This window comes from Corylus avellana, chromosome 8 (assembly GCF_965113065.1).
Source record: "Corylus avellana chromosome 8, dhCorAvel1.hap1.2, whole genome shotgun sequence".
Taxonomy (NCBI): Eukaryota; Viridiplantae; Streptophyta; class Magnoliopsida; order Fagales; family Betulaceae; genus Corylus; species Corylus avellana.
The window spans coordinates 17,295,708-17,356,867 of record NC_142497.1 but is presented as its reverse complement, the minus strand read 5'-3'; the positions used below and the strand labels follow the sequence as shown (position 1 = coordinate 17,356,867).

At 35.8% G+C, this 61,160-nt stretch overlaps 3 protein-coding genes, 1 long non-coding RNA gene and 2 pseudogenes across 5 annotated transcripts; 2 read left to right on the top strand and 4 right to left on the bottom strand.

Annotated features, from left to right (window-relative positions):
- The first annotated feature begins 14,030 nt into the window (after nucleotides 1-14,030).
- LOC148584208 (uncharacterized) lies at nucleotides 14,031-22,820 on the top strand (annotated as a pseudogene).
- Nucleotides 22,821-22,867: 47 nt separating this feature from the next.
- Nucleotides 22,868-28,923, bottom strand: LOC132164667 (uncharacterized). Of its 2 annotated transcripts, none has more exons than XR_009438404.2 (4): nucleotides 28,790-28,923; nucleotides 26,847-26,941; nucleotides 26,261-26,340; nucleotides 22,868-23,173 (listed from the first exon to the last, which is right to left on the bottom strand). It is a non-coding gene; the product is annotated as an uncharacterized LOC132164667 (long non-coding RNA). The 2 variants fall into 2 exon arrangements; XR_009438405.2 differs by having other exon boundaries at nucleotides 22,868-23,164.
- Nucleotides 27,049-28,783, bottom strand: LOC132164666 (pentatricopeptide repeat-containing protein At2g27800, mitochondrial-like). Its single transcript, XM_059575210.2, has one exon. It carries the CDS (start codon nucleotides 28,589-28,591, stop codon nucleotides 27,335-27,337), a length of 1,257 nt encoding a protein of 418 aa, XP_059431193.2. The 5' UTR covers nucleotides 28,592-28,783; the 3' UTR covers nucleotides 27,049-27,334.
- A 14,948-nt stretch (nucleotides 28,924-43,871) lies between the features above and the next one.
- LOC132164383 (pentatricopeptide repeat-containing protein At1g77170, mitochondrial-like) lies at nucleotides 43,872-45,869 on the top strand. The gene has a single exon (XM_059574887.2). It carries the CDS (start codon nucleotides 44,347-44,349, stop codon nucleotides 45,781-45,783), a length of 1,437 nt encoding a protein of 478 aa, XP_059430870.2. The 5' UTR covers nucleotides 43,872-44,346; the 3' UTR covers nucleotides 45,784-45,869.
- Nucleotides 45,870-49,405: 3,536 nt separating this feature from the next.
- LOC148584207 (uncharacterized) lies at nucleotides 49,406-49,968 on the bottom strand. The gene is made up of 2 exons (XM_088519303.1): nucleotides 49,775-49,968; nucleotides 49,406-49,689 (listed from the first exon to the last, which is right to left on the bottom strand). Exons 1-2 carry the CDS (start codon nucleotides 49,858-49,860, stop codon nucleotides 49,482-49,484), a joined length of 294 nt encoding a protein of 97 aa, XP_088375429.1. The 5' UTR covers nucleotides 49,861-49,968; the 3' UTR covers nucleotides 49,406-49,481.
- Nucleotides 49,969-53,909: 3,941 nt separating this feature from the next.
- On the bottom strand, nucleotides 53,910-54,461 carry LOC148584206 (secreted RxLR effector protein 161 pseudogene; annotated as a pseudogene).
- Nucleotides 54,462-61,160: the final 6,699 nt, after the last annotated feature.

Sequence of the window (61,160 nt, the reverse complement as noted above, 5' to 3'; positions counted from 1 at the left end):
AATCCATAAGAGTTCTTTGAATCCAAACTATTATTTTCGAATAAAATTGTTTAGATTTGGTTACTTCACATTTATCACATGTGATACTAGCTAGATTGATATTAGAGTAATAAATATGAAGCATTTAAGTTTAAAATAATTATTAAAAAAAAAAAAACTCTATAAATTAGAGTTCTTTACGGTCTAGAGAATCCTAATTTTTATGTTCTTAAACAAATATTTTTTATTTGTCGATCTATCAAGAAAATCTACAAAAGCCTTGAATATCTTACATTTTACAAAAACAAATTGGACCTAGATAATTTAAACCTCTACTTGTTTAATCAATCTATAACGAGGCATTGTAATTATTTCTATAACCGCTTTGCGTGGCCTCTTTGAAAGGATCGGGTCATTAGTTTGACTAATTTCTTACCATTTTTAATTATTTATGTATTGTTTTAGTTTGTTTTAAGTATGTTGTTGGGGAGCTCATTTTTTTTTTTTCCATTTTAAGGGAAAAAGGGGATCCTTTTGCAACCTATTACTGAGGAATACAACTTAGGGCCCGTTTGGGAGTGCGATTTCAATAAGTGCGATTTTAAAAATTGCGTTTTTAAAAATTGCGTTTTTAAAATCGCACAGGCGTTTGGTAAAACATACTAAAAAGAACTTTTTTTTATCAATTGAGTGTTTGGATAACATTAACATATAATTGTGGTTTCATGACCAAATTACCAATAAGGATGAACAAGACAGAGAGAATCAAGAAAAAAAAAAAAGGGTTTTAATATATTTTAGGTGGGTATTCTTGGTATTTTTTTCATTCCCGTTCTAAAAAAGGTAACTATTGCACCAAATATCTTTTTAATAGAAATCGTGATTTTGTTTTAAATTCGCACTTTTTCAAATAAGCACCCTCTAATCAGCTTATAAAAATCGCAGATTTTTTTGCGATTTTAAAATTTGCGTTTTTAAAATCGCAATCCCAAACACCCTAAAGTTGCGATTTGGTTTAAAATCGCAGATTATTTTTTAAAAAACGCACTCCCAAACGCACCCTTAGGTTAGAAGGATTTTAGATTTTTAAGGAAACCTAAAGCTTTTTTCAAATACAAGGTTTTGAGTTAATTTTCCGATTAATTATTAACGAGCTTGATGTAGAATAAACTACGTACTCTAATGATAATACTTATCCCTAATATTTAAATTATAATCCCTAATTCTAATGCTATCTACAAAAATAACATATTATCCTAAGGTATTTTAATCCTAAAATACCTATATTATTAGACCCCTAACACAACACTTTTTCTTATTTAATTTTTTTTTTTTTAAAAAAAAAAAAAAAAATTCTATAACGATGCATAGATAGATTACTTCCTACTTTGCTCTGTTTTTCAATTTTCGTATTTTATCACTTTGTGTTAAATCCTTTTTGCATTACATTAGGGTCCGTTAGGAATTGCGGTTTCAATAAGTGCAATTTTAAAAATTGCGTTTTTAAAAATTTCGTTTTTGAAATCGCTACTTTTTAAAATTAAAAAAACGTTTGGTAAAATATGTTAAAAAGTACTTTTTAATCAAATATTTGTTATGCGAAATTATGATTTTGGTTTAAATTCGTGTTTTTCAAATAAGCACCCCATAGCTTGCTTATAGAAATAACTTCTTTTTTTTTTTTTTTCAATTTTAAATTAGGAGAAATTTCACTTTAGACCCATGAATTATTACGCGATTTGACATACCCCGAACTTTGAAACCTCTCAATTTGAACCCATAAGCTTTCACTTGCAATCAATTTGAATCCCTCCGTCAAATTCTAAATGTTAAAAGTGATACAATGGCATTTATACCCATAACTTTTTTTATAAAATTTCAAATTTACCCTTAATTTCATTATTTATTTTTTTTTTTTTTTAAAAAAAGGGGGAACTTCACTTACCCCCTATACTTTTGCGCTTTTTGCAGACACCCCCCATTGTTCAAAACCTCTCACTTTGGTGTATCCAACTTTCGTTTCCATTCACTTTGCCCCTTCCGTTAGGATTTTCTGTTAAATCCTAACGGAAAGGGTGGAAAATTACAATCGTGCCCTTATTTTTTATTAAAAAATAATTTTTTTTTTAAAAAAAATTAGGGGTAGAAAGGTCAAAAGTTAACGGTAGGGGGGTATTTGAAAGGAAACGAAAGTTTGATACACCAAAGTGAGAGGTTTTGAACAATAGGGGGGTGTCTGCAAAAAGCGCGAAAGTATAGGGGGGGTAAGTGAAGTTTCCCAAAAAAAAAATCACAAGGTGACCCACAATTGGGCCACCTTGTGAACCTTTTGTTTTTTCAAGATTTTTTTTCATTTTTTTAAATAAAAAGAAAATTGAAGGGTAATTTTGTCTTTTTAGAGGTTTTAACGGCAAAAATTGATAGAGGGGTTCAAATTGATTACAATTGAAAGTTTAGGGATTTAAAATGAAGTTTCCCCTTTAAATTAAGGGTCCGTTTGTGAGTGCATTTTTTTAAAAATAATCTACATTTTTAAACCAAATCACAATTTTGGAGTATTTGAGATTGTGATTTTAAAAATACAAATTTTAAAATTGTGGAAAATCCGCGATTTCTATAAGCTAACTAAATAGTGCTTATTTGAAAAATTGCGAATTTAACCAAAATCACGATTCGCATAAAACAATATTTTGGGCAATATTTACCTATTTGGCCATGGAATCGGAATTATATGCTAATATTATCCAAACACTCAATTGATTAAAAAAAAAAAAAAAATACTTCTTAACATGTTTTGTCAAATGTATATGCGATTTTAAAAACACACTTATTAAAATCGCACTCCTAAATGGGCACTAAGTGTTTTTTATATCGCAATACCAAACACATTACATTTTGTGATATCTTTTAAAAGTGCAGATTATTCTTACGAAATTGTAATCCCAAACGTACCCATAGTCTCTATTTTATTTTCTATCAAATTGATAACAAAAAACATTTTAAGTTATAATTATGTCCTTAAGATTTTCGTAGCAAAAAGGCACATGGCCATTGGCCATAAAGCCCCATGACCTTGGGGTTTTAATTTTTTTTTTCTTTCCTTTTGTTAAAATAACTAGAGGTGCATGAACTGAATATTGTATTTTGTGTGTATTGAACTGTATACAAAATGGCCTATTTCTAGTTGAATTAGGCTAGAGAAAATAAGAAATACAATCAAGAGTTAACAAAATTGAATCAATACACACACACACAAATGGCTTATTTCTAGTTGAATTAGGCCAGATAAAATAAGAAATACAATCAAGAGTTAATGAATTACAAAATCGAATCAATACACACACACACACTTTAACAATCTCATATAGCGGAAAACTGTAATTATCAATACAAAAAAAATACTGTTAAAATACTTTTCTTTATACAAAAATACCCAAAGCTATGTCGTACAAGGCATTTATACAAATCTATCCGACAGTCTAAACTCTAGACAAAACTTAACCAACTTGGAATCTCTGTACATCTCAATATGAATCTCTAATCACAACTGCATAATTACCTTGATTTTCCATTCCTGCAAGCACTACAAAAAAACTGTGAAGTAGTGAGTCAATTGATTTCCGACAATATAAATCATTGTTGAATCATATATATAGCAAAATGCTAGACAAGTTATAAAACCACAAAAATCCGTATTATTGGATATCAATATCATACTCAGTAAGTAAGAATACTTACAGTGGATTACATGAATGGATCATCAAAGGTAATTACTTGAAACCCGTTCTGCTGCAGTTGGTCCATACCCATAACAATCCCTTCACTGACTTTCTCTCTCTCTCTCTCTCTCTCTCTCGCCTAAACTCTCTTTCTTCCTCTTCAGCTCTCTGTCTTAAATTTCTCATCTCACTCTCGGTTTCTCTTGTGTTCTTTCTTTCTTGTAGCGCTTGGTCTCGCCCTTTCTCTCTCTGTTCTGAGTAAACACTCTTAGAAAGAAGAAAGACCGAGTAAAAAGCGGAAGAAGGAAGAATATATGCAAGAGATGGGAGAGGAGATGAGTGGTGAAAATTGTGAAGGAGAAGAGCTCTATTTATAGGAGAAAATCAAATACTATTCTACCTTCAATTTACAATTATACCCTTATTTTACTATTTCACCAACCCTACACTATTTCACCAACCCTATACTATTTCACCAACCCTATACTATTCTACCAACCCTATACTATTTCACCAACCCTATACTATTCTACCAACCCTATACTATTCTACCTATACTATTCTACCTTCTTATTCTACCATCCTTATACCTACCATTTACTATCCTATTATTTCACCAATTACCATTCTCTAATTACCACTCTCATAAATTTCCCAAGAATTAATATCATTGCCTAATATGAATATTAATATAATCATAGCATAAATTTAATATCTCTAAAATAAGACTTTAAAAATCTGGGGTGCTACAATCTTCCCTCCTTATTAGAATTTCGTCCTCGAAATTAAAGCCCATAAATTACCACCTATCTTCAAATTGAGCAACCCAAATTAAAAACAAATCATACTTGAACCATAACTTACTCAAGTTACTATAAAAATTTTTAAATTCAATCTGTTCATAAATAAATATCATAACATATTCCATACCCAGGCGATGTGAGACTCTACAAGCACTCTTCTTGGGCACCAGTGTCACCGTTGGCAATCCTCAGGGAATTTCTTCATTCTCGGCCCTTAACTTTTGGCCCTTATACATTTCATTGTGTCTTAACTGACACCATTATAATATAACCCACTTTTGGCATCACCAACGTGTGTCCACTAGCGACCCTCATAGGCTTGTGCAAACTCCCACCATCTCAGGCTGGGTAATGTTTTGATACCATTTGTAACATCCTTCATTATAAAGCCCAGTTTCACCTAGTAACTAGGCAATGTGGGACTTAGCACCCATGACTATCTCTATAAACTATTCACTCAATGTGGGCTTCTTCTCATCATGCAGTGCTTCAATACCACATGACCTGGCGTTACTAGGTGGCTCTGATACCATTTTTAACAATCTCATATAGCGGAAAACTGTAATTATCAATACAAAAAAAATACTGTTAAAATACTTTTCTTTATACAAAAATACCCAAAGCTATGTCGTACAAGGCATTTATACAAATCTATCCGACAGTCTAAACTCTAGACAAAACTTAACCAACTTGGAATCTCTGTACGTCTCAATATGAATCTCTAATCACAACTGCATAATTACCTTGATTTTCCATTCCTGCAAGCACTACAAAAAAACTGTGAAGTAGTGAGTCAATTGATTTCCGACAATATAAATCATTGTTGAATCATATATATAGCAAAATGCTAGACAAGTTATAAAACCACAAAAATCCGTATTATTGGATATCAATATCATACTCAGTAAGTAAGAATACTTACAGTGGATTACATGAATGGATCATCAAAGGTAATTACTTGAAACCCGTTCTGCTGCAGTTGGTCCATACCCATAACAATCCCTTCACTGACTTTCTCTCTCTCTCTCTCTCTCTCTCGCCTAAACTCTCTTTCTTCCTCTTCAGCTCTCTGTCTTAAATTTCTCATCTCACTCTCGGTTTCTCTTGTGTTCTTTCTTTCTTGTAGCGCTTGGTCTCGCCCTTTCTCTCTCTGTTCTGAGTAAACACTCTTAGAAAGAAGAAAGACCGAGTAAAAAGCGGAAGAAGGAAGAATATATGCAAGAGATGGGAGAGGAGATGAGTGGTGAAAATTGTGAAGGAGAAGAGCTCTATTTATAGGAGAAAATCAAATACTATTCTACCTTCAATTTACAATTATACCCTTATTTTACTATTTCACCAACCCTACACTATTTCACCAACCCTATACTATTTCACCAACCCTATACTATTCTACCAACCCTATACTATTTCACCAACCCTATACTATTCTACCAACCCTATACTATTCTACCTATACTATTCTACCTTCTTATTCTACCATCCTTATACCTACCATTTACTATCCTATTATTTCACCAATTACCATTCTCTAATTACCACTCTCATAAATTTCCCAAGAATTAATATCATTGCCTAATATGAATATTAATATAATCATAGCATAAATTTAATATCTCTAAAATAAGACTTTAAAAATCTGGGGTGCTACACACACACACACAGGGAAATATAGGTCAATTAGCAAATACGGTGAATATCATAATATATTCTAACATCCCCCTCAAACTCAATGTGAAAATGTAAATGTCAACTTGAGTTTGGCAACAAGATCACGAAACCATCCATGTGGATGTGCTTTAGTGAATACATCGGTCAACTGATCAGCGTAAGCAATAGGACTGAGAAGATGAGGCCCCTGCAAAAGATGACGGGGCACAAAATAACAGCCAATCTCAATGTGTTTAGTGCGTTCATGAAATACATAATTATTCGCAATCTAAATCGCACTCAGATTGTTACAAAAGATAAGAGAACTAGAGGTTTGAGAAACACCCTATCATGTAGGAGCCAACGAAGCCAGAGGAGCTCAGAGGTAGTGTCAACAAGAGCACAATATGTAGCTTCAGTGCTAGAGCGAACAATAACATATTGTTTATTGCTACCCCAAGAGATGAGAGAATCACCAAGTAAGAAACAATAACCTGTAGTGGAACGACGATTAGAAGCATCATCTGCCCAATCAACATCTAAATATACATGTAAGTTTAATGATGAGTGAGAAGAGAAATGCAAACCATGAAACAAAGTGCCCTTTACATAGCGAAGGATGCGAAGAATAGCAGTATAATGAACTGAGCATGGTACAGTCATAAACTGACTAACAAGATGAACCGCATAGGTAAGATCTGGTCGTGTCACAGTAAGATAGATGAGACTTCCAACTAACTGTCGATAGAGAGTGACATCGGAAAGTAACTCACCATCAGTGGCTCGATATTTGACATTTGTTTCTAGAGGGCTATCAACAATTTTGCAATCAGTAAGGCCAGCTCGTGAGAGGAAATCTGAAGCATATTTTGCTTGAGAGAGATAGTAACCATCTGAATCAGAAGACACTTCCAATCCAAGAAAGTAGTTGAGAAAACCCAAATCCTTCGTCTCAAATTATTGACACAAAAACTGTTGAAGTTTACTAATACCGACAGTATCATCGCCAATAATAATCATATCATCAACATGTAGTAAGAGAATAATGAGACCGGCATCGAATCACCGGATAAAAAGAGCAAAGTCATAGGGCTAGAAGTTTGTGCAATGGTGGAGCTGAATTTGGCAAACCAAGCTTGTGGATCCTGTTTCAGACCATACAATGCCCGGCGAAGTCGATAAACCTTGTGTGGCGGATAATTGTATCCAAGAAGAGGCTGCATATCAACTTGTTCACTAAGATTACCATTGAGAAATGCGTTTTTCGCATCCATTTGAAAAAGATCCCAATGACGCACAAAAGCCACAACAAGGAGGGATCAGACAGAAGTAAAGTGAGCCACCGGAGCAAAAGTCTCCTCATAATCAATGCCATACTCCTAATTGAACCCCTTAGCCACAAGACGTGTCTAGTATCACTCAACGGACCCATCAAAGTTTGTCTTAATCTTGTATACCCACTTGCACCCAACCGCAATTTTGCCTAGAGGTAAATAAACTAAGTCCCATGTGTGTATTTTGGTAAGAGCATTAAGTTCTTCAAACATAGCATTCTGCCAAAGAGGGTTAGTACGAGCCTCATGAAAAGAGTGAGCTTAATGTAAAGTAGTAAGAGTAGAATTTCCCGAGTAGAACGACGAAGAGGAGGGGGAGGGGCATCAAGGCCGACCGTTGTAATGTCTTATAGAGAGCTCACCATCCCTGCATCAAGATCAGTAGTTTCGGGGTAGCAAATCAAAAGAGACATTAGTGAAGATAGGAGAAGAACTGGGGGGGGGACTAGGAGGAAAAGACTTCATACCACTAAAGAACCTATGTTCCCAAAAAGTGACATGACATGAGATATAGAGACGTTTGGCAATATGATCATAACAACGATACCCTTTATGTTCAATGCCATAACCAAGAAAACAATATAGGCGAGAACAAGGTTATAATTTAGTGCGCTCATGAGGTGGAAGAAGTACGAAACAACTGCAACCAAAGACGCGAAGGGATTGATAATCGGGAGAAGGTCCATACAGGAGTTCAAAGCGGGGCCTATTTAAAGTAGTGGGAGATGGACCCTATTAATGGTGTAAATAGTGATAAGAGCAGTTTCTCCCTAAAAGTGTTAAGTGATAGAAGCAGAGAGTAAAGCCCTAACCGTGTCTAACATGTGTTTGTGTTTGCGTTCAAAAATACCATTTTTTTTAGAAGTATTCAGGCATGAACGATGGAGAAGTGTGCCATTTTGTTTGATAGTAGTAAGAGCATTCCCAATGGAAGAGCCAAATGTTACTTTTATCTAGAATAACTCTTCAAATGTTCAAAAAACCTTCCACATTGGATGAGCCAAAAATATATGTAAAATAGATATTTGATTAGAAGAGCTAAAAAAAAAGTTAAATGTAGCAGCACTTTTTAAGGGAGCCATTTTATTTTTTAGTGTTTCTCTCTCCTGCTTTATCTTTTTCCCAAATCTTTTCCCACATTTTTTTTAGAAATATAGCTAATTGGATGTGGAGACACTTAAAAATGGCTTAGCTAAACTAGATAAAAGTGAGTTTTGAAGAGCTATTTTACATAAAAATATGGCTCTTCCATTGGGAATGCTCTAAGGAAGGTAGATTCACGATACTCCAAATATCTACCTTCCAAATCTTTTCCCACATTGGATGAGCCAAAAATATATGTAAAATAGATATTTGATTAGAAGAGCTAAAAAAAAAGTTAAATGTAGCAGCACTTTTTAAGGGAGCCATTTTATTTTTTAGTGTTTTTCTCTCCTGCTTTATCTTTTTCCCAAATCTTTTCCCACATTTTTTTTAGAAATATAGCTAATTGGATGTGGAGACACTTAAAAATGGCTTAGCTAAACTAGATAAAAGTGAGTTTTGAAGAGCTATTTTACATAAAAATATGGCTCTTCCATTGGGAATGCTCTAAGGAAGGTAGATTCACGATACTCCATTGCATTATCAAAACGAAAAAATTTTATGTTTTTGGAAAATTAGGTTTAAACCATCATCTAAAATTCAGAATAAATTTTTGGAAGTTCAAACCGATTTTGTAAAAGATAAAGCAATGTGTATCGAGAATAATCATCCACAAAAATCACAAAATAGCGGGATCCCCCATAGACCATAGTGGAAATAGGCGCAAGACCCCATACATCAGAATGAACCAAATCAGAAGGAGTAGGAGAAATAGAGTCACTATTATTAAAACGTAAAGCACTTTATTTTTCAAGTTGACATACAACACAATCAAATGACTCAGACTCAACAGACCCTAACTGACCACTTGTAGCTAAAGAAGGAATACGAGAAACCGATGCATGTCTTAAAAGAGAATGCCATAAACTGAGGGTGATAGATGGTGACTGAGAGGAAGTGGCAGCAGACACAATAGGAGGAAGATGGAGAGATGAAAGCTCAAACATGCGTCCAATCTTACGAGCGGTCCTAATTAGCCGTCTCATCTGTGGATCCTGCACATCACAACCTCGTTTAGAAAAATGTAATTCTAAGCCCAGTTCACAAAGTTGACCAGCATATAAAAGATTTAATGAAAGATTAGGCACTAAATATGTATGAGATATAGATAGTTGACGAGTAGAGACAAACCCGATCTGACTAACATCAAGATGTGAACCATTAGTAGTGTAAATGGTGGTAGGACTGGGTAAAACAGATTTTGAAGAAAATATAGAAGAGTCTGGTGTCATGTGATTATAGTAAGTGGAATCAATATAGCAACAAGAATTACATGATGTGGTAGACATAGTGGTATTAAGATTTGATTTAAATAAAACCTGATAAATAAGAGCCTCAATTTCTGCAGGAGAGAGTACTGGGTTGAGGTGCAATATCGGCGGAAGGCAAATGTGATGTATCAACATGAGTAGTGACAACATCAACCTTATGACTAGGAGCTCAATGATTCCCACGATAGTCTTTTTTTTGCAGTCATTGTACTTGTGGCCAAATTTTTGACAGTATTGGCACCGGATATTCTGATTAGACGAGGAAAAGCCGACCGGAATGGGACCAAGGGCACACGTACTGCGTAAAGCAGTGGCCATGACCATCTCAGAGGTGTGCAACTTTATAGCAGAGAATCGAGTCTTTTCTGAAACGAGTTCACTAAGAGCACTTTCTAAGGATGGCAATGGTGAACGGTAAAGAAGAGAGGCCCGAGTATTCTCAAACTCATCTCAAATTGCCGTAAGAAACTCCATAAGGCGCATACTATCACGAAGAGCAATGCATTGAGAGGCATCAACGTGATTGGTCCATTCTGGCTCACATAAAGCTAATTGATTCCAAAGAGAATACATTTGTAAATAAAAATCAGTAATACTCTGACCTGGTTCCTAGAGCATGCGATGGAGCTTGGTCACAATCTAAAAAAGTTGAGCAAGATTGGTAGTGTTGTAGCATTGGGCTAAGATGTCCCAAACATCCTTGGCATTATCAAAATTGTCGAAGGTCATGTTGATAGAGGTGACAAAAGTGTTGGAAAACTATGAGATAATCCTGTAATGGATACTTCACCATGTTCGTAGGTGTGTAGAGAAAGCAACACTGAGTTCTGCATTTCCAGCAACATGCTTAGGTTTTTTGCTAGAAACATACCCAAAGAAAATGTCCATTGAGTCGCTTACTCATATTCTGAGGCCAAGCAGGGTAATTGGAGCCATCAAGAATGATGGGGATAGGTTGTGTAATATCTTTGGTGTTCGGGAGAGTGGTAGTAGGAGGTAAGGCCAACTTTCTTTCTTTCTTTTAGGTTAAATACCTTATTTCCCCATGTGGTTTAACAACTTTATTTATTTTTTTCCTCATAGGGTTTAATTTTTATTAAAGGAGATACCTGTGGTTTAGATAAAAACAGAGATGGTACCTCCGTCTAAATTCCATCCAAAATTTGATGAAATGACATGCCTGCACCAATAATAAATTGACGTGTGTCCATATAATTAATTAAAAATTAAAAATATATATTTTTAAAAAAATTAAAAGCATTAAAAATTACATTTAATTACATTAAAAAACAAAAAAAGGTTTGGCCGCCCCCTTGGCCATTTAGGGGTGGCTGGCCACCTCCTTTAGCCATGGGGGTGGCCAGACCACACCCATTTGGCCGGATTGGGGGTGGTGAGACACCCCCACAGCCCATGGGGGTGGTTCGGCCAACCCCAAGAGGCCAAATGGGGTTGGCTGAAACCACCCCCAAGCCCCTGGGGATGGCCACTGGTTTCGGCCACCCCTATTTGGGCCCTTGCAATCCGGCCATTTGGGGGTGGCTTGGCCATATAGGGGTGGCTTGGTGGTTTCGTTCACCCCCATTTCGCCATTCGGGGGTAGCCAAACCACCCACAAAATTTTTATTTTTTATTTTTTAATGTAATTAAATATAACTTTTTAATTTTAAAAAATTATTATTATTTTTTAATTAATTATATGAACATGTGCTAATTTGTTATTGGTGCTGACGTGACGTTTTGTCAAATTTTAGACGAAATTTAGATGGAGGTACCATCTTCGTTTCTATGTAAATCACAAGTACCTCTTGTGATAAAAATTAAACCCTAGGGAGCAAAAAAATAAAGTTGTTACACCACAGGGAGAATAAAGTATTTAGGATTTTTTTTTTTTTTGGCATAATCTGGTGAGGTTGGGTGTAAGGTAGGTTCTATGAGCTTGGCTAGAGGATTGATATTAGGTGCGGTTGAGTGTATGATAAGGGATATTAGCTTGGTTTGGCAGAAATAATCAAGTGTAGTAGGAACTATTTTAGAGAGATAAAGCTCAATTGGACATACCAACGGATGGTGGCACGTGGAGACTCCTCGGTGCGCTTGCCTTGGATCGAAAGATCGGCAGCCACCTATCCAAAATCTCGAATTTGTGTTTTGCAAGCGGTTGAGGACGATGTTGCGTGACGGCTGGCAATGGCGAGTCAAGGATGAACCAAACTGGAGCGGAGCTTGGGACGTCGTCTGGACACGTGGTGGCCATGGGTAGGCAGATCAGCAGCCTTCGTTCAAGGGTATGGTTGTAAGTGGCTGAGGACGACAACGCATGGAGGCCGGTAGTGGTGCGTGGAGCGCGTGCTTCACTAACAGAAATACTCTGGCAGGGCGTGAGAGCGCGTGAACTATTGGAACGGAGAATGAAGACTGTCACGGTGTAGATCTTGTTGGTATAATTTTTATACCGAAACAAGGGCGAAAAGTCTCCAAATTTTGACAGAGACCAAACGGTTGTGGTTCCAAAAAAAAAAAAAATTATCTAGGCAAGATACTAGAAACCTAGCTCTGATACCATGTACAAAAATAACTAGAGAATATATGGATGAACTGAATACTGTTCAAAATCCATCATCTTTCGCTGCACGTATTATTGGAGCGAAATATTACCCTTCGAAGACAGTTCTGGATGCAAAGCTGGGGAGCCGACCCTCTTTTGCTTGGACAAGCATCATGGCAACCCAGGTGACTCTTAAGCAAGGGCTTATGTGGAGGGTGGTGGATGAAAGGGACATCAAAGTACGGGGAACAAAATTCTCTCCAGTCCATTATGGACTGGAGAATATCCAGTTCATGGTTAGGATTTCTGAGAAGAAATCCTATGGCTACAAATGGGACACATATCCCACTAATAAAAATAATAACAAAATATTATTTTAAATTAAAAATAAATTAAAAAATAAATTAATAAATAAAAATAAGAAAAAAGAAAGGGGTGGCTGGCCACCATAGGGGGTGGCCGGCCACCCCCATTTTGGGTAGGGGTGGCTTGAGCCACCCCCATCTTGCGAAAGGGGGAAACCACCCCCAAGAGTCTCGAGCCACCCTCTTTGGGCCAACCCATTTTTCTTTTTCTTTTTTTAACTTGGCCCTTGGAGGTGGCCGAAGCCACCCCTTGGCCTAAAGGGGGTGGCCGAGCCACCCCCAAGAGCCTTGGGGGTGGTTCGGCCACCCCTTTTTGCAAGATTGGGGTGGCAAAACCACCCCCATAGGCCATAGGGGTAGTTCGGCCACCCCCTGGCCTGCCATTGGGGGTGGCTCCCTACCCAAAATGGGGGTGGTCGGCCACCCCCTATGGTGGCCAACCACCCCTTTCTTTTTTCTTATATTTTTATTAATTTTTTTTTAATATAAAATAATTTTTTATTATTATTTTTATTAGTGGGATATGTGTCCCATTTGTGGCCATAAGATTTCTGAGAAGAAATTCTAGCCATGAACTAGATACTCTCTAATTCATAATGGACCGGAGAGAATCTTATTCCAAAGTATAAGGGGATCAGTGGTTACCAACACTGAGCTCCTTTATGGTCCAATCTCCAAGGTCTTTGTTGGGGGATGATGCAAGAGTGGCTGAGTTAATAGACCAAGATACTAAAGGTTGGAATACCCAGCTCCTGAATACCATTTTTCATGCAGAGGAGGCTAAGGTAATTCAGGGAATCCCGTTAAGCCCAATATAGGTGCCTGATCGACTAATATGAAGGCGTACTTCTAATGGGGTCTTTTCTGTTAGAAGTGCATACCATTTGGAAATGGAATTTATTGCTAAGAAGGGTTGTGTGGGATCAGGGATGCATGATAAGAAGGATATTTGGAAAGTTTGCTAGCAGATGCAGGTTCCGAATGTGGTATTGACGTTACTTTTTGTTTATTGCTCCACACGTTACTGCTCCAAGATATTTGTTTTTGACATTATGTTGAGTAGTTAATTGAATTTAATGTTATCTCTTTGTAACAGTCATTATCTCTTTGTAACTGTACATTTAATTTGCCATTATCTCTTTGTAACAGCCGTAGGATTCAATTCTATTTAAGCTAATGAAAGCCCAATCAGATGGGTATGTGAGGAAATTATTTTCATCCATGTGTCAACTTTAACATGGTATCAGAGCATTAGGCAACGATTTTTTTTAGACATTTTTTTTCCTCAACTATTCGTATTTTTTTTTTCGTGCTCATTTTACAATGACTGAAGCACAACCTAAAGTAGTTTCTTCCTCTGAGAGCAGTGATTCACAGGGATCAATCAATGATCCTCATTATGTTCATCACTCAGATAGTCCAACCATGGTGCTTGTTACACCTCTTCTATCTGGCGATAATTATGGCACGTGGATTCGTGCTATCACTATGGCTTTGCGTGCCAAAAACAAATTGGGTTTTGTAGATGGCACCTTGATTAAACCAGATTCACCTACTGATCTTCCTCAATGGGAGAGATGTAATGATCTTGTCTGTTCATGGATTCTCAATTCTGTTTCGAGTGAGATTCGTAGCAGTATTTTATATGCTGAGACTGCGAGGGAGATTTGGTCAGATCTTTCGGAGCGATTCTCTCAATCCAATGCACCACAAATTTATCAGTTGAAGCAGTCAATTTCTTCTCTCAAACAAGAGAACAATATGTCTGTTTCTGCATATTTTACAAAGCTCAAGTCATTATGGAATGAGCTCAATTCTCTTGTAAGTATCCAACCATGCACATGTGGACATGGGAGAACTACTGCAGAAAAATTGCAACAAGATAGGGCGATGGAATTTTTACAAGGCCTTCATGAACCATATGCTGCACTTCGTAGCCAAATACTTCTCATGGAACCTTTTCCTAGCACAAAATTTATTCACTCGTTCGTCAAGAAGAAAAACAACAAGAGATACATTCTTCATTATCCTCAACTCCAGATGCTGCAGCTTTTACCACCAAGCCCACAAATCGTGGTGGCCAACTCAACCGTAAGCCACGCTACCATTGTGATCATTGTGGCCGTGACGGTCACACTAAAGATCGCTGCTTCAAGCTTGTTGGGTATCCTCCAAAGAAGAGCGAGGCTCCTGTTAAAACCACTAAAGCTGAAGATTGTGCCATGGTGTCACCACCACCCATCACCCAAGAACAGCACAACAAATTACTTGCTATGCTCTCTTCAGGTAGCATAAATTCTAGTGTTTCTCTAGCAGGTATAGCACTTATTGCTCACTCTGCTTCGATGTGGATTATTGATACAGGAGCTACTAACCACATGTGCCACTCATTATCTTTGTTTTCCTCTTATAAAGCCTGTCCAACTCCATCTTTTGTTCAACTTCCTGATGGGTCGAATGTACCTATTACACATATTGGAACTATTAATCTTTCATCCACTATTAAACTTGAGAATGTTTTCTTCATCCCATCATTCAAATTTAACCTCTTATCTGTTAGTCAACTAGCAAAAACTAATAATTGCTTAGTGACTTTCTCTTCTACTCAATGTTTTTTTCAGGACCTGTCAACGAAGAGGACGATTGGGCAGGGTAATGTTCATGAGGGGCTATACTGTTTTCAAGTTGCTTCGGCAATGGCAGTTACTAAAAACTTTTCCATTGATTTATGGCACTGGCGACTTGGACACATATCTTATCGTACTTTGCATAATTTAGCTAAGGATATTCCTTTCATTTCTTGTTCAAATAATTCTGCTTGTAAAATTTGTCCTCAAGCCAAACAAGCACGTTTGCCATTTTCTTCTAGTTCTATTACTACTAATAGACCTTTCGCTTTAATTCATTGTGATATTTGGGGAAGTTTTTCCCAACAATCTTTAAATGGTTCTCGTTATTTCTTAACCATTGTTGATGATTTTAGTCGATGTACTTGGGTTTATTTGATGCATGTCAAGTCTGAGACTAAAACTATTTTGCAATCATTCTTTTCCATGATTAAGACTCAATTCAATTCTTGCATACAACAAGTTAGATCGGACAATGGTTCCGAATTTCTTTCCAATGATATGCAAAAATATTTTTCAGAACGTGGCATAATCCATCAATGAAGTTGTGTCGGGACTCCGCAACAAAATGGTGTCGTTGAACGTAAACATCGACACCTTCTTGAGGTTGCTCGAGCTCTTCGTTTTCAAGCGCACTTACCCTTACAATTTTGGGGTGAGTGCGTTCTCACTGCCACATATTTGATCAATAAAATGCCATCTTCTCTTTTATCTGGGAAATCTCCACATGAAATTCTATTCCACTCAAAACCAAATTATTCTCATTTGCGTGTTTTTGGGAGTTTATGTTTTGCTCACAATCATAGCATTAAACATAAATTTGACCAACGAGGTAAACCTGGCATTTTTATTGGCTATCCTTATGCTCAAAAAGGTTACAAAATTTTTGATATAGCCACTAAAACCATTTTTACTTCTCGAGATGTCATATTTCATGAAGGAATTTTTCCATTTCGTGATTTATCTAAATTTACAACCTCATCTTCAGATGTTACTCCTTTACCTTTGAGTGATGATCCCATTTTTGATTTTCCTATTGCTAAAAATGATGCAATCACTTCTCCCATTGAACAGTTGGATTTAGAACCACCTAGTGTGGAGCAAAATCCTATCACTCCTCCTAGTCTCCTACTAGTCCGCAAATTAATCGGCCTAGTCGCATTCGGCGTCCACCTTCTTACTTGGCTGATTATCAATGCTCCATTGCTACTCATGACCAGCTACCTTCTCCATCTGACTCTAAGTTGAAAGGTACACCTTACCCGCTCCATCAATATATTTCTCTTTCTAAGTTTTCATTTGCACACAGAGGGTTTCTTTCTACTATTTGTTCAACAGATGAGCCTAGAACCTTTTCTCAAGCAGTGAAATCACCATTATGGCGGGAAGCTATGGAAAAAGAAATTGAAGCTCTTGAAAAAAATGATACTTGGAGCCTTATTTCTCTTCCACCCAACAAGAAACCCATAGGATGTAAATGGGTGTACAAAATTAAATACCGATCAGATGGAACAATTGAGCGTTATAAGGCCCGTTTGGTAGCCAAAGGTTTTACTCAAATTGAAGGATTAGATTACCACGAGACTTTCGCACCTGTTGCAAAATTGGTAACCGTTCGAACCTTACTTTCTATCGCATCCATCAAGCAATGGTCTCTACATCAACTTGACGTTAATAATGCCTTTTTACAAGGCGATCTTAACGAAGAGGTATATATGGTACTTCCACCTGGTTTTTGCCGAAAGGGGGAGACACGAATTTGTAAACTGAACAAATCTATCTATGGGTTGAAGCAAGCATCACGTCAGTGGTTTGCAAAATTTTCATCTACCATCATGCAAGCTGGTTTTTCTCAGTCTAAGTCTGATTATTCATTATTTTTTAATCATAATGGCAATTCTTCTACTTTTGTCTTGGTCTATGTAGACGACATCATCATTACAGGAAACGATGATTTGGCTATCAACCAGCTCAAGCAATTTCTCGAGAAGAAATTCTTTATCAAAGATTTAGGCAAGCTTAAATATTTTCTTGGCATAGAGGTTGCCCGTTCGAAAAAGGGCATATTTCTTTCTCAAAAGAAATACATCTTAGACATTCTCAAGGATACTGGTTTGATTGGAGGACGTGTCTCTGATTTTCCTATGGAGCAACACTTGCATTTATCACCAGATGATGGTACTTTACTTCCTGACCCCACTCCTTATCGTCGATTGGTGGGACGTCTTATATACCTTACTGTCACAAGACCTGATATTAATTATTCAGTCAATATTCTTAGTCAGTTTATGCATTCATTGGTAAGGGAATTTTTTTATCATCATCGAGTACTATTCATTTGCAAGGTTATTGTGATTCAGATTGGGCAGGGTGTCCTATTACTCGACGATCTACTACAGGCTTTTGCATTTTTCTTGGTTCCAATCTTATTTCTTGGAAAACTAAGAAACAATCTACAGTTTCTCAGTCTTCTGCTGAAGCTGAATATCGAGCCATGGCCACTTTAACATGTGAACTTCAATGATTAAAATATTTGTTGAACGATATGGGTATTTCTCATTCTTCTCCAATCACAATGTTTTGTGACAACCAAGCTGCCTTGCACATCGCCAACAATCCAGTTTTTCACGAACGTACCAAGCATATAGAAATAGATTGTCATTTCGTTCGGGAAAAGCTACAATCCAAACTTATTGCTCCAAGATACATACCTGCATCTCATCAACTTGCAGATGTATTCACAAAGCCATTGGGTAAAGATGTATTTCATGGTTTAATTTGCAAGTTGGGCGTTATTTCCATACACGATCCAACTTGAGGGGGAGTATTGACGTTACTCTTTGTTTATTGCTCCACACGTTACTGCTCCAAGATATTTGTTTTTGACATTATGTTGAGTAGTTAATTGAATTTAATGTTATCTCTTTGTAACAGTTGTTGTAGGATTCAATATCTCTTTGTAACTGTACATTTAATTTGTCATTATCTCTTTGTAACTGTACATTTAATTTGCCATTATCTCTTTGTAACAGCCGTAGGATTCAATTCTATTTAAGCTAATGAAAGCCCAATCAGATGGGTATGTGAGGAAATTATTTTCATCCATGTGTCAACTTTAACAAAAATGTTCTTATGGAGAGCACTAAATAATCTACTCGCTACTAAAAGAAATCTCCGATGTACGGGGGTGATTCAAAATAGTGTTTGCCCCATTTGTGAGCTGGAGCAGGAAGATATGGCCCACATTCTCTGGAATTGTCCTGCAGCTGCTGATGTATGGGGTTGTGGATTGACAAAATTTTAGAAGAGGTGCTATGGTGGGTTGAATTTTTTCGACATTTTTGAAGACCTGGTAAGACGATGCGATGATTTAGAGATAGAGGTCTTCACAGTGACAGCCAGATGATTGTGGTTACGCAGAAATGCCGTGATCCATGGAGAAGAATTCACCCATCCTAGCCAAATTATACGGGAGGTAGGCACGACCTTAGCAGACTTTCAGAGGGCAAATATGGCGGACAAACATGATACTAGAAAGTTTTAGCAAGATGGCTTTGCTTAGTGGCAACCACCTCCAGTGAACACAATTAAAATTAATTGGGACGCTGCAGTGGACCATAAGAAGGGGAGAATCAGGTTAGGCTGCATTGCTCGAAATTCTGATGGTTTTTTCTTAGCTGGGCGGAGTGTTACTAAGGAGTTTGTGGTTGAGCCTACGACTGCCGAAGCCATTGTTGCAACTCACGCTGTCATTTTTGGTAAGGAACGAGGCTACATGCAAATCATTTTTGAAGGGGATGCTCTACGGGTTGTCCAAGCTGTCAATGATGCTAGTCCATGTCAAGGCTGTTATGGGCATTTTGTGGAAGGCATAAAAGCGGAAATACAATCTTTGGAGCCGGGAGCTTTTGCTTATGTAGCTAGGGGAGCTAATGTTTATGCACATGTATTAGCTAAATTAGCTACAACCCATATCATACATTCAACTTGGGTGGAGGTGACTCCACCAAGTATCTGTGGTGTTTTAGGAGGGCAGGATAATTCCCCCTCTGTGTTGTTTTGTTGATCATTTTATTTGGAATGACGTATCCATTTTTCAAAAAAAAAAAAAAAAAAAGTTATACAAAATGACCTATTTATAGTAGAATAAGGCCAAATAAAATAGGAAATACAATCAAGAGTTAATGAATAATATTACAGTATCAAATCAATATATATATATATATATATATATGTATATAGATCAATCATCAAATACGATGAATATCAGAATATCAGAATATATTCTAACACTTTTAAAACTTTTTGCCTTGAGATTGTAATTGTCATGTTACATATTTTATGTTAGAATAAGACGGAGACGGTAGGTTGAAAAAAATAAAAAAATAAAAACTTTAACATAATGTGTTACAATAAAAAAAAATTGAAAACTGATTTTAATTTAAAAAATAGCCAAGCAAAAGTTCTTAAAAATATTGTCATTGTTAGTAAAAAAAAAAAAAAAAATTAATTTTTTAAATATTATTTCATCTAATATATCTTATTCTTAATTAATTTATCAAGTTAGTCTTTTATATATATATATATATATATATATATATAATGGAAGCTCAACTTTAATATAATATAAAAAAAATCTTATGGCATGCTGCGCAATGGCTTTTCTATCAATACAAGGCCGAGAATGAGAAAGTGATGCTGATGCATTGACTCATTCTCATAGGTCTCCCATTCTCTCTTCTATTTGAATTAAAGGTGAAAAATATCCTCCTTGTAACCTTCTCCTTTATTCAATTAAAAAAAAAAAAAAATCATTCGGTCTAAAGGTTTTTTTTTTTTTTTTTTGAATCCTAAACATAATGGGCATATTTTTGAACTCTTTTTTTTTTTTTTTTTAGATTCTGTTTGTTTTGATTTAAAACATTTTCTAATGAAAAGTTTTTCACTTTTTTTTTTTTTTCAAAAGACAAAAAAAAAAAAAAAAAAAAAAAGCACTCTTTTGCTGTTTAGTTGGTATTGATAATGAAAAATCTCTATTATTATTATTATTTTTACATATCCACACAAATGAAGAAAAATGAAAGAGGAATTCGATCTAATAACCTTTGAGACATAATCTCCAGCCAATTGCTGCAAATTTTTAAGTAAAATTTACTTAAATAGTCTTTAACGCCTTCTCATCCGAACATACCCGTAAAACATCATATTTTTTTTCCTAACCTTTCATAAAACATTTTCCAAGCATATCTTATTTCAATATTTCCTTGCACTTTGCAAACATGCGAACTATAGAGTTCACCCACAAACATATATGGGATTTAAGACAATAATATTGATTATTATTGTTTATATCTTCTCTTAAGGCATGTTTGTGATTGCGTTTAAGGAGTCTAAAAGTGTTTTTAACACTCAAGAAGTTAGTATTCGTTTGATAAAAAAATTAAAAACACTTTTAAGGATCCAAAAAGCCTAAAAATGGTCAAAAAAACACTTTTTGACAGAAGCTTAAAAATGAAACTTTTGCTTAAAAGTTATTTTTGACTTAAAAACTTTATTTCTCAAACGTAATCCAAAACAAACTCTTAGTCGCTTATTATAGGCTTACAGCAATATTATACGGCATAACTTCTAAAGGATCTTAAAATTAGGAAAAGTAAAAATACCCTCCTAAGGCAAAGATTGCATCAATATCCTTCAAAACTACCAAAAAAAAATTGTAATTACCTCTTTTGTATATAAAATGACAAAAATACCCTGGAATAAACCACTGGAAAGCCTTAGGGCCCGTTTGGTTTGCCGAATAGACCCCTGTAATGTGATGAGTCATTATTTTGTTTGGTAAGAGTTTATTCCTAAGAATAGTTATTCCTGTAAAAATCACTCATCTCTTACACACAGCAATAACTATTCCTCTCATTTTTTAGAGGAATAGTTATTCATGAGGAAAATTACAAGGTTTTCCAAAAAAAACCATTTTTTTTTCTTAAAAAAAAAAAAAAAAATCAAAATATCATGTGGGTGGCCGGCCACCCACAGAGCTGCCACCCCTAGAGGGCCTCACAGTGGACCGGCAAGGCCCTCTGGGGGTGGCCAAGACCACCCCCAGTGAGATTTCGTGGTGGCCTAGCCACCCCGATTCACAACGGGGGTGGTCGCGCTAGAGGGCTTTGAGGGTGGTTGCGACCACCCCTGATGGGAATCGGGGGTGGCCGCGCCACCCACAGAGAGCCACGGTGAGGTCCTTTGGGGGTGGCTGCGTCACCCCTAGTTGCTGTGGGTGACCGGCCACCCATTGGGGTGGTCGGCCACCACACATTCTAACCTTTATTTTTTATTTTTTATTTTTAAATTTGAGTTTTGAAAAAATTAGAAATCAAATGGGCTTTTTAGTAATTTTAGTTCATTCCAATAATGAAATATGTGTTGCTACCAAACTAAAGAATTGCAATACTTATAATTTATTCCATTCCAAACTCTTTTATTCCCAGTAATACATATTCATTTTCCTAATGGAATATTTATTCCGCAAACCAAACGGGGCCCTAGGGTTTTTTTCCTTATTGTTTTGAATTATTGGATCACATTTGAGATATGAGATATGAGATAAATCACAAATAAACAATGGCTTTAATACTTTAGTAGTTTAAATTAACAATATATCAGGAATAGCTATTTCTGTATGTAAGAGATTAGTGATTTCCACAAAAATAATTATTTATAGGAATAGACTCTTACTAAACAAAAGAATGACTATTCCATAGGAATAGCCATTCCATTTCAGGGGTCTATTCCGCAAATCAAACGGGCCTTAAAGCTTGGCTAGTATCAAGGGTTCTAGGATGATAACTAGGGGCCAAAAATGTTTCAAGATTTAGTGGGATAAAATTTGTATGGGTTGCCAGTGTCCTTTGAGCCACATTTTCCTAATGTTTTCCTCGGTTTGCTTGATAACTGAACAGGGGATTTGTGACTTTTATTACAACAGAGTTGTACTCTTGTTCTTAGAGAAGAAATGCATTATGTTTGGTTTCTGGTAGATTTTGGTTGTTTCCCTACTAGGTCTATGTTGTCTGTAGTCTAGTCTGTAATGTTAGCTCCAAGGTTGATCTGAACTAGTAACTGAGAAGAGCAGTTGACAGTCGTTAATATGTTGAAATAGTGGAGATGGATAGATGACTCAGCTTAAAGCAGACATTATAAGATATTGAGTGAATGAAATGTTCAAATATGATCGTTATTTTCTTGCTTTATTCACCTTCATATCATGAAATTTCAGGACGATAATCGCTATAATGGTGGAAGAGGTGCACATCTTACCCTGAAACGTGCTGAGAAAGATCGTGCTTTAGTTAACAAAATTCTTAGTAAAGATCTTGCTTAGCCACGTTTTATTTCTCATAGCAATAGGATATAGAGTTAAAAATACTGTGAGCTTAAATCCCAGTCGTATTATTAGAGTACGATCTGATTGAATAACACTATGCAGATATGAGTAGTACTTATATGCAGCTCTTTATGACCCATGCTTGAATTGGTTATGTATTTTAGGACCAGAAGAGAATCCAGGGACAGCTGATAGCTAAGCAGGAAGCACCTTTTGAGTCAAAAGTTCAAAACTCAGTCCATCAAAGGGTGGAAAAAAGGCTTCGAGAACTCCCACAGGAGTTGCAAGCAACAGAAAAGTCTCCCTTGGAGTTGGTGGAGCAATGCTTCAGAACCTGAGACCTGAAAAATCTAAAATCACCTTGAGCTAAATCTATTAATATTTCTTAACATGAGCATGTAATTAATTTGGTTTTTAGCTTTGGTTTTGTATCTATATAGATAGATTTTTAGTGTTTGTCTCTTGAAGTAAGTAGAGGAAAGACTGCCATTGTATTTGTTGCTTGGTTGCAATTTTTGTTAGGTCATAAAAATTAAAATGGTTACTTATCAAAAAAATTAAATTAAATTAAATTAAATGTTACATTCGGGTCAGCCGTGTCGGGTCGGGTCGACCCAACACGACATGTTTATATAAATGGGTTACACGTGTCGTGTCGTGTTACTCGTTTATAAAATGTGTCGTGTTCGGGTTTGGGTGTTCTAAACGTGTCGTGTTTGGATTGGGCTTAAATGTGTTGTGTCGTAATAGGGTTGGACATGAACCCGACACGCAAACATGTTTTGCCAGCCCTAAATTGGAGTAGTGTATAGGATGTGCCATGTCACAAACTTGTTTAAAAAAGTATAAAAATATTTAAATTCGATAAGCAATTATTATAACCAATAAAAATTGGACTACAAGCAAATAAACAAAAGAAAATAAATCAGTCAATCATACATAAGAGTCGCAATATTTACATTTGACTCATATTAGCTAAATATTGCTAGTATAAGCCATTTTTCTTCTCCAACAAATTAACTTCAAAGTATACAAAACACAATTTGTTATAAAGCAAATAAAAACAACTATTTTATTGTTTCTCACTATCCCTCTCTCTCCCAACATTGTCCTCTCTCTTCTCATCGATTCTTCCATTCTCATTGTTAAACCATCTCCTTCTCCTTGATTTTTCCTCTCTCACTACAAAACTACCAAACCCACTACCATACAACCTTCCACCACCACAATTGACGAGTGGCGACGAACAGCCGCCAAAGAAGGTTGTAAGCCACCACGAGCATCCCCTCTCACTAAATTGAAAAGCCCAATTGGACTCATTTTCCGATCAACATAAAACCATCACCCAAAGGCTGGCAATTGAACAGGACAGCTACCCTAACAAGCCTTGAGGTTAATGGCCAACACTGGTGGTGTAACGCCCAATAAAATAATTAGAAATATATTTAGTTGTTAACCCAAAACACTAGGAATAAAATTATACTTAAGAGAGTTTTTAGGAAAGCGTTGCGAGTGTGCTCGTCCACCATAGGCGTTTAGATGAGCTATCAGACGGGTTGCCTAGTGTTCTCGTCCATTGTAGGCAATTGGACAAGCTACATACAAGGCTAATCTAAATGGTTCATCCGCACTAGCATTCAAACGAGCTACAAACAAGAATTGGACAAAATTGTTTGTTCGTAATTGGTTCAAACGTGCTAAACGAATAATGGCTGAGTTACTCGTCTAAAGTTACATTCAAACAAGATATTGAACGAGTCACTTACTCGTTCGGGCGAGACACATATTTGTTCGAACAAACCGTGACAATATAAATAAGAAACTTCAATTCTCAAACTGCATTTCTCCTCATTTTTCTCATCTCTCACGCCCTCTCTTGTTGGGTATCCTCTATTTTTGGGTTTGGGAACTTAGAGAACGATTTTTACTCAATTTGTAAGCTTTGGGTTGAAGATTCTTGGGTTGGATCTTCAATTTTACTGTTCATCAAAGGTATAAACTAAGACTTTTTTCTGTAAGTTAGGTCAAGTGTTTGGGTATAGTGTTTAATCCTAGAAATCTCCTTAGGGTTTTTGTGTAAGGAATGGTGCTATACAATACAAGAGCTTCAGATAGAAGATTTGCGATATTGGAACTTCCACTTCTCTGTGCAATCAAGGTATGAGTTAAACCCTAATTTCTCTCGAGTTGAGTGAAATTGGGAATTTTGATATTAAACCCTAAATTTCTCTAAAGATCAAGTTAATTGAGGGTGTAGTGGTTTTTAACCTTATGTTTGCTTTGGGTATTTGGAAGAAAGGAGTCCTACACATCCCAAAATTTTTTTCTAAAAGTTGGTTCCCAAATGATGTGTCACCATCGCATGAGATTTATTATTTTGAGAAGTGTGTCACCAATTCATAGGATGGTGACACATCATTTAGGAACCAACTTTTAGGAAGAAAATTTGGGATGTTTAACATTTCCCTTTGGAAGAAGCTCAGTGCTTATGGTATTTTACAAGTTAGAATTTCAATGTTGGATTTGAGGCTAATAGCGTATGCAATGTAATATTGTAGTGTTTGTGCTTGAGTTGGAGATCTTTCTCAACCATCATGATATTTGTAAGTATATTACTTACCGAGGAAAAAGATACTTGTTTTTAAGGCATGATTATTGTGTTTCACACGAGCAAAATATTTTGGGAATGAATATGATGGTGTGTACTTTTAATGATTTTACATGTGTTAAGCAAGCAATGATTATGATAAACAAAGAATTGGATATTTTGTGAATATATCATGATGATGCATATTGATGTAAGAATGTGAATAAGCTACTAAGATATATGTTACTTTTTAGTGTATTGGGTAAATATGTTTGGTTTTTAGTTTGAAAAATTGTTTTGATGGGACACAAAGGTAAGAAGTGCTCTTAGTATTGTATTATGATAAGGCCTATTTGAGAAAAAGTTTTCTATAGAATACACCTGCTTATTTTGAGAAAACTCAAACAGGTATAGAGTTTGATTCCTTACTTAAAAAAGAATTAAAAAAAAAATAAAAAAATGGTGATGGTGTGTCCTCCCTCAATGGAGGAGAGGGATGGCTATATGGCAAAGCCCTATCCTGGTTGAGGTGGACGAGTAGCCACCCTTGTTCCGGTTGAGGTGGCTGTGCAGCCACCGCCTAGATTTTGTTAGTGGTCTAGCCTGTGCGGGCACCCCAAGTAGCAGCATAATTCTAGCGTGAAACACCCAAATACCACCAAAACACCAAACTATATACAAGACCACCTTCTATCGATTCAACAAAAAACCGAGCCAAAACCAAATCACATTGTTGCCATTTGAGGGCAATGACTAGCCTCCTAGAAATATATAGGAAAGAAACAAATAATATGATCCCACCTTGATGAATGGTAAAATTGAAAAAAGAAAGGAAGGGAAAAAATAAAACCTCAACAATCTCTTCTGGAAGATGGGGATATAGGAAGCACCTATGCTCCTTTTATTGATCGCATATGGGCACCAACAAAACTATGGACAGGATAATATGAGCTCAAGTTAATATGAACCGGAAAATACAATAATATATGAACTCATATACAATACAGCCTATTTCTAAGGAAGCAAACTTATCAATAGCACTGACATAGATAAAGGGAACAAAAAGTTTTACTAACTCAAACCAAATGGCCCCAAGCTTTTGTAGAAAACATGAAACTTGCATATATGGCAAAATAAACATTATAAATTGAAATTTACCATTCATCTTGAATTCATAAAAATCTAACTTTTAGACATAGTATGCTGTATAAGATGATATTTGACTTCAGTGAATCAAGATGCAAGATCCTTAACTTGTAAGACAGAACAACCATAGCCTCTCTTTTGACTCCCCTTCTTTGACAATGAAACAAGTTTTAGATCTTGGATCAATTATCAAAGCAGATGTCCAGTTGAACTCAAATGAACATAAGTTATTAATGTGGTTCTGAAATTATATGGATTCGGCACAGTTTCAAGACAAACATAGTATGTACCATATTGTACTGGCATTACATCTCCAACATTCTAGCTTGAAAGATTTTTCCTTCTACACCCAAAAGATTTGAATCATATGCTTGACCTAACTCAACTGCAACCATGAAAAAAAGATTGTAATTTAAATAAATACTTTGACAACAATAACTTATCAAAAAGACAAAGATACTTTGATAACAGTAATTAATATGATGGTTTAAAGTTTACACAGAAGATAATGAAGCAGAAAATAAATTGTTAAAAAAATATATAAATAAACTGAAGATCATGGTTTTGGTTTTTAATTCTCAATTTTATAGATGATTGATAATAACTCATGCAAAGGGAGAATTTCATAAAGTTCTGCACCCAAGCTTAACCACACATAACCTCTCAGAACATGCATGTAATACTAGCAGACTTGCACTAGATAATTTAAAGCTGTTGCAGCTAACTTTCAATTCAAAGCAAGTACGACAGGTTACATGTAATGATGAAGATCTCACGCTCAGTATCCAAACTGATTTTTGTCAACTGAATTTCCAAAGTCATCTTCAAGCACATATAGAAGCTTCCTGTAAGTATGCCCATCCACAATGTCTTTTTCTTGAAACTCCTTCAACAACCTAATGGCCTCTCCTACCCTTCCTCGTCTGCAGATCTCATCTAAGACAGTCCTGTAGGTAATGAAATCAGCTGACCTCCGCTTTTCAATCATCTCCCATAGGCACCTCACTGCCTCATCAACCTCTCCACCAAGAGCCAAAGCATTCACGACCGAGTTATACGATTTACTACTCGGAAGAAACCCTTTTTCCTTCATTTCATCACACAACTCCCTAGCATTGTTTGTGCGGCCTTGTGCACATAACCCATGGATCAAATAATCATAGGAAAATGAGTTGGGCACACACTTGTATACCATACCCATCTGATGAAATACCCTTAAAGCATCATTAACATGAAGAGAAAGTACATAACCCTTTATAAGAGAATTCAAAGAAAAAATATCAGGCTCAATCCCATCATTTACCATCTGCCTAAACAAGCATCTAATAGTCTCCATATAAATATGGTTTATATAGGAATTATTTCCCCGACTCAAGAACGCCGCAAAAAGAAGATTATAGGTTCTAACAGAAGGCCTACAATCCAAATTTCTGCTATTCTTCATGTGCTTAAATATATTGACAGCTCGAGTCAGCTTCCGCGTCTCCGTGAAATAATAGATGATGGTATTGAAAAGGGCCTCAGAACCAACATACGGAAGAGCAAGCACTTGGTTTACAACATCATCCATCTCTTGGTACATTTTTGCTGCACCAAGCTTCTTTATTGTAATGTGGTAAGTGCAAACATCGTGCCTAAACCTCGATTGTTGCGAAGCCCAATTGAATAGCCCCAAGCACACTTTGGGATCTTCTTGGAGGGTTATGACATTGCAAAGCTCTTCGGCAGTGAATCTCGGAGGAAGCTGGGAAACCGCACGTTGAAATTGGGCTTCATTAAGAGGGGTTTCAGCATTAGATAGTGATCTCTTACGCTCTCTCCTTCTAAAAGATCTCGACGGGGCCTTAGTAGAGTATAAGGAATTCAAGGAAACGCGCACATATAGGCATAGAATTTCATTGGAAGGTATTGCATACTTAGAGTAGCTTTTTGGGTGCTGATAAAAATGGCGAAATGGGTATGTGGAGCATATCTGACGGATTAAATTTCTGCCGGAGAGAATATAATTCAAGCGATTTCCCCGAACAAAAACCATAATATCAGAAACGAGGAATAGTACATGGCCAATAACAGCTCAAATCAAAAGGAATTTCTGAATCATCGCACATATAAATCAGGCCAAACAAAAAGCAGAAATTATGAAGCATATGATAGGATTTCAGAACCATGAAAAAGACTTTTGCTATTTGGTCAGCTGAAAAGTTCAAAAAAAGAGAGAAAGTTGGAATCTGACCTTTATGTTATTGCAAGGACCGGACCGAATCCAAAAGTTGGAAACACTGATTGCAGGAAATGAAGAAGAAGAAGAAGAGTGATGGAGGATGGAGAGCGGTGTCGTTTTACGCTCTGGAACCCTGGAGGTGGAGAGAAGGGAAGCTAGCAAGCGGCTTTTGTGGTATTGGGTGGGCCATTTGGTGAACTGGTGGGAACAAATCATTTTGGGCCGAATGAATTTCAGCCCATAAATCTCAATCTCTAAAACAAACAAACCAAACAAAAATAGTAACCATGTTTTCAAATCTTACCATTTAAGTATTTACCACCTTTAGAAGATTTTAATTTTTTTTTTTTTTTTCTCAATTCATTTCATCTCAAATATGATAACTACACCAGATCCAATATGACATGCGCCTCTCCACCGGCTACCTCCACCCTGCCGTCCCCCGATGTTTTCTATTATGTGGGTTTGTTTCTGGTTTTATTTTTTCATGTATTTTCCTGTTTCTTTTTCTTTTTGAATTTGTTTGTCTTCTCTCTAGATTGATTTTAGTAGCAATTAATGGGGTGAAGGTTTAATCGTTTCAAATCCTTAAGAGTAACATTATTGGGTTTCCGGTCTGTCCTTTGTTTTGCTCTAGTTCTTTTCTGGGAGTAAATCATTGATCAATACGAAAGACTTTTCAGGTATATAGAAAAATTGTCACTATAGTAGAGGCAATAAAAGGGATTGTGTTTGGAAATGCACTTGTAGCGGAGATGAACATGATGGCGCATAGGGTGATCACACTATTTTAAGTGTGGTCATCCCCACACTTGATTAATCTTACAGAAAGGTAATAACTTCCAGATGAAGGTTATCTGATAAGAGGACCCAACTCTTAGTCAAGAGTTGTGATTGAGACTCTATAAATAGAGTCTCATGAGAACACATTTTGTAACAATTCCTAATTTACGTTTGTCTCTCAAATTCTCTTAGTTTCCATTGGATTTCCACCCTAATTGGAGAAATCATTCCTGAAGATCATTCTACAAAAATCTACAGTGGTATCAAAGCACAACGTTATGGATGAACAAAAGAAGATTGAAGAACAACAAGAATTGATTGAAGATCCTCAAATATTCCTCTCTGATATTTATCAAACTATTCACTGACAACTAATTAGTTTGGCCTCTATTGTGACTTTCAAAAATTTACATCAAACCTTGGAAAAGCCAGAGGAAAAACCACTTATGATTACTGCGGGTGGTTTGAGATATCCAGGCAACGTAGATGCATTGAGGAGAACGTACCTGTTGGAACAAAAGTATTAGAGAAAATTTCTCAGTATGCCGCTAGATGATTCTAAGAAAATCTTTCCACAAAAACTCATTTTGGACGAATCTGAAATTGCATCCCAAAATGCAAATCTCACTTCAAGAACGTATGAGGAAGAAAAAAATCGAAGGTGTCTTTATCTGATGATTTTGATTTAGATCCTGCTTTGTGGGAAGAAGAAGATCCAGAGGAAGAAGAGGAAGACGTTTCGGAGGAGGAAGACGATCTGCAGAAGAAAAATCAAGTAAATTCCCAAACGGTACGAAATGGTACCGGTCCACGGATCCTAGAGCAAGCCCGCAAAAAATGACACGACGTCGTCCCGGAGCCCCGTTGCAGCCTAACCCGACAACCCTTCCAATTTGGTCTAAAGTGGAAATATACAGCCCGTAAGTCAACCCTGAGAGCCCAAGCCCAGAAAAAATAAGCCCAGGCCCAACGAATTGAATATTTTCAGCCCAACTTCTGGAATTGCCCAAACCCGGAATTTGACCCGCTGACACGCCCAAATTCAGGACCCGATTCGGAGACTAACCCGCGCCACATAACCCAGCCGAGAAGCCGAGCCACGTGGAGCGCTGAGGTGCCATCTGCAAGCGTTGGTCCGTATATTGCCGGTCTAGTTTGTTTAGACCGTTCGGTTCACATGAATCGGCCAGTTCAAGAGATTTTGGTAACGTTGCTCGTTCTTGCCCATTCCAACCCCGATTTGGACAGTTGGAAAGTTGATTTCAAGGGGAAGAACACTACAGGCTTTAGAGCTAATAATTTTCAACAGAAAAATCAAAGAAATCACTGGGAAAGAGGAGGTCTTCTAATCAAAGCCATCGAAACATGAACCGGAGGTTTATTCGGTCCTGTTGGTTGCCCCCAAGGCAATACAAGGAGGTTGAGTTCATTATTCCAGATTTGGCAAAGATGGGGATATCATCTAACAGACGCCTGAGGGGTCCACATCCTTTAAGGATTGTTCGGACTGTTGTGCAAAACCCTAGGGACCCGTGGCTTGCTAGCATACACCACTACACTCTCCCGAGGATGGGTGAACGGGTCAGTCCACCAGATCCAGATTTGGCCTATTATAAGGGTTACTTGAACAACTATCAGGCCCGACTAACTTATCATGGTGACAATTGATTTTATAGCTGTTGTTGTTATTATTATTACTATTTATATTTTTATTCTTTCACAGTTATTATTGGTTTGTAATAATTAGAACCACATATCACATTTGAAATTATTATTAAGACAATTGTAAAAATCATACTAAAAAATTATAATTGTAAATATTATTATTATATTGTTACATCTAATTTCTAAAATGGCTATTAAAGGTAGCGTTGATTCCTCTAGAGTCGAAAGTCTCAATGGGATGAATTTTAGAATGTGAAAACAACACATTTCTTATGTACTGATACATGAGAAAACACAATACACCCTCACATTAGAGAAGCCCAATCCAGATGACCTGAATAATGGAGAAGCCAAAAAGAAGCATGAAAAATTGATGGAAGACGACTTAATGGCGAGAGCCACACTTATTCATAGCATGAAGGACAACATCATTCTTCTATTTGAAGGTCACAAGACTGCAAAAGAAATTATGAAAGCATTGGAGGCAAAGTATGGCCAAGGTCTGATACGCACATACAATTACTATTAGATAAGTATAATTGTGCACGTATGAGTGAAAATGACTATGTGGGCGAATTTGTAAACCAAATGGAATTAATTGCAAAAGAGCTTGCAAATGCAGGTCATCCTGTATCTGATAAAATGCAGGTGACCACCATACTTAACGGTCTCCCCTTATCATGGGAACATGTAGTGGCTTCTTTAACACTTAGTGGAAAAGAGGTCTCCATGGTTTCTCTACTAGTATTACTTGTACTCGAAGAGGAGAGAATGAAAAGAAGAAGGAGAGAAGGAACAACAAGCAATTTGATGATAACCCAAAATGTATCTCAGACTGTTCGAGCTCCTACATTCAGAGGCAAACCCAAAAAGTTTAAAAGAAAATGGAAGGGTAAGCCAAAAGGTAAAGTCAAAACTAAAGGAGCATGCTTCAAATGTGGAAAAGTTGGACATTTCAAAACAAATTGTCCAAAAATCAATGGCAATAAAATACAGAAGGAAATAGCAATGACAATCATTGAAGTAATGATGGCAGAACAAACTTCGAGCTCATAGTGAATAGATTCAACAGCAAACAAGGGACAGAGAATTCTTTGTGGACTTCAAAGAGAAAGCAGCTGGAGAATATAAAGTATACATGAGCAATAACATCTATAGTGACGTGTTAGGAGAAGGAAAGTGTAAGATTTTTGGCAAATGTTCAATTATTGTTTTGCATGATGTTTTGTATGTTCCTAGTATCAAGGGAAATCTGATATCAGTTCCTATATTAGATAACAAAGGATACAAGATCAAATTCAAATCTTGGAAGGTCTACATTAGGAAATGGAATACTTCTATAAAGGGTATTAAAGTGGATAATATACATTTAATTAAAGTTGATAATAAAGTTTCCATTTCACATTACTCACGTGTGTCTGACAATAGTTCTTATCTATGGCATTTTAGACTAGGCCATATTAATAAAAATAAATTGATAAGAATGAGTAAGGGTGGATTACTACCACACATTAATTCTTGAGATTTTAATATACGTGAATCATGTATTAAAAGAAAAAATGACTAGAAAGTCTTTTTCAAAACACTGAAAATCATCAGAATTATTGGAAGTAATTCACTAAGATATTTGTGAACCATTGATAACTAAAACACATAAAGGAATGAAATACTTTATTACATTCACTCATGATTATTCAAGGTATGGATATATCTACCTCATCAAGAACAATTTTGAAGCTATTGATAAGTTCAAAGAATACAAATTGAAGGTAGAAAAACAATTAGGGAGATCTATTAAAAACTTGAATAATGATAGGGGGAGAATACGAAGCTATGGATATTTTCTACAAAGAAAATGGGGTAAAACATTTGTACAAAATGCCATATAAGCCCCAACAAAATGGTATTGCAAAAAGGAGAAATAGAACTTTAATGGAAATGACAAGATCAATTATGGCATTTACTGACTTACCTATACATTTTTGGGGAGAAGCTTTATCCACATCAACTTATATACTCAACAAGGTTAAGACAAAATCCAAACCTTTAACTCATTATGGGATTTGGACAGGTCAGAAACCCAACATAGAAAATCTTAAAGTCTGGGGATGTAAAGCTTATGTATTTATCCAAAAACCTTTAAGGGATAAATTAAAAGATAAAACATGGGAATGCAGGTTCATAGGATATGTTGAGAATGGTAGTGGATATCGATTCTACAATTCTGAGAAGGGATTGATAGAAAGTAGATTTGTTGTTTTTCTTGAAAATTCAAATCAAATCACTCCTATGGAAGATACCAGGCTATTAGAAGATGAAGAATCTACACAACTAGAAGATGAAAAATCTACACAACCAGTACCTTTTGAAAGCTCATTTGAAGATGAAAACATTATAAATCTCCAGGATAGTGGAAGTAAAAGAAGATCGAATCTAAATGACCCTAATCCTGAAAATAGTGGGAGGGTTAAAAGACAAAGACGACCATCAGTTATACTTAAAGATCATTATGTACTAAGTATAGATGATATAAACCTACAAGATGATCCAACTAGTTTCAAAGAAGCTATAAATGCAAACAAATGGATTGATGCAATGAACGATGAACTAGACTCAATCAACAGAAATGATGTCTAGGAGCTCATAGATCTACCACACCAAACAAAAGCCATTGGATGTAAATGGGTACTGAAGGAGAAATTTAAAGCATATGGAAGTCTTGATAAATACAAGGCTAGGTTAGTAGCCAAAGGATTCACCCAACAACCAGGTGTGGACTTCGTTGACACTTATTTGCCTGTAGCAAGATTCACCTTGGTAAGAATAATCATATCCATAGTAGCTAAGATGGATTTAGAGTTGCACCAATTAAAAGTAAAAACAACATTTCTAAATGGAGAATTGCAAGAAGACATATATATGATTCAACTAGAAGGATTCAATGTGAATGGACATGAAGAAAATGCTTATAAATTGAAGAGGTCACTGTACGGGCTAAAGCAATCCTCAAGACCTGATACTTAAAATTTCACGATACTATCATGGAGATCGATTTCGAGGTAAGTCCACTAGATCAATGTGTTTACATATATAACGACAATGATAAGTTAATTATATTGTCATTATATGTAGATGACATACTATTGACTGGAAACTGCTAAGAAATGATTCAAAGAAAGACATGGGTGAAGCAACCTATGTCTTGGGAATAAAAATTTCAAGGGATAGGACCTCAAAATTGTTATACTTAGATCAAGAGAAATATATAGAGAAAGTACTTAGAAGGTTTAATATGGACAAATGTAAACCCCTAAGCACACCTGTTGAGCACAACAATGTGTCCTCAAAATCAAACTTAAATTCTTGAAATGGAAACCGTCCCCTATGTCCAAGCTGTGGGCAGTCTTATATATGCTATTGCAAGCACAAGAACAGACATTTGTCATGCTGTGGGATCGGTTAGTAGATATCAATCCAATCCAGGAAAAGAGCATTGGCAAGCAGTAAAAAGAATATTTAGATATCTGCAAAGCACTAAAAACATGGGTTTGTGTTTTGGATTAGGAGATCTAAACAGTGCTAGATACACTAACGCGGATTTTGCAGTAGATCTAGATGACAAAAAATCTATGAGTGGCTATGTATTCTTATTTGGGGGAACAACTGTTTCTTGGTTAAGTAAGAAACAAAATTGTGTTGCAAAATTCACAATGAAAGTTAAGTATATATCATGCAGCACATCGGTGAGCAATGCAGTTTGAATTAAGTGTTTCATTAAAAGTCTAAACTTTGGAATGCCAAATAGGCATGTCAATGTATTTTGTGATAATAAGTCTGTCATCTCTCTAATAAAAAATGGAGCTCAAAGTTCCAAAGGCAAACACATTGACATAAGTCATCACTATATTCAAGATATAGTGGAGAGAAGTGAAATAAAAGTTGAATTTATTCCCTCAATAAAGATGGTAGTTGATCCCATGATCAAAGGGTTATCTCTAAATAAATTTAGAGAGCATGTAACAAAAATAGGATTAAGGAACACTTAAGAATTAAGATAAAGTTACATGGTTCATGGCATAATCAGAAGGATTTAGGGATGCCTGAATGAATGATGGTATGCATTTTTGCCTCATTAAATTAAATAAATATTTTTTGGGCGAATGACACTTGTATGTAACAAACATTATAAATTGACATAAATGTAAAGTCTACCCAAAGGCATTATGTTAAGTTTGGTATAATATCTGTATACCGATAGTGTAATAAAACATCGGAGAGAAGTGTCAATATAAATCTCAAATTGGGATAACCTTAGAGGAAAGAAATTGAATGAAAGATTCAATACATGTTTACATATGACTATTATGTAAAAATCATTAATTGTAGAATGAGTGTGGATTGTATTCCCAACTATGGATAATTAATGTTATTTGCTTAAATTACATAGCAAGTAAAGTCACCTAGGGGTGTCAACCTGGTCCCGGTTCCTGATTACTGGTCAAAACCAGGAATCGGAACCAGAGTACCCCGGTTATTGGTTTTGGAAAACCAGAACCGGCTAACCGATTTTTTAAAAAATTGTATTTTTGGCTTATTTTAGGTATTGGGCCTAAAATAAGCCTATTTTTTGCACACAGTTAGCCCATTTTTTTAAAAAAATATTAGCCTTTTTGTCCCACTAAATTGGGCTTTGTTGTGATTGTTCCAAATAATAATAATAATAATAAATAATTAAAAAAAGCCCAAAAATCCTAAAAAAATCAATGTTTTTGCCTATATGGGCCTTAAAAATAAAAATCCAATTTTTGTAAATGCCCTAAAAATCATTTTAAAAGCTTAGCTAATAGGCTAATACATAATATATGTAAACAAACCAACAATAAAAAGAGATATCTCCTAACAACAACAAACGTAAACAAAAGCCGCCGCCTCAGGGGAGGAGGGATGCCCGTTGCATCCCTCCTCCCTTCTTTGCTTCCCGGTTTTTGTTTGAGGCTTGTTTCTGTCTTTGGTGTTTTCTGTTATGTTGTGCTTGTGTTCTCTCTCTGTGGGTACTGCTTTTGGGGGTTTTCACTCAAACTCTCCTCCTCCCTATTTGTTTGTGTGTGCCGCCGATCTCCTCTTCGCCCGCTTTGCTGCTCACCGTTCGCTGTCGGGTCTTTTCACGCGCCCCTCCCGCGCCAAGCTTTTTGTGCCACCTTCCGCCGCGGTTTCCGGCCAGCTCGCGATCGGCCTCCTCCGGCTGCCGTGACCCACTTTGAGTGTTTTTCGCGTTTTTTTCCCTGTATTGTTGTTTTTTCTGTTTTGTATTTCCTTTGAGTTTCCCTATATTTGGTTTTCTTTGCTGTAATTTCTTTTCCTGCATTAGTTTTACTGTTCCCTTTATTTCTCTGTATGGTTTTATTTATGCTTGTAATAAGGCTCTCTCCTCCTGCTTTGTTGCGCCCGTTTGCTGCTCATTATTATTGGTCCAAGCCCTTGGATTGTGGATGTAAACTTTATCCTGGCTTTCGAGTCGAGGAGGATGAGTATCGGCTTGGGGGTTTTGCTCTCAAGGCCGAGGAATAGGTATTGGCTTGAGGGTTTTGCTCTCAAGGCCGAGGATTAAGTATCGGCTTGGGGGTTTTGCTCTCAAAGTTGAGGAATAAGCGCTACCTATGCATTAGATGGTGTCTGTTTGATGCAGATCTGAGTTTTAAACCTGATATTTGGTCATAGGTTAGCGGATGCTGTGTTTTGGTTAATTTGGTATGTTGTTGATGACTGTATCTTTAGCTTCGGCTATGATTTACTTCAGAGCTTTTTGCTCTGTTTGTAAGAGCTTTAGGCTCGCAACTTTTATCAATGAATGAGTATGATATATTTCAAAAAAAAAAAAACAAAAAAACAAACGTAAATAAAACAATAAAAACAAGTATTTAAACAAACCAACAACCACAAGAAATACCTCCTTACTACAACAATTCAAACCCCCCCACCAAAAAAAAAAATCAATAAAACCAAGTATTAAAATAAACTATCAACCAAAAGAAATAGCCCCTACAATAAACATAATTCATAAACATATTACAAACACAATGAAACCTAAACTAAAAACTAAACTAAAAGGGGAAACTTCACTTACTCCCCACAAACTTACGCGCCTTTTGCAAACACCCCTTAACGTTCAAAATCTCTCACTTTAGTGTATCCAATTTTGATTTCCTTCCACTTTCTCCCTTATATTAGGATTTTCTGTGAAATCCTAACGGAGGTCCTCTCATGTGCCGTACATGTGATTTATTTTTGCTGATATACCAGTTATACTCTTGCCCATTCAGATAGAACACATCTTTCTTCTTCACCTCCTTCTTGCAATGAAAACCTTCTTGCGATAGAAACCAAAAATTGTTGCTCCCAGGTTCTTCTTCATCTTTAAACCTCCAAAGCCTCCTTACAAAAGCCAGACTGGAGTACCAAATGGATCAACCCGTTATACGAATATGCATTGAGAAAAAACCCAGCTTTTCACATCTTTTTTAGCACAATTGGTGATTGCCAAATCCTACCTCTTATGTAAAGGCCTTTAAAAATAGTTAAATAGGTCTTCAAGTTCCTGTTAATGATTTGTTTTTGCATCAAATCGAACACAATAGCCATATCCCCCACCCTCTCGTGAACCCTCAAGACTTCAAGCAGGAAAGCTACGGAGGCGTCCAACCTTTCTTCTTTGATATACCCATATGACAATTAAGACTAATTTTGGAAGATTATGTTCACGATTGCTCTTAATTTATGTTGGGTTGTGAGTGTTGATTTAGGGTAATTGAATGGGTATTGTTTCATTGACGCCTAATTAGTCATTTAGTTTAAATTTTCAAGAAATTGATGTAGTAGTGTAATGTTTTAATTTTCATGTATGATTTGATAATGGAGTCGATCCACCAAACTTTATCGCCGTATCACGACCAGTCGTACCAGAACGGCGGGGGTCTGTACTCGTCGAAGCTCTGCGTTGTCGGTGTTCAGATCAGTGGCTGCAGCTGTAGCGTCTTCATGGGTAGGAGGGTTGGTGTGGTTGTGGTTGTAGGAGAATTCTTCCATGGAGAGCCTGAGATTCATTTCAAAGCTGTTGCATGTGGGTGTTGCAGCTACTGGTTGGGATTGTCTGGAAAACCCGTCCTCTAAAATGGTGAAGAAGAGGTTTTAATCCAAAAAATTTCATAACAAAGAAGGACACTTAAGGTTCTGTCTTCAAGGGGTAGGGGTATAATGGGTCTTTTAGCAAAAGTAAACCACATGTGCGGCACGTGAGAGGAGCTCTGTTAGGATTTCATAGAAAATCCTAACGGAAGGGAGAAAGTGAAAGTAAATCAAAGTTTGCAAAATGCACGTAAGTTTGTGGGGGGTAAGTGAAGTTTCCCCATACTAAAAGCTAAACTAAACACTAAAAAGTAAAAATAAAAGCAATATATATATGCACCCGGTTACCCGGTTATAACCGGGTGCCAAAAACCGGAACTGGAACCGGGGTCTCTGGTTTTTTGTTTTTTTCCAATCGAATCCGGAACCAATTCTGGTCCCGGTTTGCCGGTATTTTTTGACACCCCTAACTAGTATGTCGTCAATTAGACACATATGGTAAAAATGTGCAATCAAATGAAATAACATAAGTCTGCACACATCAAGAATGTTATGATCTGACTACTATCTGCAAAGCACTAGCAGATAAAGAGTTGACATGTTTTGTGGTACCAAAGGTAATCATGTACAACTAGAGTTCATTACCAATTATAATAGTATGATCAAGTGGGAGATTATGGTGCATAAGGTGATCACACTATTCTAAGTGTGGTCACACCTAATTAATCATACAGGAAGGTAATAACTTCTAGGTGCAGGTTATCTAATAAGAGGATACAACTCTTGGTTAAGAGTTGTGATTGAAACTCTATATATAGAGTCTCATGAGAACACATTTTGTAACAATTCCTGATTTATGTTGTCTCTCAAATTCTCTTAATCTCCATTGGATTTCCACCCTAACGGGAGAAATCCTTGCTGAAGATCATTCTACAAAAATCTACAGAACAAGCCCAAAAATCAATGATCAGTTTCCAAAAAGAAAAACATCAATGATCGGGCAGTGGCTAGAAACGTGATTTGCTCGAGTTTGCTACATATTTAAAACTGATGGAGATAGCGATATTCAAAGATATTATCTTCTATTAGCCCGAGAGACTGTTGTGTGTGTCATAGATAGTGTTTTGATTGTGGATATTTCAAATTGTATTGAGAGAGAGAGCATTTTGCCTCGTTTATTTGTTATATCAATGAAGAGATATCGTTAAAAAAAATGATAAATATGCGTAGAAAAAAAATGATAAATACTTAGTTGTCAAATTTTGGATCTTTTAGTTTAAAATTAATTTTTATAATTTTATCCTAATAAATCTATTTAACCTAATCTAAATATTACTAATTTTATTTATCAAAACCCATTAGAGTTCTTTGAATCATAACTATTATTTTCGAATAAAATGATTTAGATTTTCTGAGTTCAACGTTTATCACATGTGATACTAAGATTGATATATATATATATCAAACATTATAAATGTCGAATCAATCAATATGAAGCATTTAAGTTGAAAATAATTATTAAAAACTGCAAAAAACCCCTATAAATTAGAGTTCTTTACATTCTTGAGAATCATGATCCGTAATTTTCATGTACTTAAACAAATATTTTTTTATTTATGAGAAAAATATACATACTTCCCTCAAACTATCATTCTAATGTCAATGTCCCGTCAAACTACGAATTATGTCAATGTCCCCCTAAACTACCAACAAATGTCCATGTCCCCCTAAGGCCAGCTAAAAGACAAAAATGATCATTAAAAAATTTTAATAAGACAAAAATATCCTTATAAATTAGGAGAAAAAGTAAAAAATAAGGGAAAACTTCAGAAAACCCCCTTGAAGTTCCAGCCGATTTGAAATACCCCCCCTGAATTTTCAAAACTCTCATTTAAGCCGTATGAACTTCTATTTTCTCTCACTTTAGACCCCTTTAACATTAAACTACGTCGTTTTGAATGTTTTATACCCATTTTACCCTTCCCTAAAACTACGTCGTTTTGTGTCCTAAAATTACCCCCTGGCCGGTCTGGGGGTGGCCGGACCACCCCCTTGGCCATGGGGTGGTCCGCCCACCCCCAAAAGGGTAAAAAAAAAAAAAAAAAAAAACAAGCGGGGGGGGGGGGGAGGGTGCATATGGGGTGGCCGGACCACCCCCAAGGGGCTGGGGGTGGTTTCGGCCACCCCATAAGGCCGGTATGGGGTGGCCGAAACCACCCCAGCCCCTTGGGGGTGGTCCGGCCACCCCCAAAAACACCCCATCCCCTTTTTTTTTTTTTTTTTTTTTGGCCAAGGGGGTGGCCGGACCACCCCCTTGGCCATGGGGGTGGTTCGACCACCCCCAGATCGGCCAGGGGGTGGCTACAGCCACCCTGTGTTTTTTTTTTTTATATATTTTACATTTTTTTTTTTTAAAAAAAAAAATTATGCTTAAAACGACGTCGTTTTGGGCTGGATATGTGTTGTGATTTTAGGACACAAAACGACATAGTTTTGGGGAAGGGTAAAATGGGTATAAAACATCCAAAACGACGTAGTTTAATGTTAAAGGGGTCCAAAGTGAGAGAAAACCAAAGTTCAGGGGGTCTAAGTGAGAGCTTTGGAAATTCAGGGGGGGTTTTTCAAATCGGCTGGAACTTCAGGGGGGTTTTCTGAAGTTTCCCCAAAAAATAAAATAAAATAATAATTTTTTATATATATATAAATTAGCTCTTTAATTTTTTTGTCTAACAAAAATTACTTTTATATATTTTTAAAATTTTTAAAATTAAAATTTTTTGAAAATAATAAAAAAAATAAAAACTATACTTATAAATTGATTTGTAGTTTTTTTTTTTTTTCCGTTTTTTAATTTTTAATTTTTCTATTTTTTTTTTTTAAAAAAAGAATTAAAAAAATATCCTTATAAATTGGATTTTCTTTTCTTCCTTTATTTTTATTTTTATTTTTTTTTAATTTCTATATTTTTTTATAAAAAAAATTTAAAAAATAATTTTTTAAACGTATCCTTATAAATAATTTTTTATTTTTTAGTTTTATAATTTTTTAAAAATTCTAATTTGTAGAGTTTTTTTAATTTAATGAAAGGTATTTTTGTCTTCATTTTGTTAATAATTTAGGGGGACATTGACACAGTTAGTAGTTTACGGGATACATTAATAAGTGGGTGGCAGTTTAAAAAGAGTATTGTGTATTTTTTTTTCCTTTATTTATCCATCTATAAAAAAATATCTACAAATTTACAAAAGCCGAACATTGAAATATCTTACAATTTACAAGTTTTGACCGTTTGAATAAAAATCCACTTAAATCATAACCGTTAGATCGCAGTTACAAATAATGATAATTTAATTATGATTGTTAGATCATATTTGTTACTAACACTTAATCTCAACCATTAGATCCCAGTTACAAATAAGGACCACACCTGCAAACTTCATATCCAAGTGTTACATATTCTAAATTTTCTTCCTGAAAATTAGTTTCTAAATAATGTGTTACTATCTCATGAGATTTATTATTTTGAGAAGTGTGTCACCAACTCATGAGATGATAACACATTATTTAAAAATTAACTTTTGAGAAGAAATTTTAAAATGTGTGTATTTCTCATCCTTAAAAACCTCAACAGTCTCACGCCAACAATCATTTTGGGCCAAGCCCATTATCATAGTCGTGTATGAGAGACATCTTTTACCGGGCATTATCTCAAACAGTGGGCGAGCATTTTGATGACATTTCGTTAATCCAATAGTCAACTCATGTGAATTATTGATTAAGGGGCAATTAAGGTATTTCAACTTTACAAATATGGGTATTTTGGAAAAAAAAAAAATCAAAAGCAAAAGAAATAATTTATGGCTCACATTACCTATTTTCCCTCCATTGCTCACGGAATATCTTATTTATAATTCTGATCTTAGGTGTATATTATTTTCTAAGAAAAAAAAAAAACTATTATTTCTCTAACTTGATTTTTAAGAAATATTATCCACTTAAGATCAAGAAAACACCAAAAAAACACAATAAAAACTCCTAATATTTCCCGTTTAAGGAACTCCGATATGACATTTTAAAGTTGGTAGCACGAATGTTATGGACCGGAAGTTCAAAAAAAAAAAAAAAAAAAAACTAGAGATAAACCTATTAGTTATAATAGGGGTAAAATGGTAATTTCACTTTTTATTGGAACTATTTTACCCTCTTCTTATTCCCAATGTAAGAGCATTCGCAGCAGACTCCTTATAAGGGAGTTTGTTCCCTAAGTTTAGGAAATATGTCTAAAAAATTGTAAAAAAATTTCACAACGGACTCTCTAAATGAACCCTAAACATTATGATTGCTACAGTAGAACCCAATGTTTTATGTTTCACTATTGCGGTCCTTATAATTATTAAAATAAAAAAAAAATGATTTTCTATTATCTCTCCTCTCTCCTCTCTTCTTTTATGTCTCACAATTCTCTCTCATCTCTCATCTCATATATATAATATAATTAAAAATAAATAAATATTTTAATGATATAGAAAATGATTAAGAAAAGCTATTAAGGTGTATTTTGACATAAAAAAGTAAAAAGTAACTTAAATCTTTAAATTTTTTTAAAAAAATAACGAAAAAATTGCTAGAAATACTCTTCCCGTACCACTCTTCTTGAAATTTTTTCATAAGTTGACGGCATCATGTTTAAAAGGACTTGGATAAATGAGGTAGAAAGGCAAAGAAGCTGGGGCCTAGGGTAAGGGTCATTATCGGCAAAAGGTTGATTCACTTTATGAGAGTAGAACCAAAAAACAGTAGCCTACTTTCTTCGCCATCCTTGCCCCCCACATTTCAACTACTGTGTTCGCGAGCACAGCCGCCCCCAATCATTCCCTTAATCGACTATATATACATTTCAACTACTGTGTTCGCGAGCACAGCCGCCCCAATCATTCCCTTAATCGACTATATATATATATATATATATATACTTCACAAAATTTTATGATTTTTGCTTTTTTTGAATTTATTTTTTTCAAATGTTAAAAAACCTTAATTTAGATTATTAAATTTTTAATTTTGGGTTAAATACTTTTTTCTCCTTTAGTTTAATAATCTTATTTTTTTATTTCGTTTTGTATCACAAATAGTATCTCCATAATAGTTAAAAACGTAAATAATATCTCTTTTTAAATTCTGTTCAAAAATTTAGACATGTTTATATATTTAATTAGAAATTAAAAAAACATAAAATTTTAAATTAAAATAATTAAAAACATTAAAAAATAAATTTAATTAACTTTTAAAAAAATAAAATAAAAAAAGAGCGGCTAGCCAGCCCAACTTGTAAAATGGGTTTGCTGAAACCACCCCAAATCTGTTAATCACACTATTTGGCCTGTGGTGGTTTTGGCCGCAATCGACGGGTCTGGACGTTTGGGGGTGGTTCCTCCATTTCCCAATCACTCTCACGTGCCTCTTTTTGGTTTTTGAAATTGGATGTTACACGTGCGGCCTTGATTTGAACCTAAAAGAAGCCCCCAAAACCAGAAACCCCCCGTTTTTTTCCTCGCTGTGAGAATCAAGGCAGCCATGGAAGCAATACTCACTGACTGCGTACAGAACAGCCTTCGTCATTTCGTATACCGAAACGCCATTTTCATCTGCGAAGGCCTCGGCGCTGAGTTCCCCTGAGGTTCATATTCCTTCTTTTATCTTTTTTGCTATTTTCCACCTACTCTTTTACTTTCTCGCCTCTTTGTTTGGTTCCCGAGAAACCGTGCCAAAAAAAAGAAGCTTATTTCTTTGAAATCTTAATGTTGTATCTCATTTGCCAAAGGAGGCATTGGCGCTTATAATCAAAATTGATACTTCTCGTTGTCAAAACCTTCAGTTTAATTTATTTTCTATTGATTCCTTTCTTCTGTGGTTGGTATTATGAGAAATTTGTAGGGAGGGGGGTGATTTAAGAGAATGATGGTTAAGCTCATTTTGCCAGATAATTTACTCCTAGACTTATGAGTTCCATTCTGCCCCTCCTGCTCAGGCTTTCTAAATCACAGCCACCCAAATTCCTCGCAAATTTTTCCCATTTCAATCAAAGTCTCTCAACTAGTAGCTCCCCTTTTGACACTCAATTCAATGCTGAATCTTCAACAAACCTGGGACCCTATGATTCAACTCAAGATCCAGCAAAAGTCATAGCGACCCAATTGTCAAATTGCAGTAACTTATCAGAACTGAATCAAATTTATGCACATATTCTCCGGACCCAACTCCTAGATTTGTACCCTGCATCATTTCATTGGAACAACATTATAAGATCATACACAAGGCGAGATGCTCCTAGCAAAGCGCTGTGTGTCTACGTTGCCATGTCACGAGCCGGGGTCTTGCCCGATTCTTATACGCTTCCAATCATCTTGAAAGCCGTGTGTCAACTTTTTGCCACTGAGATTGGTCGGCAGCTTCATTCTGTGGCCATAAGGGTCGGGTTGGAGTCCAACGAGTACTGTGAGAGTGGGTTCATCAACCTGTACTCAAAAGCAGGAGAATTTGAAAATGCGCATAAGGTGTTTGAGCAAAACCGTGAGAGAAAGTTGGGTTCTTGGAATGCAATCATAGGAGGCCTTTCTCGAGGTGGCCGTGCCAAAGAGGCGATAGAAATGTTCGCGGAACTAAGGAAATGTGGGTTCCTTCCGGATGACGTGACTCTGGTTAGTGTAATATCGGCTTGTGGAAGTCTTGGGGACTTGGGTTTGGCTCTTCAATTGCATAAATGCGCTTTCCAAGCTAAATCCATTGAAAAACCGGACATTTTGATGTTGAATTCGCTTGTAGACATGTATGGAAAATGTGGTCGGATGGACTTAGCTTACAAAGTATTTTCGAGGATGGAGCAAAGAAATGTATCGTCTTGGACATCCATGATTGTGGGTTATGCGATGCATGGGCATGTGGATGAAGCACTAGAATGCTTCCAGTGCATGAGAGAGGCAGGAGTGATGCCAAACCATGTGACTTTTGTTGGGGTGCTTAGCGCTTGCGTGCATGGTGGGACGGTGCAAGAGGGAAAACATTACTTCCATACGATGAAGAATGTTTATGGGATAATGCCCCAATTGCAACATTACGGGTGTATGGTGGATTTGCTTGGCCGTGCAGGGTTGTTTGATGAGGCTAGAGACATGATAGAGGGGATGCCGATGAAGGCGAACTCAGTAGTATGGGGGTGTTTGATGGGTGCCTGTGAGAAGTATGGGAATGTGAAGATAGGGGAGTGGGTGGCTAAGCACTTGCGAGAATTGGAACCTTGGAATGATGGGGTTTATGTAGTTTTATCAAATATCTATGCCAGCAGAGGTTTGTGGAAAGAGGTTGAGAGGGTAAGAGAGGTTATGAAGCAGAGAAGTCTTGCTAAGATTCCTGGCTATAGCTTGGCAACCAGTTCATAGTGAAACCCAGAATTTTTGTTTTGTAAATTGGAGTCTTCCTTACACCTTCCAATTGTGTCCATTTTTGTGAAAACATTCTAAGTTAATAACGATTTATTAGTGAGTTGCAGAATTTGCACCCAATCTTTATCTAGGGTGTCAATACGGGCGGTTAAAAACTGCTCGCTAATCGCTAACCGCCTAACCGCTATAACCGCCTAGCGGTTATTGGGTTTACTAACCGTAACCGCTAACCGCCTTTTTATATAATATATTTTTATAATTATAATTATAAAAATATTTATACATATAACATAATCACTTGATCATTAAATTACAATTTTTTTTAAAAATAATTAAATCACAATTTGAGTATTAATATATTATCACTATAATTTATATGATTATATCACATGATCAATTGATCATTAAATCATTTGATTATATAATAACAAATTATACATATATAATATGACATAACTTATAAGTATACTAATTCATACTAATACAACAATTAAATATCTAAAGACTTATTTCCAATGTATATTATAAACTTATAAGTCTATAAACTTATAAGTTTATATATGTTATAAGTCTACATATGCATATGAAAAATATAAATGTATAATATCAATACTTAATCATATGATTCAATGACAATCCAAATATTTTATTCAAGACTTCAAGTGAATCATATTATTAATGTACAATGATATATAATTCATATAATATCAAATTAAGTAATTGATATTGAATTAAACAATGTTACTTATAAACACAATTTAAGTATTAATGTATTATCATTATAATTTTAGTAATTTATATATTATCACTATAATTGATATGATTATATCATATGATGACTTGGCTCATTAAATCATATGATTATATAATAATAAATAATACATATATAATATGACCAAATGAGAGGATTGATGAAGTTTTAATGTTTTATTTGTATCATTTAATGTTTTATTTGAATTTATTTTATATGTTTTGTGTTGAACTTTTTTTATATTTTTTTTTTATATGTTGTGACAGTTGTCTGAATTCTGAACTTTTTTTTATATGTTGTGTTGAATTATTTTTTTTTTTTAATATGTTGTTGTTGTTGTTGTCGTTGTTTTTTTTTTTTTTTTTTTTTTTTTTTTTAAAAAAAAGAAGTTAAATGTTGGGTCAAATGTTTTTGATTTTTCAATATGGGCTCTTTTTATAGCAATTGGGCCCAAGAAGACATTAAAAATACAAAAATACAAAAAAAAAAAAAAAAAAAAAAAGGGTAAAAAAAAGTCCAATAAGGCCCAAAAAGCCCAAAAAAGAAGCCCAAAAAACCCTAAAGAAAGCCCAAAAACGCCCAAAATGCCCAATAAAAAAGCCCAATTTTGAAAAAGCGATTAGCGGCGTAATAACCGCTAACCGTAATCGCCTTGACACCCTTATCTTTAACCCAACACTTCTCATTCCTCTTTCGTTACCCTTTGGGTTCATGGCTTTTACATATTTCCTTGTGTTCATTGGGATATAAAGGTATAAACTTAATTGGTAGCCCCGCAACCACTAACCGTTTAGGATAGGGCCATTAGCGGTTTTAGGGGTGTAGAAAAGCAGTTAATAACCATTAACATCTTACGCTAATATATAAGAGAAGTACTACACATTTCAAAGTTAGTTTCCAAATGATGTGTCACTATCTAATGTAATTTATTATTTTGGATGTATCACCATCTCATGGGATGATGACACATTATTTGAGAACCAACTTTTGGAATAAAAATTTAGGATGTTTAGCATTTCTCTATATATAACAATATAAATATATATTTTATATTAAAAATATAACATTAAAACGACACCGTTTTGGTGTTAAGTGTCATTTTAAATAGGGATAAAGTTTTATTATATTCATTATTTTTAGGACCACTTTGACCAAAAACTATTTAAATAAGCCCAAAAAATAGGCACAATGAAGGCCCAAAATACCGCAAAAAACTCAAAAACTCATAAAAAATGCGCTAACCATTGATTATAAAATAACTACTAACCGCCTAAGTAGAGTGATTGCAGTTATTAAAATTTAGTAACTGTTCACCCCTAACATTTGTGGTTAAATGCCAAAATAGGTGTATTTATAATGGAATATATAAAGGTTTAAACTTACTTTTTTTTTTTTTTTTTTTTTTTTTTTCAAATGATGTATTATTGCTGATGTTGCCATTTAACAAATACAACCTACGAAAGTCACGGGCTCGAGCGATATATTGACATTTGCATTTTCTTTAATAAATTCGATGAAAGCCACCATGATAAGGATTGGGATCGCAACAACGAACATCGCCTCCCTCAAATCTAATCGAAGACTCACGGCATGGCCTTATGATGTGACCACACTCTCTCCTCACATGATCTATCTTTATCTCACGTCATATTGTCGCCTCATTGAGTCATTGGTGGCAAAACTCTTTTATTCACATGTTTCTAGTACTTTTTCAACTAAATTTATTTTTACCTTCACGTTTTACCACACCAAAAAAAAAAAAAAACCTTACCAAAAGGGAAGGAAAAGGAAAGGAATTCTAATATAATGTTTTAAGGTGCATCTATTTTTCAACAAATTAAAAACTCTTACCCTTTATCACAAATTCAATACGAAATTAAGTTGGTGTAATGATATCTTAAGATTAACAATGTCGTGTATATTTACGGTACACAATATCAAATTTTATTACTTGAAATTTTTGTACCATAAGAGCCAGGTTCATGAATTTTATTTATTTAGAACATTCTGAGCAGCTTCTTTATAATCCCTTTCATTCTTTATATAAAACAATAAAATAAAAGTAAAAAAAATCACAAAAATTCACTCACAGCAGATACCCTATCTATTCTCTAAACATTAAGAGTGCTACAATTTTACCAAATGTGTAGATAACTAAAAAGGCTTCATTTTATACCTTTCCTATACATTATTTTAATACAAATGATTTCTCTATCTTCTCTTGTCTCTTATCTCGTTGCCTTTCATTGATGACTGTATTACAATTTTATAAAAAAATTTAGGGTAAGGAAATAATATTTTAGTTGATATGTAAAAAAATAACAAAAGCTATTGTATAGTGCAATTGGATAAAAAAATAAAACAATTAATTTTATTTTTTAAATTTAAAAAAAATCCAAAAGCCGCCATTGAAAATGCTCTTAGGGCATGTTTGAAAATTAGGTTGAAAATATAACTTTTAAAGTTATTATTTTTTTTTTCTTTTTAGAAAAAAATTTATTTTCAAACTTTTCTTAAAAGTGTATTTTGACATTTTGAAATTAAAAAGTCAAAAAATATTTTTAAATTTTTTTGACAAACATGTCAAATCTTTAAGTCCCTAATCCCTATAACAATCCAAAAAAGGCACTATTAATTTACCACACTGTGATCACCATTTAGAATCAAATATTTGCTAAATTAAACCACCTTTCCTATATGAAAATGGACCTGAAAAAATCCGAATGCTAAAAAAATTTCAGTTTTCTGACATCTATGATCTCCATATGTTGTGCATGTAAAGAGAAATTAGAATCACTCCAAAAGAAAAACAACAAAGAATAAGCAGATCAAAGCAAGATCACAGAGAAACTAAATCAAACACAAAGATAAAAAAGAAATATAAAATCAAATAGAGCAGAAAACAGCATGTCAAAACATGGTAAAAATTTCAAAGAACGAATTTTTAAGCAGCTTTAGCTGTACAAGCCAAAAAACAGCGGGCAAGATCATGCAGAACACCAGCCAGATCTCCATCAACCTCCTCACCTTCTTCGATCTCTCCAACCACCCTCTCCAGCTGAGTATTCATTTCTTGATTTCCATGCAGCTCCCTTCTGGCTTGTGATCTCTGGCGCCTTATAGTCTCCCTTCTGAGATCATGATCTGCTATCCTGCGCCACCAGGAAAATCAAGATGAGATGAAAATCATAGTATTCTCAGAGAGAAAGAGAGAGAGAGAGTTGTAAAAACAAATACTCTTTAGAGAGAGTGAGGTGATGGGCAATCCCAGAAACACAGAGAGGAAGGCCATAGGAACCTTGGAGGTTCGACATGGACTGCATATTTTTCTCTTTTTCTTTTTCTGGGGAGTGCTGTGAATAGAAATGAGAGAGAAAAGAGTATTAAACTATAAATATCGGGGTTTTTTAATTATTTATTTTAATTTTTTAGTTTTATCGGAATTTTTAGTTTGGGACTTTTATGTTGGGAGATGCGTTCGTCTGGTCTCTCTCTCTCTTTGTGGTGCTGTGTCCCTCTCAAGACATTTAAAGCCAATTGGTGTGCAATCTGATATTGTAGGACGCATGCTTTAAATTGTCTACTTTTTGTTCTTTTTGTTTTTTTTTTCTTTGGCAAAATTAGCGACCATATATATATATATATATATATATATATATAAACTGCAATAGGACTGGTATAATTGAAATGACATATTAGTTTTTTTTTTTTTTTTCAGTGATTGAAATTTTTTATGGTCGCTAATTTTGCCTATATATATATATATATATATATATAAAAGGTGAAAGACTATTTAGGTTTTGATTTTCTTGAAATTTTTACTATATTAATGTAATCCCTTCAAATTCCTACTATATTCATTTAACTTCTTGATTCATGTAATCACCCATTCATATTCTTTATTTTTTATTATGATTCTATGCCTATGAAATAGTGTTAAAGAGTATGAAATAGACGAGAGTCGATTTCGGGTTTATCCTATGGCCGCAAGTTAAAGACCGAACCAAATAAATTCTTGTCTTTATTTTCTTTTACTTATGCTATCTTTATTTTTCTCATTGATTATGTTTTCTTTCACACCAATCACCAACACATGTCTTACCTAGCCTCCCCACACAAATATCTAAAAATTCAATCAGAAGCGTACATATGGTAATTTCTCTTCCAAAAAAATACTTCAATAGTGTGACTAATCCTATGAAGAACAATAAAGCTACATGCCAAATCTATGGAAAATCTGGTCATCAAGCCCTGGATTGCTTCCATAGAATAAAGCCCTTAGATCAAGGAAGACATCCACCCTCACACTTGGTTGCTAGAACAAATCCCCCTATTGCGGAACAAACCGATGCCCTAGTATGCTGACAATGGGGCAAACAATCATGTAACTGCTGCTCTAAAGAATTTGACACTGCAATAACCCTTTCAAAGTGATGAAAAGGTTGTCGTAGGCAATGGTACAGGTTTGCCAATTTCCCACACAGGCTTCTCCTTTATAACTCTAATTTCCTATTTAAGCTTAATCATATCCTTAATTGTCTTATTGTAGCAGCCAATTTGCTATCAATACAAGAGTTTTGTGTGGATAACAAATGCTGGTTTATACTAATTGACTCCTTTTTTTTTTTTTTTTTTTTTTTTGTGAAGGACAACCTCATCGGGCAGACTCTTTTACAATGGCCTAGTAGAGATGGATTATATCCAATTTACTTGTCAAAGTCACTCAATAAAGCCATGAAAGTTGTTGCTTTCCTTGGAGTCAAGGCTACTTCTTTAAACTGGCATCGTCAGTTAGACCATCTAGCATCCCCTATTCTCAATAAACTAAAGCAGTCAACTCAACTCCCTATCACTAGGTTTCTTGCACACGATTCATTATGTGAACATTGTCAAATAACCAAGTCCAAATGTCTCCATTTCTCTGAGTCTAATAATGTAACTACTGAGTTATGAGAAATAATACTTTCTGATTTATGGAGTTCTACTATTTCTTATGTTAGTGGATGTTGTTACTATGCCATTTTCATTGATAACTTTTCACGATTCTCTTGGATCTATCCACTGCAACATAAATAAGAAGCCTTTGCATGTTTTGTCAAATTCAAATGCCAAGTAGAAAATCTTCTTTCCAAAAAGATTAAGGCATTCTCAGTTCACCTCTAACTTGAAGCAATTCCTAAGCTCCAATGGAATCATTCACCGAATATCATGCCCTTACACAACTCAACAAAACGGTTTGGCTTAGAGAAAACATAGGCATATGGTTGAGATTGGGTTAGCTCTTTTGGCCATATCTAAACTTTCTCTCAAATATTGGGTTGATGTTTTTAACACTGTAGTATATCTCATAAATATAGAAAAATCCAGACTATTCTTTCTTTAAGGTCCTTAGATGTGCTTGTTATTCCATTCTTCGACCACAAACAATCACAAACTGATATATAGGTCCAAAAAGTGAATTTCCCTAGGATATTGCTCGAATTATAGAGGATACAAATGCTATAATCCTACCTCCAAGAAAACCATTATTAGCCACCAAGTCATTTTTTATGAAAACAATTTTTCAAGTCAAGATTGGATATCCTCCTTATCCGGGTCTACTGCAACTGAATCTATTCTCACCAAGGTAAGTCTTTCTCCCCATGCTACACCAAGCTCAGTTCATTTGTTCACTAATCTTGTAAATGTCACTATTCAGCCCAGCAATGTTCTTGTTGCATCATTGCCGTTAGAAAAAATTAATTATTCACAACGGAATAGAATAGTACCTTATTTGCACTGCAATCAAATATTGTTCCACGTGATTCTCCAATGAATTTCTTTTTTTTTTTTCCCAGTGGTGGAATACACTACCAAAAATTACTAGAGTAATATTCACAAAATTCACAGTCTAAGAGCACCAATGAAAAATATACTAAGAGAGAGTTGTTTTATATTTATTTTGTTTCCTTCGTCTCTCAACCCATTCAATAGGAGTGTATTTATAGCATCACCAATTTAGATGAAGAGAGCAGTTTTTGTTTTATAGAATAACTGACAATGCCAGTTTCCTACTTACAAGCCAGACATTGTATCGCCTGGCTTTGTATATGTAGGGGTGTGCCTATGTGGACACCCTTTTTATTTTCAACATCTCCCACTTGCACACAATGGGCACAACCAGGTCATACATCTCTCAGTGTGTTTTTCATTATTCATACTTGCAAATAGATTGTGCGACCACTGAGTACACTTACATAAGAAGGGTGGGAGCACTATACCAAATATTTATCAAAAGACCAGCATAGCAACATCCCTATAAAAAAAATGTCTCGTTATGCACTAGACTTATTTGAACACATCTGATCAAACATCTCTAATTTCTTTAGAGTTAACTCAGAATAATGCTAGACCTACCCATAAATTACTGTGATGTATTCACAATTATGTCGTTATTACCATATAGCGCCTTAACCTGTCGATAATGAATACAATCAGGGATGTGTTATCGAGTAGTCTTTTCTTCGCACTTATGCCACTCAACTTTGGTCCAATCGCTTTCCCAGCTATGCCCCTTTAGACTGCATCAATCATAGTCATTGGCAACATACTAGAGTAGTAGACATAAAGGCCTCCATCTTATGACATAGTGAAAAGTCAACAAGGGCACAAAATATATATAGTCATGAAAAATGACTTGTGGGACTCACATGGTGAGGAAGTAGGGATCGATTCACTCACCTCCTCAGTTTGGATGAATCAAGCACATGTAGTATGAAATACATGTTACAATTAAGTTCTCTTTTCAAAACAAAAAGAGCGTATGTCTAAACTCAATAAACTGTACATATCTTAGTGTAGTTGCTACACAAGCGCCTAACCTGAGTCCTTCATTTGGTCACTATTTTAGGCGCCAAATTAAGGTCTCACATCTAGCTAATCATAGGTTACATGAATTGTGGGCTATCCATGCATGGTCTAAACAATACTATAGACTTCATCTTAGCTCCAACTAAGGCAACATTTGTTTGTTTCAACTACCTTTACTTGCTACACAAGTAACAAAGGACACAATGTCTCATCTCAGCTCACTACCTAAGCGCCAGAGGCGATTGCTCATGTAAGTGAGCCAATCTAAATATGTTGACATAACTTTCATACCATGGAACCAATCACATGGTAAGTGTGTGTATTAACCAATATGCCATATGATAATTCCAAAAAAAAATAATGAATAACATCATATGCATTAATAAATAAATATCCCAAAAGAGTACAACAATCATCAACTGAATAACAAAACAATTACATCCTACGCAGTCCTAAACTCCTAACATGAGTCTAAAAAGCATCTCTAGTCATAGGCTTCGTCAGGAGATTTGCAATCATTTGACTAGTAGAAATGTGTTTCAGGACCACCTTTTTTTCCGCAACATGTCTCTAATTTATATCTTATGTCAATGTGTTTGGTCTTCCCATGATATTTGGGGTCCTTAGCATAGGCAAGAGCTGTTGTACTATCACAATGAATCGTCATAGGATTTGGAGCACCCATGACAATCTCAAGATGCTGAAGGAATCTCCTCAACCAAACAGCTTCCTGAACCGATGTAGAACAAGCTACATATTCTGCCTTCATGGTCAATAACGCTATACATGGTTGTTTCTTGCTACTCCAAGTAATGACACCATTGTTAAGCAAGAAAACATATCCAGATGTCGATTTGCACTCATCTAGGCCATTACCCCAATCGGCGTCACTATATCCAACAAGACGCAAATTCGAATCCTGATAGCAAAGTACATAATCTGTGATTCCTTTGAGGTATCTTAATATCCTCTTGACTGCTTTCCAATGGGTCTGTCTGGGGTTAGACTGGAATCTACTAACCAAACCAACTGCATAGCATATGTCCAGCCGAGTATACATCATAGCATACATCATGCTACCTATGGCGCTAGCATAAAGAATGCGGGTCATCTTGAGTCTTAGGACACATCTCTAAGCACAAGTTCTCGCCTTTAGCAATAGGGTTGTCAATGGGTTTACAATCATGCATCTGAAAGCATTCAAGAACCTTCTTTATATAGGTTTCTTGCGATAAACCTAGAAGTTTCTTTGATCGATCCGTAATGATCTTAACTCCCATAATGTAGGCTGCCTCACCCATGTCCTTCATTTCAAAGTTGGAGGATAACCACCCTTTGGTGGCAACTATCATATCCTTATCATTTTCGACCAACAATATATCATCAACATACAATGACAAAATGATGAAACTCCCATTGGATCGTTTGACATAAACACAATGGTCTTCTTCAATCATCGAAAACTCATTCAAAAGAATAGCTCGATGGAATCTAAGATACCACTGTCTAGATGATTGCTTCAGGCCATAGATGGATCGTTTGAGCTTGCATACTTTGCGCTCTTGTCTATCGGCCACAAAACCAATTGGTTGATCCATATAGATCTCTTCATCTAGTTCTCCATTGAGAAAAGTTGTGTTAACATCCATTTGATACAGTTCTAAATTCATATAAGCAACTATGGCCAAAATCAGATGAATTGAGGCAAACCTTATTACTGGTGAAAAGGTTTCTTCATAATCTATACCCTCTTGTTGGGTATAACCTTTTGCCACAAGGCGAGCCTTGTACATTTCTATTGAACAGTTCACCTTGCGTTTGACCTTAAGAACCCATTTGTTCCCAATAGTCTTTCGCCATGGCAGTAGGTTCACCAGATCCCAAACTTGGTTAGTCTTCATTGACTCAATCTCATCATTCATTGCTTTAATGCACTCATCTTTTGCAGAAGATGAGAGAGCCTCTTGAATTGTCCTAGGCTCATCATCATCATGCAAAGCAATCATGAAAGCTTCCCCTTCAATCTCGAAATGACGACGGGGAAGATTTGCACGTTTGCTTCCACACGGTTGAGGTTGTTGTGAATCCTCTACTTGTGGTATGTTCCCACTAGGTGGCAAGTCGCTCCCACAATCTCTAGGAGTTTGAGGAATTTCTTCTCATTCTCAACTAGCCCACTTAGAGCACCTTCCTCTTGATCCAAACTCTCATAAAGCTCTAAATTTCTATCAACCTCACCTCTGGTTGGAAACTCATTGTCGATGAAATCCACATCTCGTGATTCTATTTTAGTCACCCTTCGATCGGTTTGTTCTCCTATCAACACGTAGCCCTTGGAATGCTCTGAGTATCTTATAAAGATACATTTTTTTTCCCCTCTAGGGCCTAATTTCTATATTTATGAGAAGTGTCATGAACAAAATCCGCTAAGCCCCGTGGCCGCAAGTAACTCAAATTGGTTTTTTTGCCGGTCCATAACTTATAAGGAGTAGAAGGTACTGATTTGGAGGGTACTCGGTGAAGAATGTAGGCAGCAGTCAAAAGTGCATCCCCCCAATATGATATTGGTAAGTTTGCTTGCACCATCATTGACCTAACCATCTTTAGTAGGTTCAATTTCTCCTTTTCGCCACGCCATTTTGCTGCGGCGTACTTGGCATCGTAAGTTGCCTTTTTATTCCCGTTTCATCACAAAGCCTCTTAAATTGCTTTGCAAGATACTCGCGTCCATAATCAGTTCTTAGAGCTTAAATACTCCTGTCTAATTGATTCTCAACCATATTCATATATCATCTAAAATAATCCAATGCTTCAGATTTATGGGAAATCAAATAAACATGACTGTATTGCAAAAAATCATCTATAAATGTGATGAAATAGAACCCCCATGTCTTGCCCTCGTATTCATTGGGTCACAAATGTCTGAACGGACTAATTGCAATGGAAAAGTTGCCCTAGTAGCTTTTCCAAACGGTTTTCTAATTGACTTTCCCATAAGACAATGTTCACATATGGACATAGACACTTTTACGAGATTGCCTAATAAGCTTTCTCTAGCTAATCTAGTCATCTTGTCTTGCTCAATATGGCCAAGCTTAGCATGCCATTTAATTGAATCAACGTTATTAGAAGAAGTCAATAAAGCAAACGATTTATCATAACTAGAATAATCCAAATCCAACATTAGAAAACCGTCTGAAATAAAACCACATCCATAATATGTTGTTCCCAAATATATGTAAACACCATTATCAAATACAAATTGAACACTAAATTTAAACAATGTAACTACATAAAGCAAGTTTCGTCGAATCTTGGGAGCTTATAACACATCATGGAGTAATAGAGTGCATCCACCTCACAAGTCCAGCTTGTAGGTACCAATACCGAGTACCTCCACGCTAGTTCCACTCCCAACTTTTATTTCTCGACTACCAACAGGAACTCGACGATACTCCACAAATTTGATCCGATCTCGAGCTACATGTTCAGTTGCTGCCGAATCTATAGTCCATATAGGAGAGGAGTGAGCAACCAAAACATCACTAGATACATAAACATAGCAAGAAAAGTCAGAGTACCTTCTTCGGCACATTGCACTCACGAGCGAAGTGGCCTTCCTTTCCGCAGTTAAAGCATACTAGCTTAGACTTGTCTTTTTTACCAGCGCGCTTACCTCTCTTGTGCTTGTAAGTCTTTGCCTTCTTGGGCCCTGGTCCAATAGCTCCATGTTTGTCATTGTTCTTGCGCTTAGGCCTATATGTCTTGCGCTAACTTGACTCAGCCAAGTATTCAAAGTTATTGGGCTTAACAGCCTCTAGGCCCTCAGCTTTAAGTTCCAAATGACGCGAAACATCATCAAAAGTCTTAATGTTCTCATTGTGCATCAATTTTGGCTCATAGATTCCTTGGAGCTTGGTAGTGAGCGAATCACCGCTTGGACCTGCTGCTCATCAGTAAGTTGGTTTTCGGTTGCTTTGAGCTCGTAGATCATAGATGACATCACCCTGAGATGCAGCTTCAGTGTATGATCTGAGCGCATTGATGTGGTATTTTTGTGACCAAAAATATCAATTATAAAAATAACCACTCGCAATAGGACGAATCTTTGTAGGATACGGCTATAAAGAGGGTGTCGAATCTCAAGGACTACAAGGGTTTAATTATCAAAATTAAAAGATCAAAGTTAACTTAATTAAAAGGGGTTTTGATTTGATTTGCTTAAAAACTAAAGTGCATGAAAATAAAAGAGATTTAAAATAAGAGAGAGAGAGAGTAGGGTTTGACTTCACCTCTATCCGCACAACAATGGTTAATCATAATTAATCCCATAAATTCATTCTATGCATGTTATAAAGAAACAAGAAACTACCTTATTAAAGAATAAGCATAATCTATCTTCGGTTGGCACGGATCGTCCACCTAACCACTAAGACGCGGTACGGCCCGTCTTCCCTAGGTATAAATTATCAAATTCTATAATAGGATACATACAATCAATGAATAAGTGTAACTCATCTTCGGTTGGCACGGACTGTCTACCTAAATTACACTAAACTAGGGTGTAGTACAATCCGTCTTCCCTAGGCATGGCCTATCAAATCCTATTGATCATATGTCAATTAAACCCATTGTATAACCATCATCCTCATAATCACAGAGAACAAGAATGATTTGAGATCAATAAAAGTAAAATACTTTCTAAGACAAGAGAAGAATTTCACAAATATTGATTTTGAAATTTAAGAGCAATTGCATTTAATAATTAAGAACATAAATCAATTGTAGCAATCCTCATAATTATACAATCAACATGCATAAATTGAAAATCTAGAAATTAAATACAATCAAACCATTGTGCTTGGAAAGGGCTACATCAATACCCTACGAAGGAGTTTAGCCGCTCATGATCTCCTAAGCTCCAAAGACAATTTACTGAATTTTGCTCTAAGAGGCGGTGTGTTTTTTCTCAATGCTTAGAGGCCTATTTATAGGGCTTAGGAGAGTCCTAGAAGCCCTAGGAATCCTATAAATTTCGGAGATTTAAGTCCAAGTCCAATTATGATAAAGAAAACCTAAGTCCAAATCGGAATAGGATTCGCCCAGAATTGCGTTCCTATCTTGCGGGACAATTTTCGCAATGCGGCGCTCCGAATTAGGAAAATGCTATTTCACAATCATTTGTAGAAATTTGAGTTAGCTTTCCAGTGCCGCTTGAATCACCTCAATCGGATATTTGAGCTGAAAGTTATGGCCAAAATACCAAGACGTATGCAGAATCCAAAATTGAATCCAATCCGATTTTGACTCCAATTTGAGAAATTCTGAATTAATCATTTTCTTTATTTGATTTAAACTTAACCATGATTGGTTAAGTTTAACCATATCTTCTAGGTCTTCTCAAAGTGTGCTTTTAAGCCCAAAATCAATGAAATTAATTGCATCTTTATTTATAACCTGAAAACACAAAAACAAAACAAAATCAAACAAATAACAACGCTAAGGAATTAACATATGCAAATTAAGGGGCTTGAATGTGCAACATTCGGCGCTTATCACACCCCCAAACTTACATATTGCTAGTCCCTTAGCAATACAAAACGGAAAATAAACTGAAAAACAAAAAGATAAGTCCATCTTTCGTGGGATGTACGGTTGCATTTAGCGTATGCAACAAGCCTTTTAAACCCCTAGGCATTCCCTAGAGGACGAGTGAAGTCTCGTGAAGGTTTTCCAAGAATGATACCCACAAACATTGTCATCATTATGTCATTCAAAAGGATAAAGTATCACAAAAATAATGGTTCTCATTCATTAGCAAGCTTAAAATTATAAACTTCATCTTCAAAATTTCAAGGAATTCACAAGTCAAATCACTTACCAATGGCAGATTGAGACATAACAAGTTTCAATTAGTGCAAAGTGAACTAACACATAATCATGAGGCTTTAAAATAATTCCAATATGAATGAATCAACATCTCAGAATTTATTGGACTTCATATCAAATGAAACAACCAAGGCATACTTTTTTTTTTTTTTTATTTTCTTTTTTTTTATTAAGGCTTTGTAATACTTAGCTCCCTTAAGCTTTCTAGTTGACTCATGTATCGAGTGTTAGGCCAATATCTCCCAAACCAAATAGCTTTAGGGCATTAGGTGTAAAGACACCCCTAAGGACTTACTAACTCGAGTCAAAAAGGCTACGAAGCTAAGCTAGCCATTTTATTAATCAACCCAAAAATTTCACTTTTTGACGCGAACACTCACTGCTTAATGAGGCAAGAGGTCCGGTTACTCAGCGAAAAATTCAAACTTGATTTTTTTTTTTTTTTATATTTATTTATTTAATTATTATTATTATTATTTTTTATAGCATGCCAAAGTTATTCACCCAATATGTCACCCAACAGAATTCAAGATATTGAAAACAAACATAATTGGTCTCAAAATTCATACCTCACAGACATGTGCTAGTGTGCTCAATATAGATTTAAATTGAAATAAGAAGCATCTCATGTTGCCAAAAGTAAGTAACAAGACTTAAAATCCCTAAGTCATATGATCATGTGTTCATAACTTTAAGCCTATCAATGAAATTTAAACCAAAATCAAAGCTCAACCATATGCTTAAGAATGACATAACAACAAAAATGGACCGTGTTTTGTTTTTCCATACCCCCAAACTTGAATCATACATTGTCCCCAATGTATGTATAGAACTAAAGAATAAGATCAAGAGTACAGAAATACCTGAATGAGCAGATGTGGGCATATCATACCCCCAAACTTGTATGCAAAAACACATGTCCTGAAAAACAAAGTGATACTCCAACCAAATACCAATCAAGTGCACACATTGTTGTAAAAAGATAAACAAAGAATGAAGCAACAATGGATAAAATAAACCTGGATGGAGATCATATGCCCTGGTGGAATGAGGAGTCGAGCGCACAGGGCCTGCACTCGATCTTATGAAACTGACTCATCTAGTCAAAATATATGGAATCCGCCAAGTCAACGGAATCCACATCCTTGATTCGCACAGTATTCTCGGACCCTTAAGTTTAAATTTGAAGCACCAATCTTTTCTTCTCTTGGACCAAAGAGAATAAATTTTACCCACAAATGGGTAATTCCAAACGTCAGCATATCGAGGTAGATCCTTCTGAGTATTTCCAAACAATTTCTCATCCGAAAAGGAATCATGAATTGGAATAAAATGGGGAGAATACTTGGGGAGTTTTTCTACCTCGATGGTCTATTTTTCCTCGTCTAACTGCCCTAACAGACTACCCACCTGGCCTCTTGGTAAGTCATAAGAAATAATGACCGGGATAGTGTCATCTGTCCCTAAAAATGAAGATTTCAGATTACCTTGAATAGGGGCTCGAGGCTCATATGGCATCTCAGGAATAAGAGGTGATGGTGAAGAAGCCTCAGTGCTCGCTTCCTTGCTTTTTTCCTGATGTAGATCCTGTGGGACCTCAATTTGCTCCTCCTTTGGCTCCTCCTTCCTTTCTTCCACGTGGTTTCCGACCACCTCTCCACTCCTCAATGTGGTGATAGCTTGCTCATGACACAAAGTACTCTCTTCCTCCATGTAGTTTTCATCAGGAATGGCCACCGGGTGACTTTGAAGCTCTTCTTCTTCCATCCTATTGAAGTGGTTGATGATTTGTTCAACATGAGCTTCCATCCTAGCGTCTATCTCGGCGAAGAATTGAGGAGTATAAAGTTCCTGTTGAGATTTCACCGTCTGCTTTATCTCACCC

Bases quoted from the DNA above. Each gene is read 5' to 3' on its own strand.
- LOC148584207 (XM_088519303.1), bottom strand. From the start codon at position 49,860: ATGCAGTCCATGTCGAACCTCCAAGGTTCCTATGGCCTTCCTCTCTGT. The intron at 49,690-49,774 runs GTATTTGTTTTT...CTGGTGGCGCAG, and splicing joins CACCTCACTCTCTCTAAAGA to GATAGCAGATCATGATCTCA.
- LOC132164383 (XM_059574887.2), top strand. From the start codon at position 44,347: ATGAGTTCCATTCTGCCCCTCCTGCTCAGGCTTTCTAAATCACAGCCA.
- LOC132164666 (XM_059575210.2), bottom strand. From the start codon at position 28,591: ATGGTTTTTGTTCGGGGAAATCGCTTGAATTATATTCTCTCCGGCAGA.